Source organism: Gossypium hirsutum, chromosome A12 (assembly GCF_007990345.1).
Source record: "Gossypium hirsutum isolate 1008001.06 chromosome A12, Gossypium_hirsutum_v2.1, whole genome shotgun sequence".
NCBI lineage: Eukaryota > Viridiplantae > Streptophyta > Magnoliopsida > Malvales > Malvaceae > Gossypium > Gossypium hirsutum.
In genome coordinates, this window is record NC_053435.1 from 88,530,782 (window position 1) to 88,602,870 (window position 72,089).

General features: G+C 32.1%; 5 protein-coding genes and 2 long non-coding RNA genes across 13 annotated transcripts; 3 read left to right on the forward strand and 4 right to left on the reverse strand.

The window, feature by feature from the left end:
- Positions 1-2,853: 2,853 nt before the first annotated feature.
- LOC121211432 (uncharacterized) lies at positions 2,854-8,825 on the reverse strand. The gene is made up of 12 exons (XM_041084200.1): positions 8,489-8,825; positions 8,075-8,380; positions 7,959-8,032; positions 7,673-7,877; positions 7,406-7,579; positions 6,786-6,865; positions 6,486-6,726; positions 6,141-6,277; positions 5,897-6,029; positions 4,873-5,060; positions 3,275-3,316; positions 2,854-3,000 (listed from the first exon to the last, which is right to left on the reverse strand). Exons 1-12 carry the CDS (start codon positions 8,823-8,825, stop codon positions 2,854-2,856), a joined length of 2,064 nt encoding a protein of 687 aa, XP_040940134.1.
- Positions 8,826-16,257: 7,432 nt separating this feature from the next.
- LOC121210949 (uncharacterized) lies at positions 16,258-19,694 on the forward strand. Its single transcript, XR_005906261.1, has 6 exons — positions 16,258-16,536; positions 16,657-16,753; positions 17,813-17,863; positions 17,951-18,013; positions 18,139-18,184; positions 19,258-19,694. It is a non-coding gene; the product is annotated as an uncharacterized lncRNA (long non-coding RNA).
- A 645-nt stretch (positions 19,695-20,339) lies between these two features.
- On the forward strand, positions 20,340-21,449 carry LOC107939440 (GSH-induced LITAF domain protein). The gene is made up of 3 exons (XM_016872771.2): positions 20,340-20,678; positions 20,839-20,965; positions 21,133-21,449. The coding sequence occupies exons 1-3, from the start codon at positions 20,485-20,487 to the stop codon at positions 21,214-21,216; spliced, it is 405 nt and encodes a 134-aa protein (XP_016728260.1). The 5' UTR covers positions 20,340-20,484; the 3' UTR covers positions 21,217-21,449.
- A 64-nt stretch (positions 21,450-21,513) lies between these two features.
- On the reverse strand, positions 21,514-28,855 carry LOC107939438 (uncharacterized protein At2g33490). 6 transcript variants are annotated; one of them, XR_005906263.1, is made up of 14 exons: positions 28,547-28,820; positions 28,097-28,169; positions 27,907-27,966; positions 27,196-27,267; positions 26,726-26,787; positions 26,540-26,608; positions 25,624-25,652; positions 25,324-25,531; positions 24,937-25,218; positions 24,665-24,712; positions 23,233-24,000; positions 23,051-23,146; positions 22,518-22,569; positions 21,514-21,783 (listed from the first exon to the last, which is right to left on the reverse strand). XR_005906263.1 is itself a non-coding variant. In XM_041083004.1 (13 exons), the coding sequence occupies exons 1-12, from the start codon at positions 28,664-28,666 to the stop codon at positions 23,054-23,056; spliced, it is 1,884 nt and encodes a 627-aa protein (XP_040938938.1). In that variant the 5' UTR covers positions 28,667-28,820; the 3' UTR covers positions 22,282-22,569; positions 23,051-23,053. The 6 variants fall into 6 exon arrangements, 4 of the variants coding, with proteins under 4 accessions (XP_040938938.1, XP_016728258.1, XP_040938936.1 ...); XR_005906262.1 differs by having other exon boundaries at positions 21,516-21,783; positions 23,051-24,000; XM_041083004.1 differs by lacking the exon at positions 21,514-21,783 and having other exon boundaries at positions 22,282-22,569.
- Positions 28,856-30,385: 1,530 nt separating this feature from the next.
- Positions 30,386-37,459, reverse strand: LOC107939441 (pyruvate dehydrogenase E1 component subunit beta-1, mitochondrial). Of its 2 annotated transcripts, none has more exons than XM_016872773.2 (17): positions 37,377-37,459; positions 37,163-37,289; positions 36,774-36,822; positions 36,597-36,671; positions 36,139-36,219; positions 36,009-36,035; positions 35,859-35,921; positions 35,602-35,688; positions 34,493-34,618; positions 34,135-34,268; positions 33,944-34,016; positions 33,722-33,787; positions 31,432-31,470; positions 31,220-31,344; positions 31,016-31,130; positions 30,788-30,870; positions 30,386-30,636 (listed from the first exon to the last, which is right to left on the reverse strand). In XM_016872773.2, the coding sequence occupies exons 3-16, from the start codon at positions 36,795-36,797 to the stop codon at positions 30,802-30,804; spliced, it is 1,104 nt and encodes a 367-aa protein (XP_016728262.1). In that variant the 5' UTR covers positions 36,798-36,822; positions 37,163-37,289; positions 37,377-37,459; the 3' UTR covers positions 30,386-30,636; positions 30,788-30,801. The 2 variants fall into 2 exon arrangements, with proteins under 2 accessions (XP_016728262.1, XP_016728261.1); XM_016872772.2 differs by having other exon boundaries at positions 37,163-37,295.
- Positions 32,607-32,861, forward strand: LOC121210950 (uncharacterized). Its single transcript, XR_005906264.1, has 2 exons — positions 32,607-32,682; positions 32,785-32,861. It is a non-coding gene; the product is annotated as an uncharacterized lncRNA (long non-coding RNA).
- An 18,711-nt stretch (positions 37,460-56,170) lies between the features above and the next one.
- Positions 56,171-59,091, reverse strand: LOC121211433 (uncharacterized). The gene is made up of 4 exons (XM_041084201.1): positions 57,846-59,091; positions 57,040-57,092; positions 56,816-56,950; positions 56,171-56,767 (listed from the first exon to the last, which is right to left on the reverse strand). The coding sequence occupies exons 1-4, from the start codon at positions 59,089-59,091 to the stop codon at positions 56,171-56,173; spliced, it is 2,031 nt and encodes a 676-aa protein (XP_040940135.1).
- Positions 59,092-72,089: the final 12,998 nt, after the last annotated feature.

Consider the following 72,089-nt stretch of genomic DNA (forward strand, 5'->3'; position numbering starts at 1 on the left):
GAAGCTAATTGAGCTTTAAAATTTTAACAATACTGATGTGATAACTCACGTGATAGACAATGTGTATAATATACTTCATAAAATTTTAAAAAATGAATAAAAATCAACAAATTTAAAATGTTAATAAAATTTTAAACAAAAATCACGTTAATAATGAAGTGCATGCAGATTGCCACACAAGCTAACACATCAATGATGTTAAAATTTTAACAACTTGATTAGTTGTATTGTCCCACAAAAATCAATTTGACTAAATTTGCACATTCAGGGCCAAAATGAGAAAAAAAACAAATTAGGCCAAAATGATGAAATAGATATGTTAAGAGCTAAATTTATCATTATGTCTAAAAAGATAATAAAAATTATTTCACATCCAAAATGAATCTGGGCAAAAAGATATCTAGATTCAAATGAATGTAGACATCGTTTTGTCTAGTTTAATTCCTAATGTGTTTTTAGTGACATTGTATGTTTTAACTATTTTACAAAATAACAAATTTTCTTCAATTATTATTTTAAAATTAAAAAAATATAAAATCTAAAAAATCTAAAAAATTTATAAAAATTATTTCATACCTAGAATGAACTCGAGTAAATGAATTTGAAAACTAATTTGTTTGTATTTATTTTGTATGTATTTTTTAGCATATATAACTAGTTTTTTATCTCGTGTGATTCATGAGCTAGGTTGTATATATCAATTCAAAAATTGTTGATAGCATTTACTCCTTTAATTGGATTACATAAAGTAGAGAATTAATCATTTCATTTGCTCTAGTGGATATATTAGGAAACCAAAAATTCAAAGACTATAATAATTAATATAATGTTAGTTACCATAAATTCAAAAGTGAATATAAATAAAATTGTTTAATACAAATAAATGCAATATGGAAGTAATTAATATAACTAAAAAAGTGAACATTTTGGAACTCAACTCAAAGTTTTCATATATGCTCTCTTATATTCTTTAATATTATATACTAATTATTTTTATCTCGTGCGATGCACGAGTTGATTTTATGTTTATAAATTAAAATATATTTAATAATTTTAAAAAAAATTAAATAAATTTTTAAAATTTCCGTTAAGAAATTTAAAATTTCACTTAAATGAAGTTTTAAATGCAATTTTTATTTAATTAAAGTACACTAAAAAATAGTTAATTTGTAAACATGTTTAATTAACAAGTGGTAATGTTTTTTTAACATATATTACCCAATTTTTTAATGTTTATATAAAATTTTATCAAATTTGAAAAATTAAGCCATTTATTTTAAAATATGTATATTAAACCATGTAAAAAAATTTATTTTTTAAAAAATAATTATGTGATTTCATAAAAGCATGATACCAGTAATTAAAAATGAAAACGACGTGATTAAAGTTGATTATTATTGAAAACTTTTATTATTATTATTGGCAAGTAAACTATATTTAAAATTTAATTTTAAAATGAAACTCACTTTAAACATAATTTAAAGAAAAGGAAATGTGTTGGAACTCAAAGAGTTAATCCGGATTCAAAGTTCCCATTTTTGCTTCCGTACATTTTATAATATATATGATATATGATGAGTTAATGCATCATTATATTTGTTTAATGCCTGTGTTCAACCGTTAAACAGCCAAAAAATTTTGATCATATTTTCTAATTATGTATGTCAAATTATATTTGTAATTATATATATTGAAAATATTATTGAACCAAAAATATTTCTTAAATATTTCTCCCACAAACTAATGTTTACCGATTAAAACCAAAAATTTACTTAAACCAAAAAAGATGAACAATTATTGAAGAAAAAAACAAGGCATATCAACAAGGTGGATTAAAGTTACAAATGATTTATCTATTTAGTGTTGTTGAATAATATTTTTCATATCTCTTATTGATATGAGTATCAGGGTATTTATACATGTTGTTACTGGTACTATTACAGCTCATTCTAGGGTCTCACTATTTTGTCTTAACTTTGCTGCCTCTAGTATTGACATTTTTTGTCTTTAGTACTGAAATTTTCCACGAACTCTAGGCTTACTGGGCACGTGCTTACAGAGTACACGGCACTTCCTACAAGTTCCTAGGGTATATGCGAAGTGAGACTGTGTGTAACACCCTTAACCCCGTCCCGTCGCTGGAATAGGACTATGGAGTATTACCGGTCATTACAGTATATTTACACGTAAAACAAGAATAATTGCAATACTATACATCTTATTATACCTTTAATAGGCTCTCGGTACTTAATAAGTACTTTTAAAACAAATCAGGGCTCTACCGGAAGCTTAGAAAATTTTTCTTCAAATTTCAAAGTTACCTCCTTTGAATAGTACCACACGTCCGTGTAGCTTATGTGATACGCCCATGTGGCTGATATGACACGCCCGTGTCATCAACCCGTGGAGCTCTCTGACTTTTACCTATAAACAATTTAATTTCACACGGCCAAGGCACACGCCCGTGTGCTCAGCTCGTGTGGCAATCTGTTTGAAGCATTTTAGATGCAGGGGACACATGGAATAACAACATGCAAGTGTGCTAGCCGTGTGTCTCACACGGTCTGATCACACACCCGTGTGACAAGCCGTGTGGACTCAAAATGAACCTTATAATTCAAATTTACCAACCCTGCAACTTTTAATAACAAGCAATTTAAGATTCAATCTTTCAACCAATCCAAAACATGATAAAACACACTTAATACTCATTTAAACTATCATACAATAATCTAACACATATATTCAATAATCATTAAATAAAACAACTCCAAAATTTGTACTTAAGTACCATTTAAATCAATTCAAAATGGGCTATATTATAACACATATATTATATCTATTAACAACCTATTAGCATTGTTCACTAATATCACTTATAAACAAAATAAGATCAAAACAACCTAGGTACATGCCATTCTTTAAGACAGGAAACTTCACCAAGTATTTGAGTTCGGGAGTTGGCTTGGATGTTGAGACGCTAGTTACTTTGTACCTAACCTGCGCATGGAAACAAACCGTACACTGAGTATGCACTCAGTGGTATTTCTATAAACCAATACTTAACATGCATTTTAAACATAACCATAAATTCTATCAATAAGAACTTTATAAATCTTCATTCAATTATCCTTATATCACAGTAATACTTATATAAAATCATATTCAGTAAGAAAATACAGTTTCAATCAGTATCTTTTAGTATTCAGTACAGTAGTTTACCCCTATTAATATAACTCGGACCTAGACGGATACACGGATCCAACCTACACACCGGGATAGCATACAGTGTTTCATCGGCTGAAGCCGAAATACACTGTAACAGTAATAGTAATAGTAACAGTAACGGTACACAGAGTACCTCATCAGAACAAATCCGGAACAGTAACAGTAATAGACACTTTTGGTGTCTTATCGACACAAAGTTGGAATATCCCTGAACACTTCCAATCTTATGGCATGCCAACTATATTCGACTAGCCCGACACTGTTAATAGGGTTTTCATTTCATTTTCAATTCACCATCAACAATCAATATACATTTTAATTCAAATATTCATCAGTCAACACAATACCACAATATCAATACTTATTTTAATTTCAATAGCCATACATAACATCAATAATATGTATCAAAATAACTATTAAGTTTGGTCAGAGAAATACAAACTGTAATTTTCGAGTTTACTCGATATTCTCGTTCCCTTTCTCCTTCCCCTTTTTCGATGACGTTTCCGGTGTTACGTTGGCTACATAAAAGTTAACATTTAAAATTATCAATGTATGCTATTTAATAACACACTCTTTTATTTCCATGTAACTTTTACATAATTTCCAATTAGGTCCTTCCTCCATAACCATTCTTTCTCTCCAAAATAAATCATATATTTTCATTCAATTATCACTTTAAACTATCCCAACTCTTAACTTTTACAACATAAAACATTAATTATAGAATCCTCTCAATTCAATCCCTACTATTTCAAAACTTATATCTCTCTTTACAATTTAATCCTTCTCCCACTTCTAACTTGAATTTTTATCACTTTATCTCATAATTCTTCCATTTATTCAACTTAATCAACATCTAAAAATTTAATAACTTTCCAAATTTCAACATAACTCAAATAGTATTTCTTCCTAGGATTCCATAGACACCAAAATTTCAAGAAAAAGGGTTAAATTGACTTACCACTTAAAGCTTAAACCTTAAAACTCCAAATTTTCCTTTTTCTTTTCTTTCCTTCAATTTTCGTTTTCAATTCTGTGTTCTTTCTTTTTCTATTTTGTTTCTTTATTTATTTTAACTATTATATTATTCTTTATTATATTATTAAATTATTATAATAATATATTATATGTTAAATATCTTATACTTAAAATATAAGTAAATACACATATATACATACATTTGTACCAATTAAAATAATACACATGTATTTATACTTACCACACACTTGTCACATAAGGCTTATTTGCTAATTTAGTCCATTGATTTTTTTATAGTTTATAATTAAACTTTCACACTTTATTCAATTTAATCCTTACACTAAATTAACCTTAATTCAAGCTAATTCACTTAATTAAAATCTAATTAATCTCTCACTTAACTTCGTAAATATTTCTAATAAATATTTACGAATCTAATTTCCATCATTGAAGACTCGAAAAACTCACTTTTTCGATGACGTTAAAATTTGGGTCGTTACATTTCTCCCCCCTTAATAAATTTCGTCCTCAAAATTTACCTGAAAAGAGATGGAGGTATTGTGATCTCATTATATCCTCTGGTTCCCACGTTGCTTCTTCAATACTATGACTTCTCCACAACACTTTTACTAAGGGAACTCATTTATTACATAATTCATTTACCTCACGTGCTAGTATTTTAACCGGTTCTTCTTCATATGACAAATCAGGTCGAATCTCTATATCTTCAGTTGAAATCACATGAGATGGATCTGACCGATATCTTCTTAACATAGAAACAAGAAAAACATCATGAATCTTCTGTAATTCAGGAGGCAAAGCTAAACGATATGCCACCGGTCCAATTCTTTCTATAATTTCATATGGTCCAATATATCGTGGACTCAATTTACCCTTCCGACCAAATCTCAAGATTTTCTTCCAATGAGAGACTTTAAGAAATACTTTGTCTCCAACTGAGTATTTAATGTCCCGTCGTTTCAGATCTGCATACGATTTCTGTCTATCAAAAGCTGCTTTCAATCTTTCTCGAATTTTTCTAACTGTACTTTCTGTTTCTTGGATCAACTCTGGACTAACCATTTTTCTTTCATTCAATTTCGTCCAACACACTGGTGACCGGCATCTCCGACCATACAAAACTTCATACGGTAATTATTATTATATATAGCCTCGGCTAACGGTAAATAATGTTCCCAACCTGATTCAAAATCAATGATACAAGCTCGGAGCATGTCTTCTAAAATCTAAATAACTAGTTCTAATTGTTCATTAATCTGTGGATGAAAAGCTGTACTAAAATGAAATCGAATACTAAGAGACTAATGCAACTATTTCTAGAACCTCGATGTAAACAGTGAATCCCGGTTAGAAATTATCGATACAGAAATACCATGTAGTCTCGCAATTTCTCTGATATAAGTTTCTGCCAACTTTTGAAGTGACCAATTCGTTCTGACTACTATAAAATGAGCTGACTTTGTAAGTCGATCGACAATCACCCAAATAGAATTTTTCTTACTTGTTGACAACGGTAACCCGATTACAAAGTCCATCGTGATATAGTCCCATTTCCATTCAGGAATATTAATAGGCTGAAGCAATCCTATTGGAACTTGATGTTCAGCTTTAACTCGCTGACATGTTAAACATTTAGTCACATATTCCACTATATCTTTTTTCATACCTGGCCACCAATACAATTCTCGTAAATCACGATACATCTTTGTTCCTTCGGGATGTAATGTAAACTGACCATTATGAGCTTCTTGAAGAATCAACTTCTTTATTTCAGAAGTAGTTGGGATACAGAGCCGATTCTGAAATCTCAAACAATCATTTTTATCAATACTAAAATTCTCTGCTGTACCTTTCTGTACCATCTCTCTTTTCATTATTAATTTGTCATCTGTCAACTGTACTGACCTGACCTGATCAAATATTATTGGCTTTACTCTTAATTCAGCCAAAAGACCTCCATCATCGGTAATACTGAGCCGTGCAAACATTGTTCTTAATTCAACTGCAGCCTTTCTACTCAGTGTATCAGCTACAACATTAGCTTTACCTTGATGATAGTCAATAACACAATCATAATCTTTTAGAAGTTCTATCCACTAACGTTGTCTCAAAATTTAATTCTTTCTGTGACAGAAGATACTTGAGACTTTTATGATCAATGTAGATATAGCATTTCTCACCATACAGATAATGTCTCCAAATCTTTAAAGCAAATATTACGGCCGCCAGTTCCAAGTCATGTGTCGGATAAATACATTCATGTAGTTTCAATTGCCATGAAACATAAGCAATTACCTTTCCATTTTGCATCAATACATACCCAAGTCTATTTAAAGAAGCATAACTGTACACAACGAAAGCTTTCCCCGATTCTGGCAAAGCCAACACTGATGCCTCTGTTAATATTTGTTTCAATGTTTCAAAACTTTGCTGACACTGATCATTCCATACAAATGGGATATTCTTTTGCTGTAGCTTTGTCATCGGTAAAGCTATCTTTGAAAATCCATTCACAAACCTTCGATAATATCCAGCTAACCCAAGGAATTACGTACCTCTGACACATTTCTAGAAACTTTCCACTGAAGTATGACTTCAATCTTCTTTGGATCTACTCTAATCCCATCTGCTGATACTACATGACCAAGAAATACAACCTCTGATAGCCAAAATTCACATTTACTTAATTTCTCATATAATTATTTTTCTCATAGTGTCTATAAAACAATTCGGAGATGCTGTTCATGTTCAGTCTGAGACTTTGAGTATACCAAGATATCATCAATAAAAACCACTACAAACTGATCCAAGTACGGTTGAAAAGTACGGTTGAAAAATCTAGTTTATAATATCCATAAAAGCAACTGAAGCATTTGTTAATCCAAATGGCATCACCAAGATTCATAGTGCCTATACCGTGTACGAAATGCTGTCTTCGATACATCACCCTCCTTTACCTTCAACTGATAATATCCCGACCTCAAATCAATTTTTGAAAATACAGAAGCTCCTTTTAGTTGATCAAATAAATCATCAATGAAAGGTAACGAGTATTTGTTCTTGATAGTCACCTTATTCAACTGTCGATAATCAATACATAACTGCATCAAACCATATTTCTTTTTAACGAATAACACTGGAGCTCCCCATGGTGATATACTATGTCGTATAAAACCTCGATCCAATAAGTCTTGCAGTTGTACCTTCAGCTCCTTCAATTCAGTAGGTGACATACGATATGGAGGTATTGACACCAGATCCGTACCAGGGTTTACTTCAATCATAAATTCAACTTCCCGATCAGAAGGTAATCTAGGAAATTCTTCAGGAAACACATCAGGAAATTCACCTACAGTTCAAATTTTACTGCACTGACTCTTAACTGAATCAGAATTAATAACATATGTGAAGAAAGCAGCACATCCTTGATTAAGAAGCTTACTAGCTTTAATTGCAGAAATGATTCGAGCTGAACCATCAGTCCAGATACCACTTATTTCGATCTGATCATCATCTTTACTCTGGACAGTAAATCTTTTTTTATAACAGTCCAAAATTACTCCATGTTCCGATAGCCAATCCATACCCAGTATAATATTAAAATCGTCGAATGGCATAATCAACAGATCAACAGAAAAGAACTTATCCTGAATCATTAACGGACATCTTCAACATATCTGATTCACTAACATAGTTTGCCTCAATGGACTAGACATTTCTATCGTTACTCTAGACAATTCAGGTTTTAAGTTTCCCGTCTTAACCAATTTTGCATTTACATAGGAATGTGACGATTCTGGATCTATTAAAACATAAACGGGTTCTGAATATAATAAGAATATACCTGTCACTACATCAGGAGCATCTCTCTCATCTCGAGTTTTTACAACATATGCTCGGGCCGGAGCTCTTACTTCAGATTGTTGTGCAGCATTTTCACTAGTTCTTCTAGTACCTCTTCTAGCAACTAGACCACTTCGGCCTGACCTTCGACCTCTGGAAGAAGATTCAGATCTTTGTGATACTGTTGATGTTGCCTTAGCAATCTTCGGACAGTCCTTTATAAAATAATCATTGGATCTACATCGGAAACAACCCCCAGTTAATCTTCTACATTCATTTCTATGTTTATTCCCATAGTGTTCACATTCTGCAATTTCAATGTTCTAAGTTGGACTTCTGATACTACTAGTAGATACAGTAGTTTGTCTCTTTCGACTTCTGTCTCTTTCTGATCTTGAACTGAATCTTCCACTACCCCGAGATTCCCTCGATCGTTTGAATTGTAGACTTGAACTAGTAGTTCCAGGACGTTTTCTAGTTGAACGAGCAGTTTCAGACTTTTTACTCTTCCCCAGTACTTGCTCAATCATTTTAGCTCTTTCTTCTAAGTCTGCATACTCTGTTATCCGTAGAGGCATCAATTGCAATTGGAATTCATCCCGCAATCCTCCTAGAAATCGCTTGCATCTGTCAGCTTCAGTCCGTACAAGTTCATTTGCATATCTACTCAATCTCAAGAATTCTCGTTCATAATCCACTATAGATATGTCCTTCTGCTTCAACATTAAAAACTCCTGTTTTCGGTCTTCCATACATGTCTCTCCCAAATACTTCTTCTGAAATTCCTGTTGAAAGAATTTTCAATTTACCTGTTCTTCCGGTACATTCTAAATCACTTATTCCCACCATATATAAGCTTTTTCTTGTAACAGAGAAACAACACATACTAAACTTTCCTGTGACATGCATTCTAATTGCCTCAAAATTCTCTTGGTAGTCTCTAACTAATTTTCAGCTATTGTTGAATCAGTTTCCTTTAATCCCAAAAATTCTGTAGCTCTGTATTTTCGCAGTTCTTTTATAGGGGCTCGTCGAGTAGCAGGGGTAGAAGTAGTAGCAGGCATACTTCCTACCGCTCTTTGAAGAGCTTCAGCAATCATTCTAAATATTTCTGTATTTTCCCTTCCAATATTCGGTGGTTGATTACCTACCGGGTTTACACTTGGGGTTACAAATTCAGACTCATTTACTTCACGTGATTCATCTCTACTGTACATTTCTTGATCGGTACCCTCGATACTTTCGTCATACATCTTTTACACACTATAAAACAGAGTTAATTTATCAGTATATATATAAATCAGCATCCAATCCCGACTCAAAGTTAACATAAAAATGGCATGTACCTCTAGACTCCTTTCAGTACTCGACTTAATCCTAGAATCGGCTAAACTCGGTTAGCTCTGATACCACTAAAATGTAACACCCCTAACCCTTTCCCATCGCCGGAAGAGGACTACAGAGTATTACCGGTCATTACAATATATTTATACGTAAAACGAGAATAATTGCAATACTATACATCTTATTATACCTTTAATAGGCTCTCGGTACTTAATAAGTGCTTTTAAAACAAATCAGGGCTCGACCGGAAGCTTAGAAAATTTTTCGTGAAATTTCAAAGTTACCTCCTTTGAATAGTACCACAGCTCGTGTGGCTGATATGACACACCCGTGTCATCAACCCGTGGAGCTCTCTAACTTTTACCTATAAACAATTTAATTTCACACGACCAAGGCACACGCCCGTGTGCTCAGCCCGTGTGACAATCTGTTTGAAGGATTTTAGATGCAAGGGACACATGGCATAACAACATGCCCGTGTGCTAGCCGTGTGTCTCACACGGTCTGATCACACGCCTGTGTGACAAGCCGTGTGGACTCAAAATGAATCTTATAATTCAAATTTACCAACCCTGCAACTTTTAATAACAAGCAATTTAAGATTCAATCTTTCAACCAATCCAAAACATGATAAAACACACTTAATACTCATTTAAACCATCATACAATAATCTAACACATATATTCAATAATCATTAAATAAAAACAACTTCAAAATTTGTACTTAAGTACCATTTAAATCAATTCAAAATGGGCATTATTATAACACATACATTATATCTATTAACAACCTATTAGCATTGTTCATTAATATCACTTATAAACAAAATAACATCAAAACAACCTAGGTACTTAAGTATTTGAGTTTGGGAGTTGGCTTGGATGCTGAAACGCTAGTTACTTTATACCTAACCTGCGCACGGAAACAAACCGTATGCTGAGTATGCACTCAGTGGTATTTCTATAAACTAATACTTAACATGCATTTTAAACATAACCATAAATTCTATCAATAAGAACTTTATAAATCTTCATTCAATTATCCTTATACCACAGTAACACTTATCAATAAAAATATTCAGAAAGAAAATACAGTTTCAGTCAGTATTTTTCAGTATTCAGTGCAGTAGTTTACCCCTATTAACATAACTCGGACCTAGACGGATACACGGATCCAACCCACACACCGGGATAGCATACAGTGTTTCATTGGCCGAAGCCAGAATACACTGTAACGGTAACAGTAACAATAACAGTAACAGTAGCGGTACACAGAGTGTCTCATCGGAACAAATCTAAAACAATAACAGTAGTAGACACTTTTAGTGTCTCATCGACACAAATTCGGAATATCCCTGAACACTTCCAATCTTATGGCATGCCAACTATATCCGACTAGCCCGACACTGTTAATAGGGTTTTTATTTCATTTTCAATTCACCATCAACAATCAATATACATTTTAATTAAAATATTCATAAGTCAACACAATACCACAATATCAATACTTACCTAATATTCATAAGTCAACACAATACCACAATATCAATACTTACCTTAATTTCAATAGCCATACATAACATCAATAATATGTATCAAAATAACCATTAAGTTTGGTTATAGAAATACAGACCATAATTTTCGAGTTTACTCGATATTCTTGTTCACTTTCTCCTTCCCCTTTTTCGATGACGTTTTCGGTGTTACGTTGGCTACATAAAAGTTAACATTTAAAATTATCAATGTATGTTATTTAATAACACACTCTTTTATTTCCATGTAACTTTTACATAATTTTCAATTAGGTCCTTCCTCCATAACCATTCTTTCTCTTCAAAATAAATCTTATATTTTCATTCAATTATCACTTTAAACTATCCCAACTCTTAAATTTTACAACATAAAACATTAATTATAGAATCCTCTCAATTCAATCCCTACTATTGCAAAACTTATATCTCTCTTTACAATTTAATCCTTCTCTCACTTCTAACTTGAATTTTTATCACTTTATCTCATAATTCTTCCATTTATTCAACTTAATCAACATCTAAAAATTGAATAACTTTCTAAATTTCAACATAACTCAAATAGTATTTCTTCATAGGATTCCATAGACACCAAAATTTCAAGAAAAGGGATTAAATTGACTTACCACTTAAAGCTTGAACCTTAGAACTCCAAATTTTCCTTTTTCTTTTCTTTCCTTCAATTTTCGTTTTCAATTCTCTGTTCTTTCTTTTTTTATTTTGTTTCTTTATATATTTTAACTATTATATTATTAAATTATTATAATAATTTATTATATATTAAATATCTTATACTTAAAATATAAGTAAATACACATATATACATACATTTGTACCAATTAAAATAATACACATGTATTTATACTTACCACACACTTGTCACATAAGGCTTATTTGCTAATTTTGTCCCTTGACTTTTCTATAGTTTATAATTAAACTTTCACACTTTATTCAATTTAATCCTTACACTAAAATAACCTTAATTCAAACTAATTCACTTAATTAATGTAACACCCCCACACCTGAAACAGTCACCTGAGTCAAGCTTGAGGTGTTACTAAACTTATCTTACCTTTTAAACAACTCTAAACCACTTATTTTAATTTTCGGAATAAACTATTTTTCTGCATCATGGTTTAAAAATTCATTTCTCGAGTTTCAAAACTCGAAATTAAGATCCGTAAATTTTTCCTGAAACTAGACTCATATATCTATCTACTAATTTTTTTCTAGAATTTTTGACTTATCCAATTAGTACAGTTTATTATTTAAAGTTACTCATGTTTCAGAATTCGACTGCACTGGCCTCTACTTACTACGAACCACTTTTCTCTCTGTACAAAATTCATATGACTGTACCGTTTGTTTCTATTAAAACTAGATTCAATAAGGATTCTATCTATATAAATTAAACCACCTAATTATTTTTTTTAAAATTTATGGTGAATTTCTAAAGTTGGAATAGGGGATCCAGAAATCGCTCTGGCCCTATTTCACTAAAACTCAGATATCTTATAAAATACAAAACCTTTACCTGTTTTGCTTATTCCATAAGAAAATAAACATAATAAGATTTAATTTCATATATTATTCTTCTTCAAATTATGTTTCTACAATTTTTAGTGATTTTTCAAAATTACATCATTTCTGTTACTTGAATCTGTTTTTAGGTTACTTTCACATTTTTCATAATTTTCATGTGATAATCACCATTCAATCATACATATTAATAAACATGTATATCATCGGCCATTTTATTAGCTAATCACTAGCAAGTATTTACACATCATTCATTGTTCATATTATACCAAAAGTAGCTAAGTTTCTATACATGCCATACCCAAAACAAAACGTCTAATTATACTGAGTTATTTCTTTGATAGTGTGATCGGCCTCCGACGTTTCCTTCGATCCCCGAGTGGCTAGATAAGTACTATAAGAAGAAGAAAATAAAGAGATTAAGCACTAGGCTTAGTAAGCTTACAAGCAAATAAATCACAACATTCAACATAATGGATAATTATGCATAATATCATCTAACATCATAAATTTCTTTACTTCTAAATTTCTATCTTCTTCTTTATTCCCTTACCTTCTTTCTTACCTGACCTTTCCTTTTTCATAAATATAATCTACTTTTCCTTTGCTGTTAATTCACTTTAATTTAACTCGTACCCTGACCCGTTGAACCACTCGGAATACTAAGGATACTAGGGTCGTTCCTGTCTTTCAATATCCTGCCAATGCCATGTCTTTGACATGGACTTACATGAATTATTCCTGTCTCCAATGCCATATATAATATGGACTTACATGGCTCAATCCTGTCTCCAAAGCCATATTTCTAATATGGACTTACATGGCTCATTTCTGTTCTGTTCTGTCAACCCTAATATCCTAACATTTCTAAGGTTCAACCGGGGCTTTCTAACACTTTTCCTCTGTCACTTCACCTTAAATTCGACTTTAAATATTTTCATAACATAATATATAAATGCTGGAAATTGACAATAATAATGTAAAATAAAAGAATATTGCATTTATTCACTGTAACTTACCTTTATACAAAATGTGACTAAACTTTACAATTTAGTCCTTTACTTTTTCTTTTCCCCGATCCACTCCCGAATTTCGTTCTTCTTGATCTATAATAGAAAATTTAACTTATTTAATATTCACATTTATTAAAACAGTCATTGACCCAAACTTTGGAAAAATTATATTTTTACCCCTAAACTTTTACATATTTGCACTTTTACCCCAAGGCTCGTAAATTAAACTTCATCCTATTTTCTTATGTTTTATGACATGCTGATCATTTTTCCCTTCTATGGCAATATCAAAATCACACTCTAACATATACTTATGACTATTGGTATTTTTTTTCCGATTTAAGCCCTTTTACTCGTTTTCACTTAAAACCGAGTAGCATAAGTTGTTTAACATAATTTAAAATCTCATATTCTATCATAAAACACCAAAATACACAAATTTCAGCTATGGTTATTTTTCCAAATATGAACCCTAGGTTGAATTATTGCTAGAATAAGCTTAATCAAGTTACCGGGACTCCAAAAACGTAAAGATCATTAAAAACGGGGCTTGGAATCACTTACTATGAAGCTTGAAAGTTGAAGAAACCCAGCTATGGAGGAGAGAAAAAATCAGCAGAAACTAATTGAGAAGATGACCATTTTGTGTTATTTTTCCCTTTTTAATTCATTTAATATCCAAATGACCAAATTGCCCCTCCTTACTAAACTTTCAAAAATTCCTTTCATGTCCTAATTTTTGTCCATGAACTTAAAATTGGTCAAATTTTTATTTAAACCCTCCTAATTAATATTCCAAAGCAATTTCATACTAAAAACTTCTAGAATGCAAGTTTTGCAAATTATTCGATTTAGTCCCTAACCTCAACTTAAGCACTTTATGCATAGAATTTCATCACGAAATTTTCACACAATCATGCAATCATACCATGAACCTCAAAATAATAATAAAATAAATTTTTCTACCTCGAATTTGTGGTTTCACAACCACTGTTCCGTTTAGGCCCTATTTCGGGATGTTACAATTAAAATCTAATTAATCTCTCACTTAACTTCGTAAATATTTCTAATAAATATTTACGAATCTAATTTTCAGAATCGAAGACCCGAAAAACTCACTTTTCTGATGACCTTAAAATTTGGGTCGTTACACTGTGACCTTCCCTAGTTCTCCGCGAGTTGGGCTATAGCCTTATCTCGTGAGTTGGTTCTGTGAGTTGTACTTGCGATCCTGGCTTATGAGCTCGCGCAAGGTTCCTACGAGTTGGGTCTTGCGATATGGGTCTGTAGCTTTGCCTTATGATTGGGTTCGCCTTGTCGTCTTCTTGTAGTCGGGTAACGGGTTGGAGGTTCTGATCTTTTCTAGGGTTCAAGTCTCAAGTTATTGACGTATAACAAGTGTATAAAAAATGAGCAAGGATAAAGAGAAGATATGTTAGTAAAATTGAAGCAATATCTATGGCTTTATTGAAAATCAAATATTTTAGCTCCAAAAAATTCTATTTTAGTTACTAACACTTTCAATATTTGATATGTTTGTCACTCAATTAATGGAATGCTAATGTGGCCTTTCTCTTATTAGCATAATAACAAATTTAGTTCTCCAATATTTACAGATTCTATCACTTTGGTTCCAATTCTAAAAATTTTAAAAACTTCAAAAAAAATAGAATTTTTTTTAATTTTTTTGATAAAAACATTAAAATTTTATAAAAAATACTTAGATATTTCAAAAAATTATAAAAATATTTCAATATATTTTGAAACTAATATCAAATTCATTAAAACCCTTTTTGAAAAAGAAAATCAAATTACAAAGTTAAGTGGAAAAAAATAAGATGAGAGGAAAAAAATAGTGGAAAGTAAGTGAGCTTTTTTTTTTAATAAAAAATGGTGAGATTTGTACTTAAAAAAAGTTAAAATTATCCACAATTTAACTTAAAATATCAAAAGAACTTGAAATAGAAACCCCAAAATAAAAAGTCCATCTATTAATTTTAAAATATTATTTTATTTTTGTTGATTTGGTATTGTCACTTCAACAATCAACATTGATATGTCGTTTATTAATGGTTATATTAGAGTTGCCGTTAAATATTAATAATCAACATCAATCAGTGGGCATATTTGACCAGTTTTGTTAGTTTAGGTACTCAATTGGGCACAAAAAGTTTGAAAGGATTTCATTGATTTTTTTAAAAGTTTAAGGGCTTATAATACCATTAAACCATAATTGCAAGACATAGAAAAAAGATGAAACAAGACTAATGTTAGATAATGTTAAAACATAAAGGATAATATATGTAACATTGCTAACACCCCTGAAATGAGAACAGTGTCAATTCGATTTTACATGTGTTAGAATTTTTCGATGTAAATAAAATAAAATTTTTAAAATTTGTGTGAAAGGTAATTGGATCTTATAAGAAATTAAAAAGGCTTTTGGATTTAGATAAAATAAATTGAGGTATTAACTAAATCGTAAATGTGTGAGAAGTGTTGGCCAATAACGTAAAAATTAAAAATAAGAAAAGACTAGATTAGATGGATAGGAAAAAGATCAAAGGACCTGAAAAGTAACTTGACCAAGGAGGTATAAGAAATTATGGATGAAATTGAAGTGTAAGTGAATCACATATATGGCATGACATGATATGATATGATATGATTTGATTTGATTTGATTAAATATTATTAAAATTTTAAAATAAAAGAAAATGGAATAGATTATTAAAAGAAGAAGAAGAAGAGTGGAATAGATATTTTATTAGACAGATGTAGAAAAGCTAATATCATCATCTTCATCTTATCACTCTCACTCTCCCTCATCTCTCTTTTAGCTCATTTTTTTATTTCTTTCATGTTAGTCCCTATCTTCTATTTCTAACCCTTTTAAGCTTTAATCTTCAAATTTCCTTTATAAATTTTTAGTGAAATCACAAGGGGTAACTCCTTGGCAAGCTAAGTTTTATGTGAACTTAGCTAGAATACATATTTGAGGAGAGAGAAAAGAGAAGTTATGGATTGAGAAAGGTTAAGGTAAAGATGATGAGATTTTCTAAAGGGATTTCATATTTATTTCATTTGAAATACATGGAAATGGTATGTGATTATTGTATTGATGTTTAAATATTGTGTATATGTGCTATATTTATGAAGAGAAAGAAAAGAGAAGTGAAGAACAAGTTGGGGATAAAGGCAAAGGTGTGGCAAATGAGTGAAGGAAGGGGGAAGATCTCATTCCAAGCATTTTATTGTAAGTATATCAAGAATTTTACTTTACCTAAGTAAAACCCAAAATGAAAACTTGATAAATTGTTTTAGAAATATTTATGGGATTTATGTGTATATGAACATGATGGTTTGAATTATGAAAATTATTTGAAAGTGAAGTTGAATTCTTATAATGAATTAAAATTTGTGTATGTGTAGTGAATTTGGAGAAAAAATACTAAATTGATAAGAGTGTAAAATTTAGATAGGTGAAATAAGTATTATTATTATGAAATATTTAAGTGAAATGTTTAATGTGGATAAAATAAATGTTAGGTGAAATTTTGATGTTTGTTAATTATATTTAGATAAGGACTAAATTGTAAAAAGGGTAAAGTTTGAATTGGTTTATTTGTTGAGTAAATGTACTAAAATTGTATAATTTAAATGCTCATGTAGACAAAATGAGAACTAGTAGGATATAAATGGCATGCTATTAGGAAATAAAATTTTCTATGCGCACAAGTGATAATAGCACTATAGTGTAAAGTGATGTTTGAAAAAATCCGGTTTAAAAACGATTTTCTTGCACAGCAGAAAATTAAAATTTTGAAATTTGAGCCAGTTTTTGATATTTATAGCAATAAACCCTTTACCAAAATCGCACATATGTTGTAACGCCCCAAATTTTTGGATGTCTAACGATTAAATTTCATTGTATTTAAACCTGTTGTATCTGTGGTTATGTGCTTTGTGTATGTGTTTGAGGTTAGGGGTTCAACTTGCATCTTTGGAAAATTTTGCTATTTTATTCTAAGTTAATCTTTATCCTTAACTATCAACATAAGTTTAATTCTTTATGAATTGATGTTAAGAATGAGTCTGCTAGTTTACTAGTTAAGCTTTTGTATTCTACTTGGTTTTATGTTCATGTCTCGGTGTATGCGTTAAGGAATATTTTTGCTAAATGTTAGAAATCTTATCGATAGTTAAAATATAAATTTAACGCTCTCTTTATCTCTTTCCCTTTTCCATTTTCTTTTCTTCTTTTCTTTCTTTCTCCTTTTTCCTTTTACTTTTCTTTTTGATTACGTTTGTAAAGTGGCTATCGGGACTAATTGAGTTGTTCATTGCGTCGTTGGAAGATCTCTATGTAAGTTCTGTCGTAAATTCTTTTCATTTCTACGAGTTTTTGCTACTAAAATTTCTGTTTCAATCATACATTTGGCTCCCTTTTTAGGCAAAGATCTTGTGAGAATCATTTCACCAACAAGTTAGTTCCATTTTCGCGATTGTGTGCGAGGTGAGTGTTGAAATCCAAGTGGACAAATTGTGTCGAAGTTTTTTGACATAAGAGTTAGTTTTGTATGTTAATTCCTGTGTTTGTTGAGAATAATTGTTGAATTGGTTATTGGATGGTCGTTCTAGGGTTCGGGGTTTTTTTGCGTTGCTCCTATGTCAAAAACTACATCAGGTGCGTACCAAAAACTTGAATATTTACTAATTTTGAACACCGAAAAACATGACTGTCAATACCACACGACCGTATGGTAGGCTGTGTGGCAAGCCGTGTAACTCACTGTCTACCAAGTAAGAGCCACACGAGCAAGGGACACCGGCATGTGTCCATACCGTGTATGGCCATGTTAGTGCAGGGTGCACACGGGCGTGTCTAAGCTATGTAACTCACTGAATATAAATAAGGTCACACAGGCGTGGTTACAAGCTGTGTAACTGTCTGATTACAAAATAAGGATTACATGGGCAAAAGACACGGCTGTGTAGGGCCGCACGAGCCAGCTACCTAGGCCGTGTGAGACCACAAGGGCGTGTGGGCCAATTTACGAAATTTTACCATATTTCGAGCATTACGCGAACTGAATACAAGCCTTTTGTGAGGCCGTTTAAACTGAATTTTAACTGCATATACTGATATTCTGTGATCCGGAACTTGAATACTGATTATCAATGTGTGTATTGTGTTTGACTAAAATTACTAGAATTGATCTACTGTGTACGAGTATGAGTTGTATTTGAATATTAGTATAGAACTCTGTATTAACTGTTATTGTATTTGAATATTAGTATAGAACTATGTATTAACTGTTATGTGAAGAATGAATATTCATTGGATGGGAATTCAAATTAAGAGGAAGTATTCTGTTCTGAACTAGTGGTTAAATCCTTGGTATTCGTATACTAATCTGACGGCTTGTTTGCAATCTCTGAAACGTGCCAGACTGACATTAAGTGGTGTATAAGATTGGATGGGTAATGAATACACTATTTGGTGTGTTGGGTTGGTCAGAGATGGTGTGTAGCGGTTGGTATTAAGTGACTGCATCTGTTATGTTCTGTCTTACATCTGATTATAGCTTGATCTATTATCCGTTTGTATGACCTTGATTTGTAACTGAATGAACTGTTTCCTTATTCTGAGTCAACATCTGCACTTGGATATCCTGGTTTTACAGATAATCTATTGTATATGTAAATAGTTAGGTCCTTTCTAGTATATTAACTTAGTTATTGTTGAATAAATTTTAGGTAAATCACAGACTTGATTGGGCCGGCGGATGGGGAGCTCGGTTATGTGTTTATACCGTTTAGTACTATGACCATACTAGTTTTTTTCGTAGTTTCAGTTAGTTGGAAGATAATATCGAGATACCGATTTGTCTTTATTAAACTTTATCAGACTTAAAAGGTGTGTTATTATAAATTGCAGAATGTGTTTTGATTATCATTCATTGTAACTCTCCAGGCTTGACCTTGTCTTCTAGGCCGGGTATGAGGTGTTACATGTGCTTTCGACTAGACGGATCCTTATTGTTCCAAGCTTTCAACTGAACGACCTTTTTCGCTATTTTTTGTACCACGAACTACTTTGAGTGTAGGCTCAAACACTTTTGAATCAAACACAGAACAAAAAATATTTACTTTATTTTTAATGGGAAATTAAATCCCTCTTCAATAAAAACTGGTAGAATTGTTATTCCGGAAAATAGGATTTATACTTAGAAAATAAATTCTCACTATTTTTGGGTAGAATAACAATATCTTAAAGTTGTGTATTTAGCTCTATCGGTGCCATCTATTTATAGAGAAACAAAATCATAGTCTAATACTTGTTAAATCTATTTATAGAGAAAGGGGCAACAACCCTAGTTAAATCTACTAGGGTTTGTTGTCCCATGTATTTGTCACGATTGTCTTTTGGGCCTCTCTCGTATCAGGTCCAATTATAAATATTTTCTGGATTTTTAACACAGTACTTTATAATTAAATCCAACCTAATACTTGTTTTTTTTATTTCCCAAAATAAATATCATAAATTAATTTAAATAAATAAAATTTCCAATTAAATAATTTACTTAACCTGATTCTGATTCCGTTAAAATCATTAAGATTGTGTCACATATAAAAAAAATTATAATTTTTAAGTGATAACGTGGCAAAATATCAAATTACAGTATTATCATATAAATCAAAACAGGAAAAAATTGCTAAGTTCCATAACTAATATGGTCAAACAAATATTTAGAGACTAAGTTGAAAAAGGTTGTCAATTAAGGGGACTAATTGTTACTTTATCCCTTTAATTAAGTGATACCTACAAGTTATGCGGTAGGAACGGACGCAAGATATAATTTTTCCTCCAAGGTTTGACTTAAGAGTTAAGACACAGCTTACCAACAATAAGACGATTAGAGGAATCCCGGATTAGTAGTACTAGACATTTTCAATTCGGCCAAGCCCCAAAAGGAACAAGGAATGTCCAAGACAGAGCAGCCGGCGGTGGGAGTTCCATACTATGTGGGGATGAACCCGTACCAGGCGGGAATGATACCGCCGAACGCCATATACGGTGATCCCAAGGGAATTCCAATTCAGCAAACCATGTATCGGGATACCCCTGCTCCTTTTAACTGCCCATTTTGTGGTAATTCCGGACTCACTCTGGTCAGGTATGATAAACCCTCTTGCCCTTTGTTCCCTTATGATTTGTTTTCTTTAAATCGGACAACTTCCTGTTGATCGATTTAAGGATGTTGCTGGTTTATGTTTTTGTGAGTGTATGTTCTGATATAATGGCGGATTACATTCAGTTTAATGTGTGTTATTCAGATCTAAACCTAGCCTAGCAGCGGTTGTTGGATGCATGATGCCATTTATGCTTGGAATCTGCTTCCTTTGCCCTTCAATGGACTGCCTTTGGCATAAGTATCATTATTGCCCCAAATGCACTGAACAGGTGAGTCTGGGTACTTCAATTTAGGGTGAGCTATAAAAAGGAAGATAGCTCTCACCTCTTCTCCCCCTAATATATTCCCAATCCTTAACGAGTGAGGAGACTTATTGGCAGGCTTGATCCCACCTTAATTTCAATCATTTTTCTTGTTTGCTGATATTCTCTTGTAGGTTGCTAATTTCGAGAAATCAGATCCGTGCGCAGTGGTGGACATGCCGCAATGGGTGCAGGAGAGTTTTGGTGTGCCTGCATGATAACCCTACGACAAGCATTTTGCGACGCTGCTTTAACAATTTCTATGTGCTTTTATCGCTTTACGGATGACTATATAGCCCATACAAGTACCCAAAAAAAGAGAATCAATGGTTTTAGTATATATATTTTGAATTGTCATACCGCTACTTTGTGGTATTGGAGTCATTCGCAAGGCTGTTGTGAATATTGTCGTTTCCCACATTTAGTAAATAACATGGATGATGCTTCTGAACCTTCATGAATTTTTTTTTAATTTTATCTTAAAGAACATCCTATACTACTAGCAAATAAATATTTAGAGCACTAGATCCCAATAGCCCATTTTATTTTCCATTTTATGTTTGGATATATAGCAGAGAAGAAATAAAGCTAATGGAAATGGAGTACTCGATATTTGTGGAGAAACCTTGGAATTGGAAAACTGCTTCAACAGTTTTATTCATACAGTCATGTTTGACACTTGCAGAATCTTTCAATTACATAAAAAACTTCTTAGAAAAAAATCCAACATCTCCATACCTGAATGTGTAACATAGCTTTTCACTACGAATTACTCTACACCTTCACTATAATACAAAAGAAATTGCAAATAAGAATATTTGATTAAACAGGAGATAGTTAAAAGAAAAAGGAGCAATAAAACAGATCCGAACAAGATAAAATGGGCCTTGAATCAAAATCTAATCCTCAAATTCAACAGAATATGACCGTTTATGTAATCATTATCTTCTGCATAACAGCTGAATTTTGCAACCAAAGGAACCTTATTCGTCTGGCAATGGCAAGACAGAACTGGGCAGAAAAAAATATAGCAGACATCTGGGAAAAAGCAGTTCAGAACTAGAGGAATGACTCAAACTCTAATGTTAGGTGAACTTGAGGAGAACGCCAAATATGATCATGTTCAATCCTTTCAAAAGATTTCATATCTTTAGAGGGCAGACTCTATATCGAAGTTCTTCATATATGTCAAGCATAAGTATTTCAAGAAAAATGTAAATTCGGAAAAACTTAATCATAAACTCGTGAAAATAAGATAACCATAAGACAAACCAATCCACCTATACTGCTAAATAGTATTTAGTGTAGTAATTTGCATAGAGTAAAATAATTAAATTGTCTATTAATGCCCTGGAGAAGATACAAAATTTCTCAAAACTTGGAACACATGGCAAGCATCCATGCCAAGAATTCATTGTAATAGACGAGATGCGCTAAAATATATAACAATGATTATAGGAAATATTAATTGACAATATGCACAGCTACACCTGTTCAATATAGGAATCACAAATCTTACCTGTGGGTCAGGAATGAAATCAGTACTACAATTAGTTTTAATCAACCATTTCCTGCATTAATCACATACCAACAGTCAGAAATAGAAAAGGATATAAAGAATGCTCCATCTAATGTTGAATATAGCATTTCTATGCTACTGACTATAGATCTTGCATAATAGGGGATGATACCAAAGAAGAAGACCACTGATGATTCAATCTAACCCAACCAATGTTTCTAAAAATGTTGATTGTTTAAAAAAAGGGGGGAACAAGCCACTGCCAACCACTGTAGAATATTATGATGCATTTACTTTTTATTCACAACCTTCATACTGAAAACAGAAATGCTCAAAGTTCTCACACAAGACATATTCAGTTTCTAAAAAGTATTGAAAAGTTCATATATGCATATACTGAGAAAAAAATTAGCACAATCAATTATCTATCAACTGGTAAAGTCATCTCATCACAGTGTTCCCCAGATAGTACCAACCAACTTACTGAATTTTCATAATTTTAGTGCAAGATTTTCTAAATGGAATTTGATTACCTATCAACAGTCAGTGAGCAAATTGATGATGGCCAGATTCAAGATAAAGATATTGGTGTCAAAGGAGGTGAGGCAACATCTTGAGACATCCCTGAACTGATGGCAGTTTCCAGTGGACTGGACACAGTTAATGACACCACTCTATGAGTGCTTGAGGGTATGGAGAAACTGCGAGTAACTACCTGCGGAGGTTGTGGCAGTGGAGAGGCAGCTCTTGACATTACCAATTGATTTGTAGCAGAGAGCCCATGACCTGTAGGCATCAAGGGACCTGAATAACCTACAAAGCCTAAAGGTCTTGAAGACTTTGCGGCTGGACTGGCTGGCGGTCTAGGAAGTTCATGAAGCTCACTTATTTTAGGTGAGGAAATAAAAGTAGGGGAAGCACTTGGTGATGCTTTTGGAGATGCTGATCGTTGAGGCATTGGATTTCTCAAAATTGACCCAGAGAACAATTGGGGCTGTTCCACTGAAACAGTTTTGGTAGGCCATGGTTTACTGGTCAATGGACCAGAAAAGGATTGCCGTTTGATTTTCTTAGAATAAGCAGCAGTTGGACTAACTCGAGGGGGTAGTCGAGTTGAAGAGGCTGGACTATTGCTCTCTCTGAGAAAAGACTGTGCATTTATAATAGCAGATCCACAAAATTTCTCATCTCCCAAAATCATCTCATGTTTCTTATGTTCAAATGGAGATGAATGCCATGAATTGTTTGATTGCTCATTCAAACTTGCTTTTGAAGATTGGGGAGCCAGATTACCTAATCCAATAGAACTTTCTGTAGCAACTGGTGTCGGTAATACATATGAGCTAAACTTTCGTGCTGATAACGGTTGAATTTTCTCATAAGGGTCAGATTTATTCTCAGAAAGAAGTGGAGCTGATTGGCTGCTGGTCCTTATTTCCCCTCTAAATGAAAAAGAATGGCGACGAGCTTTTTCTAGATTTTCCTGTAACATAAGGAAAAGTAAATTATCTCCCAACAGAGTAGATATTTGCTGCAAACACAAGTTGGAGGGGGGGGGGATAACCATATAAAATTTGAGACTATAAAGTTGCTTCAGTAGAAGCATAACAGATGTGTTCAGAAAAAGTCAATGGATATAAATCAGTTGACCAATAATATCAGATATTGAACTTGTATGGTTCATCATAAATCCAGTGAAACAAGATATGTACTAGAAGGGGTGTAGGGAGGAGGCAGGGCCCCTTCCCCTCCATATTGTTTTTATTTTTTAATTAGTTTTTAGTATTTATATACTTCAAAAATTGTAAAAGAATTATTTTGCTCCCATAAAATTTATAATATGATCATTTTTTATCCTAGCCCCCCGATTTAGAATTCCTGGCTTTGCCCCAATGTACTTGGATGATTAGTTTCTAAATATTTGATCGTAACTACTAAATGGAATGTGTGGGAGATAAAAATGTTATATTAAAAATCAATGTCATTACTACGCAGATCACGGATACATAATATGAAATACAATCAACGGAGTTCATTATTATTAGGAACTGCTTACATGAAAGCTCTATGTGCATATACATACCCCAAATTTGCAAAATCTAGCCTCATATTGCGAACTATAATTAATAACATAATAAGCTCTTTACCTTTGCAGCCTCCACCATTGCAACTTGGGGAAATGCTACTTGATCCAACTGCAAAAATTCACATGGAAGCCATTCTACAATTAATAAAATTAGAGGTGCAAATTACTTCTTGTGTTTTGCATGTGAACCCTATGTGAGGTCCATTGAAGTTTCTTTATAACACTAGGGAGAATGAAATCCATTCCATACAAAAGAAGAAACAACAATTGTGTTTCCGCAAGGAAAAAGTGAGTTAGCTTTTTTTAGCCAGAAATAGCATGTTAAGTAGTCACCTCCATTGAATGCCGTGATGCAAAAAACATGTTCTGATCTTGGTCATTTTGTCTATAATCAAAGCTCAATTCACCATCATTGTGGTCCTCAGCATCATCCTCATAGTTGTCGTCATCACTTTCATCATCATCATTTTCATAATTTTCATCAGGATCACCATTTTCTGCTTCAGAATCTTCTAGTCCACGAAAGTGGTAATCAATATGCTGCTTTTCAGTGATCTTCTGCACATGTGGCTCTACTTCTTCAAGAGATTTAAGAGCCTTCTTAAAAAAGTTCAGCTGATTTCAAGCAAAAGGAAATGGGTCAATAACCAACAGTAATAAAGATTAAAAATAAATAAATAATAAAAGAAGTTCAACAAAGAAGAAAAACAGAAAAGAAACCTGAGCAGCATGGTGTCTAGCTGCTTGCGTAAGAAGGCTTCTTGATTGTCCTTGCTTTAGAGATTTCAATCTGAAAAAAAGTAAAGTTGCTTCCTCCTGATATTCGTCATGTGCTACTTGTAAATGTTGTACGGAGAAATTCTCCCCTTTCCCACTTTTTGATCTTCCTTTTTCTTTGTGTCTCATTGCCATGTACTCGTATACATTTCTGTATATAATGCATCGAAAATCATAAGCCATTATCCTTGAAAAATGAACTTTGTGTCTCGTTATTTTTTAAAAGTTAAATAAAAGTTGGACCTTTTCTCATCGCATTGTCGCTTCATCTCCTGTATCAGCAGAGGGGGAGGGGGGGGGAGTCAATATTACATCATATAAATGCTTAACCGGCTCTATAATATGTAGTGCAGTAATTTGTGTAACTAAAGAAAGTGATTCAACTACAAAAATTTAAGCTTGGTAAACAATATGAACATAATATCTAAGAAAATGGTTATATCTTAATTCTTTTGACAGGAAATACACACACATGCATACATAACAGATTTGAGATATCAAGAGAAGCCCACAAGAAATCATGTATCCGATGTCAGATTCTTATCTGAGCCCTTAAGATGCTTGAATGTACTTCACCAAAAGTGATTAAAATATTATGCTAAAAAAGCCGATAACAATAAATAAAGCAAGTTCCCTAAGGGTAGGCCTTTTGAGAACATTTTGCATATCATCCGAAGGGGTTCATATATTTTAAGAACAACATGAAGTGGGAGGCATTTCTTGGCATTGATTGGCGAATTCTATCACTTGAAAGAAGTAATAAACAAACAAATATGATAAAGGCTTCTTTTCCCCACAGTTGTTCACTCTTTCAGACAATTTCCAGGTTCCAAACTTTCAAAATTGTTCATATTAAGAGCACAAAAGAGGGTTAATAAATCTTAAAAGAATATCTACTCCTAATCACTTTATCTTGAAGTGTTGGTCTCATCACTAGCCATCATCTTGGAATGTACATGTCCAGAAAGTAGAAAATTAAAGAACATTTAAAAGAAGAACGATAGAATCACATAATGGAGCACTAAATCAACATTAAGAGATAAAAAGGCAAACTGGAGGTGACAATCCTCACATGATATAATGATGAGAAATAGCTTAGCACGGCAAAAGACCAAACAGAAGTAGACAAAACTGGATGAAATAGTCCCTATGAACTAACCTCAACTGTTCGAAGTTCATTAAGAAGGGACTCTGATGGGCTTGTGATTGTCTGGATTATATGAGATCGCTGAAGGATGCAAAGTAATAATAATTATTAGAACAGTAAGAAATAAGATATAACATTTTGCAAGAGCTTTCAGATTGTTACCCCGCCCCCAGACCTTAAAGAAGAAGAGAGACTCACATAGCTGTCAACAAGTTTCTGCAGTCCAAGCTGTACTTTTCCAAGCATTGATAATACTTTACCTGCATAAAAGCAGCTTATTTTAACACATCCTTTTGCACAATGGTTAGCTGCTACATATAACAACTATACCATCTGAATGTGTCCAACTGGGTAAAAATAGCATCTATGCTATTTTAAAAAAATTGCATCCTTCTAGAACTTGAGATATTGAATGTAAAAACACAAAGGAATATTCCACATGTCAGATATACTGAAAGTGAATCAAAGATTTCACTTGATTCATCTCTTAAATCCAAGATGACAACTAAAACACAAGTACTTTCGAAGTGGCAATTTATAGTAAAAAAACTTATTTAAGGGCAAGGAAATCAGTTCGAATGTAAAGTCATACACAGAAAGTTATATGCTATTTGTTCAAGTAAATGGCAACATTGGGGATAATAGCAGAATAATATATATCTGCTTACCACTTTCTTCATCATCATTTACTGCAATTTTTCCAAGACAATCACCCATTTCCTGCAATGACTCCGAGAATTCTGAGAAAAAAAGGACTACACGAGTGATTTCAAGATTGGCATGGCAAACAAAATCTTCCACACCAAAAATTCAAGACCAGATAATTAATGTTTGATCATCATGCTTGTGCTTGAGCCAATATATAAACTACCATCGATGAACCAATACCATCATTCTTACAGCATGGCTGCATGGGTAGATATATAATGTAGTCAATCTCGAGGGCTAGGACTTGAAAAGAAAATAAAAGAACAATTAAGTTCATCATGCAGAAACAAGCATTTAAAACTAGTAGATGATAATAATGCTAGGTCATTCCTAGCCTGGTGGTCAAGTGCTTACACGTTATCCCTTAGTCACGAAATTAAATCCAAGAAAGTCTCTCTATATAAAAGAGGACAGCTACAAACTGTGGGACTTTCTCCTGAGCCTGCTCATAGCAGAACACTTGTGCACTGCATACGGATTTTGGATGATGATGAAGCTAGAGTTTAACTCAATGAATTAATTACAGTTAAAACAACGAAATCAAATCATGCCTTGTGTATTGGGCACAATTTTTAGATAATAATGCTAGAACTGAAATCAGTGTATTAAATTAATATGAAAAAAATTAAACCATGGCATCGAGGAAAGAGCTTGAAATAATTTAATGATACCTATACAAGTGTAACATGGATAATCGACCGAACTCACAGCGGATATCAAAATGATCAACCCTCGAAAAGCATAACAAGAAAGAAGATTCATAACAAACTTAAATGAATTTCATGAAAAGGTCCATTTCAGTTGCACAAATAAGAAATACAACAAATTCAGAATAACAGAGGAAACATATCAATAAATTACCGAAAGCACTATTTGCAGCTGCTGCAGCTGCAGAAAGTAAGCTGTCGTAGCAATCTCTCATATCCTGCATATCCTGCACATTATACAAAACCATAGATAAATCACGTTTGCCCTAACGGCATAATCACATCGGTTCAATTATTTACCGAAAAACTTTAGGAGAATCGAAATTCGAAGCCACAATTTTGAGTGAATGAAATTGAATAGAAAAACACAAGCTCTCTAATAATAATAATAATAATAATAATAATAATAATAATAATAATAAGATAATGCATTGATGTTTCACTAAAATTAAAAAAAAAATCTCTTAATTATAAAAAGAGCTCCCAAAGCAGAAGGAAAACGCTAAGCGAACTTTTGAAAAAAAGAAAAGAGAAATGAAAATTAGAAAATGATTCAAAAAGAAAATGAAAAGAGAAATGTCAGGAAGCAGAGAAAGAGAAAGACCTGAGAAGCCTGATCGAACTCGTCAAATTGAGGCAAAGGCGGAGGATCTTGTTGGTCATTGGTTTCCCCACCGTGCCTGTGAAGTGCAATATTTCGCAATCTTCTCAGAGAAGTCTTCATTTTATTTTGCAAAAATCCTCTCTATCTCTCTACTTCTCAATATAAATATATAGTTTATGCAATTTCAATTTCGGAAATTGAAGGAGTTGCAAAACAAAATCCCCTCCTCCTCCCCTCCTGTTCTTTCAACTTTGCTCCCTGCAGTATTATTATTTTATTTATTTATTTTCTCATATCACACATATATACAATTTTTTTTTAAGAAAAAATATTTATTATATAAATGATTTTCGTATCTAATAATGTTAAATTCTTTTTTATTATAACTGTATACTCTCAATGTGGATAAATATTTAGTTTAGTTAGCACGGTTGTTTCTTAATGTGGATTAAATTTTAGTTTAGTTAGTACGGTTGTTTCTCAATGTGAATTAAATTTTAGTTTAATTAACACGTTCGTTATGATACTAACAAATTAGAAGGATGTTAGTTTAAATAGGTTTACTTATTTATTTTCTTTCGAATAAATGTATATTATCTAATTTATGGGTTAAAAATAAGAATTAATATAAGTTTTTACTGAAGTAATATTATATCATCTTATCAAATCAATTAAAATAATTAGATTGTTATTAATTAGATGTTACGTGACTAATCTTCTCTCTAAAAGCATTACTCTCATCGTAGAGGATGTTCATCTAAACACCCTAGTTTTGCCTTAAGGTTTCAAGTCCTAGCTTTTATCTCTAATTGCTTTTGGTTCCTTTGTGGTTCATTGCTAGTTCAAAATCAAGAAATTGCTTGGTTGTTAGATGTGTTGAGGCAAGTTGTGAAGTAATATTCCGAGTGGTACTTGTTAGTGCCCATTGCAATCCTTCACACTGAGGTAGTGAAAGAAAACTTGCTATATTTGAATTACCAATTTAATGAAGCAAAATCTTTGGGCTATTAAATAAGTTAATCTCTTGGAGATATAGAAGTTGATCTATGGAAACTAATCTATTGCTTATAGAGATTGGATTGGTTTGAATCGAGACACCCCTTGAATTGTGGAGATTTATGTGGATCGAGTTGTTTTGCTAGAATACTATATCTTCATCAAAGTGTGTTTAATTGGACTTTATAGTATCTTTGGTATTTTGTAGCTGTTCAATTTAAAGAGTTGTTTTGTCTTCAATCACTAGTATGTTAGTAGGCTAAAACCTAGTATATATATTTCGACGCTTGTATAAGTTATGTAACGAGAGCATATGAGAGAGTTTGTTATTGTTCATTAAGGAACCTATTATGTAAGTGCAATTGAATTGTAAACCTTAGGTGTTTATAACCTAAATTCTTAGGGAGAGGATTTAGAGGTGAGTGATCAGTGTTTAGGTATAAAGGTGAGATCTTTATACTGTGAGAGTGATAGTGTGATTTACTTGTTGTACTGGTGGTTAAAGATAGGGAATTACTCATTAAGCTAGGTTCCACAAACATACAAAAATTTAACTACATAAACAAACTCCTGTGTTATTTGTTATTTGTTTACATAGTTTTCACAATACCAAGTCATAGTGGCCACTACAGTCAAGCACTGCTATTCTAAGTTAACAGTTCAAGCAATTAACGACTTAAGGTCCCAACAAGTTGACTTTGTTGATGTGAAGAAGGTGTTTGTGATTCTATTTTTCTTACTTTGTTACATCTGGTGAAGAGGGTACGCCCCGCAAGTGTATTCTTCAGATTGAATTAGAGCGTTGTTGTTGTTGCTCAAAAGAGGCAATTATTGGAGTATTTATTGGGCGAATTGGACATTCTTATAGTTGAAATGCGAAGGATGGTTGCAAGGTGTGATTCAGCGCCATAATATTTGAAATACAAGCTCAGAAACAGTAGAGAAAACTACTTAAAATGTGGGAAAGGTTATGTTCCAATGACAAATAAGTCAAAATTTCCAGCCATTTCTAACAATTTCTGTGTTATTAAGTTAAAGCACTTCTTCCTGCACCCAAGTGTCGACAAAGGCAAAAATCAGTATCCCTCTAATTCCTGAAATAATTCCATTTATTATGTTAGGAACTGACAGCAGATAAACAGGCCCAAAGGCAAGACAAATTTATAAAATACCTCATTCTAAAAAATAATAAATAATAATAGAAAATGATGATACAAATTGCCTATATTAGGATAAGTTTCCTGCCTGGATTGGTTCAATTAGGCAGTAGCAGCCAATGGTACAGATCGGTAGCATGCTCTCTTTGCAGCACGGACAATATCTTCAACCTACAGAATTCATAAACCAATAAACATATACAATGACAACTGTACAAATATAACATAAATGCAGCCATCATACTAGCTGGTTTGACTAATGATTGTACTAGAAAGAAGAGGGAATGGATTAAAGAAAAGGGAGGAATAGAATCACCTGCGGCACAGCCATTCTCTCAAGATTTGCTGCATATGGCATGGGAACATCAGCTCCAGCGATTCTCTCAACTGGTGCATCAAGATATGAAAAACTCTCCTCCACAACAGATGCACTGTGAAATAAGTAGGCTTCATAAATATATAAGATGCCAAAATATGTGGTGAGGAGAAACTAAACGATTCAAGAAGAAAGAACTCAAACCAGATTTCAGCACCGACACCGTGCTGGGGAAACCCTTCTTCAACTGTTATTAGTCTGTTGGTTTTCCTGACTGATGTGTTTATTGTGGATCTATCTAGCGGCCTAATAGAACGCAAATTTATAACCTGTATTTTACAAAATAGTAATTGCTCTTCTTAGCTGAAAGATCAAATCAACTTGTAAGACTTGCATTTCTATGTGTTATAATTTACCTCAGCATAAATTCCATCCCTTTCAAGCATCTCAGCTGCCTGAACAACAAACAGTCTATTAGTTGAAAACTCCACAGCCAACATATTACCATAAAGTTACATTTTCAGGAAATTACAACCGAGGCAAACAGAAAGAAACAATACTGGACATCCCATTAAGAAGTGCACTAAGCTGTAATCCTAAAATTTGCACTCATATTCAACTCATTCAATCAGAGGCAACCTAATAGCCACACCATATTTCAGGCAGTTCTCGAGCCCAGAGATTAAAAGATAGTCTAACGAAACATGGGACCCTGCAACGCACAAGATAAATAAAGAATCCACCAGTCACTAGCAGCAATGAATAAATCTGAATAACATGTTGAATATTATAAATAAATCTGGTCCAATAATCTTTTAAGCTCAGAAGTTATTACCAAATAAAGTTTTAAGCCAATCAACCAAAAGTCTATTTAACGCAGTCCAATATTATAAGAAAATTCTAGAAAGAGCTTCTTAAATGAGCTCCCCATGAGCTCAATAGAATTTTGTAAGAGATTCGGCATTATCCAGTTATAAGTAACTTTATAAGAGATTCGATTATTTGCATTAAAAGAAATTTAGTTATTTACTGAAAACATTACAGTCTCGTAACAGAACACCCCAATATTATAGCCAAGTTTCATCCAATTTGGCAATATATGAACACATTTGTCTCTTCCTTCCTAAATATGTAGCAACTGGAATTGCTTGGTTGAACATAACAGCTAGGGCTGAGTTCAGTTCGGGCAAACTTTTTGGATTTTTTGATTGCCCATGATAATTCGGTTCTGTTCGATTCTTGGTTCTTTCATACTTTTTTTTTTTGGATTTTTTAACTTCATTTTGACATAATAGCTTTGCTTTAGGGCTTTCAAATATTATTCAACAAAGTTTCAAAGTCTTTTTCATATATATTTCTTAAAAAATTAAAATTTTCAAGTAAAAAAAAAAACTATAACTTTTATATTGTATTTTTTCAAATTAGTTTTTTATATAGTATTTTAAAGTTATTTTTACTATATAAGATATTTATCGTTACATCATAAAAACATTTAAATAAAAATAGAATTCGGTTCAGTTCAGGTTACAGCCAGTTTTTAGCTTATGAACCAAAACCATCCAAAAATCACTAGTTCAGATTGCATTTTGGTTTCTTGTTTGTTTTTTTACTCAATCCTATTAATAACCACCATCTCCTGGACCATCTTCTAACTTTTCACCACCAAGGTTTTGTTTAGCATTGCTCATAGAGGTGGAAAAGCACTTTTTGACAGCATAAGCAATGCCAAACAATCAGCTTTTAACATCAAATTAATTTTCACCACTAAGGTTTTGTTTAGCATTGCTCATAGAGGTGGAAAAGCACTTTTTGACAGCATAAGCAATGCCAAACAATCAGCTTTAAAATCAAAATAATTGAAAAAAGCTAAAAAGCCCAAATTTAAGTGCTTTTGATTTTTATAAAAGCTATTTTGGAGATGAAAATCTAAAATTATCCTCTCATTTCCCTTTTTGAAATTTATTTTAAATATATAATATTATTGTATTTTAATATCTAAATGTTACAAAATAATTTATATTAATTGCTTAAAGAATATTTAAAATTTATATTTCATATGTCATAATATTAGTGAATTTGAATATAATCTAAATTAAATTATCTTTTACTTTCCAACATCATGCCTAAATGGACATTTTAACTTTTCACATCACTTTTTGACAACCATGCTAAACACTTAAAATTAAAAACCAATTTTTCCATAACACTCTTCAAAAGCACTTGTTCCAAACAAAGTTTCTCAAAAGTATTTTTCAACCGCAATAGCAATGTTAAACTAGCCCTAACTGGAGTATCAACTACACATTAACCCCAAGGCCAAAAGGAAAAAAGATTGGTTTGTTCTCAAATGTTTCCGTGTTCTATTTCTTTGGTTAGTAACCACTAACACTAATTTTATTTTCAATGCCAACAGCAGGAACCTTTTTCCCCTTATTGCTGTGTCCATGCTGAATCTGGTATAATAAGTTCATTATTTTTATTTTTCTGGCATATCCAGCAGTACTTGACACATCTGCTATTTCAAACAAGTGTCCATGTCGGAAACATATCCTACATGAATACATGAGAATAGCAGCTGTATCCATGCTTCATATCTTTAGATTATTCTTTTATATATCGTATAGAATCTTGTGCAGTTGCATACAATCTACCTCAAATAGAAATTAGGCACAGCTTATCCAAATAGACACTACATAGAAGACATACCTTAAGTGCATAGCCCACCATTTTTGAAAAAGCTGTAATAGTCACATCTTTTCCTTCTCTCTCAATCTGTCAAAGTAGATGGTCAAAAGATAACTTTAACTGCTATCAAAATGCAACATCATGGATACGAGTTACAGCAGAATCACTGACTGCAGAAGCATCAATAATAGTTATAACAATATCCGTGAGAGTAAAATTTAAGGAGAATCATATCAGCATTACCTTAGCTTTCCCAATTGGAAGGCAAAAACTGGAATCAAGAACTTCATCAGAAACAGGGAATGACTCACCATATCTGAAACAGTATGATTATATGAGAGCAATGTCAGACATTAAAACTCTAACTGAACACTGGACCAGTAGAGTGGCAGCGCTCAATACATAATTCAATCACATTTTATTAATTCACTTACAACAACTCGTTTTCAAGGAAAACAACTGGATCAGGATCTCTAATAGCAGCTTTGAGCAGTCCACGAGCATCTTCAGAATTATATGGTGACAATACTTTCAACCCAGGACAAGAAGCATACCATGCTGCATAACACTGGATATTAACCAAAAAGACAAGTAATTAAAACAAGTTCTTAATATATTTAAAGTCAGCTACACCTCTATAAAATGGGAATAATCAAATGGTAAATGTGATATGTAATACAAAATAAATCAATTTTCAACCTCTGTAGGCTCTCTCAGGAACAGAGGAGAGTTGTGTAGGTGACCAAACCAAATAACAGGTCACAGTGCCAGTAACATACGAGGAAACCATACCTGAGAGTGTTGGGCACCAACACCAGCAGCGGCACCATTAGGTCCTCTAAAAACAATGGGTACAGATATCTGGCCAGCAGACATATAGTTGGACTTTGCAGCAGAGTTAATAATGTGGTCAATTGCCTGCAATAAAAGACAAAAATGTATTAAAGAAAATTTTGCATCGGGGATTCAGGACAAGAATCTCATAAAAACACATTGAAAGAAAGTAATTAAAATTTTTTATTACCATTAAAATGACCAATAACTAATGTAGTACTAAATCCGAAAAAGTCTGGCACACAATGACTAAATCTAGACCTAGGCAAAACATCATTCCTATATCCAAGTACACATGATGTTAAAACAACATAGAGACATCCAAACCATTTGCTCTCTTAACATCTCAAGCCAGGACATCTTACACAGCAAGAAGGCAACCAAAAGAACTCCAAAGATCCCGCATTTAAAAAAAATGCAGCTCAATGAAAGAGTTTTCAGGATATCTTCTGAAGCACCATTTCTCGGCTTGTCTTAACACTAATTCTTTGGTGATTAGCATATAACAAAGCGAATTACAAAATTGAAACAAAAATTTGAATCACTTATAGCCAAACAAACTTGCATTCCAACAACATGATTTGGCTTCTTCAACCAGAACTATAAAAACAGGACCAATTACTGGTAACAGCATGACCAGCTATGAAACACATTTTAAATGCTATCTCTTTCCTTTACAGTTTCCATTTGTAATCTACAACCACAAGTACCAATACTTTATTGCTATGTGTTGTCAAATATAGAAAGAGAAGATCAAAATAACAAATACATAAATTCTATTGCCCTTCATTAATCAGCCACTATATCTGATCACAGGTGTACCTTCAAAGAAAACATGCATACTTCATTCATACAAGCTCCAAAGAATTTCAACACTACATTACAGTAGTAGTTATAACTTCACTGTCTTTAAAATAGAAAGCACATGATAATATACTACCACTACTTTCTTTTTTATGACATGCATGCCACTTCATTTAGAATTCGTTTTCAAAACTTATGAATACTCTAGCACGCAAACTAAAAAAAGCATACAGCAGCATAGATTCAAAACAGAACCATCTAACCTGCATGGAGAAGTTAAATGTCATAAACTCCACTACTGGCTTCAGACCATAGTAAGCAGCACCAACCCCAATCCCAGTAAAACCAGCCTGTGAAACAATAAATAGACAACTTAGGTGAGAAAATAATGTAATGAAAACTAAAAAGCATCAAATAACACATATAATAGGCATGTGAGATTAATCATTCAATAAAATAATAATAAAATTCACAAACTGAATAAAAGAGAAACAGTATAGGCATGGATAAACATAATAACCTCAGTAATTGGAGTATCAAGAACCCTTTCAGGTCCATACTTCTCCAAAAGTCCCTTGGTTATCTACAAAAAAAGGGAAATAAAAATCAATCTTTGCTCTTCAGATACTTGTAGCAATGGCCTGTATTATATGTAGCAAGAAATGCTAACCTTGTATGCACCTTGATATTCTCCAACCTGCATTTTATGAGTTCAAGAAATAAAAATCATAAGAATGGCATATAAATAAAAGGAACAGCCAAAATATTATCAAAAAATTGTTCTGTTAATGTTTTCTCACCTCTTCACCCATCAAAAAGACTTTTGGATCAGCCGACATCTCCTCATCAAGAGCAGAGTTTAATGCCTCTCTCACTGTAATCTGTACATAATTATCATTAAACAAACAAACAAATAAACAATAATCCTTGAAGGTTAGGCCTTTTGGATATTAATAATCACAAAAGCCATTTAACATTAACTGCAAGATGATGCAAACTACATACAAAGAAATACAAATATAAAGATAACCATATCTGTGTGCATATGGTTGTGTGCTTGAGCGGAAAAATATGAGCCGTGGGTCTTTCTTCTGAATGTTGCTTACGTAAGTAAGCTACAGAGCAGCCGCTAAAATTGTACATAGATACTCTTCTGAACGAGTGAACACTTGCAGTATGCAACTTGAAATATCTAATAGCATTAAACCCACAAAAAGTACAGAACTACACCAAGAATAAAAAAGGTGAAAAATATTACCTGTTTTGCAGCAGATGAGTAACTTCTCAAGACAGATACTGCAGGCAGAATCTTCTTAAATGATTGTCCCAACATCTAAATAAACAAAAAAGAATTTTTTTTAAAAAAAAAACCTATCAGATTAACTGAAACGTCAACAAAGGTATATGAAAGAGTAGGAGAGTTTCCAGAACTCACCCTTTGCCTTGCTATTGCTAACATCTTTCCTCCTCCACTTTGCTTTTCTCTGAACAAAAATACAACAAGCTATTTGTTAATTGTTCCTTGCAATGCTAATCCCAGTTTCATATAAATCAAAGATGCATTAAATAAATGCTAGTGCAATTAAAGCATTGATTAGTGTAAAATGCTTATTTCACTCACTAACTATGAGGATTATCTATTCAAACAAGTAAATCTGAGAACTAATCACTAAAATATGATTCAGAAAAATAAACGAAATTATATTTACATAAATCGAGAAATCTAAATCAGAAAATATATATTCATATAAGATACTGGAAAGTGGGAACCAAACGGTAATGGATGGAAAATAAAATCGGATAAAGAAGGTAAGAAAAACGTACCTGCTTTTGAAAAAAAAAAAGAGTGTGGGATTAGGGTTTTCTGAAAGGAAATTAATCGGCAGGGAGATGACCAATACTGAAATTGGAGAGATGCAGGTGGGGGCGGTGAGCTAACGCATCTGCTGTGCTGAAACTTAAAACAGAAATAGAAATAAATAAAAATAAGGAATGTTTTCTATAAACATACTTAAAAAGAGTGACAGCAGCGACCAACCAAAGTGATATCAAGGGTCAGGAATCAACTGGGAAAACAACCAACAATCGGGCGGCTCAGTTGTGATAGGGGAAGATAGATATTTAATAATTTAATACTACTTCTATGACGGGGAATTTTTAAAGCTTAATTCGTTATCACATATTATACTATATGGCTTAAAAAAATTAAAAAATTGTTACAAAATAAATAAATATGGAGAGAATGAATAAAAAAATATAAAAGTAATAGAGAATGTATTTTATTGATAAATGAATGATTATAATGCTTCATCAGACTCTCTCTTTATATGCATAAGAAATATAAAAGAAGCAAAAATCTAATTCTAATAACTATCATAATTTAAATTACATTAAAACTTTATATTAATCATAATAAACATCTACTTAATAAAATATTCATAATAATATATATTTAAACGTAAGTTTGAGTTTGAGATTGTTGACTATACTTATTTTATAATCCAATTAATTGGAAGTTATAATTGGTAGATTTTTTTTATTTGATAAATTTAAATAAATTTCTTAAAATTATTTTTAATTATTTCAAATGTTTTTATTATCTCAAGGAAAATTATTTATCTTTAGATCAATATCTCAATTTACAAATAAAATTTTTTAAAAGTGAAGTGAATATCTAAATATTAATATGTGCATCCATTGTCTTAAAATATTTTTTAATACTTAATATTTATGATCACAATTACAAGTTACACCCACAAATATTTGAATATATCATCGTTTTTCTTAAGCATAATCAAGTGTTTAACCATTTTAAAAAACTTTGATATAAAATAAAAAGGGTATATGCACAGCAAATGATGAAGGAAGTTTACTTTAGACATAAAATAGGATCCAAGTCAAATAAACTTGTTCCCAATAGTACTAGTAAAATATTAAAAATTGATGAATTTTAAAATATTAAAAATTTGATATATAATTTTTTCATTTTTATTAAATTATTTTTTAATAAAATTTGATTGTATTACTATATATTTTCTATAACAGCTTTTTATATTTTAAATGTGATTAATGAATTAAACAAAAAAAAAGTTATTAGTGAATGTATATTTTATTGTAAGATACAATAATTTTTACTTTTAAAAAAATTACAATATTATTTTTATAATTTTTTACAATATTTTACAATTTCTAATAATTTTTATAAGTTGTTGATAGTTTTCTATAATCATTATTATATTTACATTTTAAAATTCTAACATATTTTTAAAATTTTTACACAATTTATATATTTATAATTTTATTTATATTTTTCTGTATTTTTTATAATTTTTCAATAGTTTTTAAGGGTTTTTTTCTAAACAATGATATTATTATGATGTCAGAGTATGTCGCACGATAATTATAATTGTAATATTTTAATCATGTCCTTAATGTCTAAAGGATTAAATTGTAAAAGTTTGATAACATTAAAAGTCATATAAGCTAAAGAATTGGGGTGAATAAAAAAAATATTAAGAATAAAAGTGAGAAAAATAATATACATTAAGGCTAAAATGTGCATTAAGGCAATTTTTAATTAGTTACCCTCAAAAGAAAATGTAATTAGTTGTCAAAATAGGCGCATGTTTGATATACTTTGGCTGGGGTTAAATATGAGAAGCTGATAAAAACGGCTCTTGAAGATTAGGGGGGTCGTCCACTTCACATTTCTTTTATCTAATCTCTTTCTTCATCGATGAAAAAAAAATTTAATATAAAAATTAAGGTTGCTTTTGAAAATTACTTTTGAAAAATGATTTTTTTGGATAATTGATTAGTTTTCTTTTGTAAAAACTTATATTTTTTAGTGTTTGGATTATTTTGCATAAAATATTTTCTATTATTTGACAAATTTTTCTAAAATAATTTTTTAAAAGTTATTATTAGTGAAATGAACACAACATAAATATATTTGTTACAAAATATTATAGTACACTTTCCTTGTAACAATTGAAATTTATTTTATAATAATTAATTCATATATAAACTTAATAATAAATAACGCCTAATTAAAACTTAATTTAAATTACATATGTCTCATAAGAGTACATATTGACACATTAGAGTTGGAAGGGAAAATGAAGTTAAGCATTATTTAAACAAATACTCATATTTGTATAATTAAAATATTTATATTTTATTCTAGGTTAAAATATGTCATAAGTCTATGTACTCTTCGTAAATTTAGAATTTAGTCCCTATACTTCTATTTTAAAAATTTAATCATTCTACATTTTAGATTTCAAAGTTTAAGTCTAATTGTTAACACTATTAATTATTCTGTTAATTTTTTAAGTCCATTACAACACTATTCTTTAGTTACTTATCTATCAAGTGAGTATTTTTAAAAAGTCAAATCAATAAAATTGACAAAAACAATAATAATAATGTTAACAACTAGACTTGAACTTTGAAAGCTGAAAATAAAGGGACTAAATTACTTAAAATAAAAGTATTATGACTAAATTTCAAATTTATGAATGGAATTATGACATATTTTAACATTTATACTAACAATTTATTATTATATTTATAATTGTAATATATATTTATTATTAAAATATTAATATAAATAATTTTCACTAATATATCAAGAATATTATTTAAAATTTAAAATTATTATAAAAATAAAAATGTAATATTAAATAATTTATTAAAATAATTCATTATATTATTAAATATAAATAATTAAATAATATTGAAAATTATAATATTTGATATTAATATTTTAAATATTTTTAAAATTAAATTAAAATTTTATTTTTAATATAATAATATTAAGTTTGATTTAAATTAATTTTTATATAAAAATAAAACTGCTCATAAAAAGAATTTTAAAAAAAATAATTTATGCTTTTCAAATGAGTAAATCATTTTATAAGAAAAAATAACTTATTTTCAGTTAACCTGTAAGCCTTTTTTTATTGACCAAGTTATTTTCTATTAAATAAATACAGAAAATTACAAAAAAATATCTTTAATAAATCATTTTTTATAAAACAAACACACCTTAAAATTAATTTTTTTTCAATTAACAAATAGATTTTTTTTGTCAAAAGGAATAATAGAGAAAATAAAATAAAATAAAATAAAATAAAATAAAATAAAAACTTCCTAAAGGGAAAAGAAAAGCAATGATTATAACAGTCATATAAAAGGTTTTGTGCAGTAGATGAGATTGGTTGATTGGATAAACTAATTAGATTAAGATTCGGTTAGAGTATTATTTGAGGAGTAACAAAAATTGATTAATTTGTGAAACCATATAAATTGGTTGAATCGGATTTATAACTTTTTAAATATTTTTTGAATTTTCAAGGTTTATTATATCATTTGAAACTTGAGTTTGGTACTTTTTTTTTAATGTGATACCTATATTCGACAAAAATAATTATTTTAGTACTCATAAGAAATAATGTTACCCTTTCAATGTTTAATTCGGGTTTTAGAATTGATTTGATAAAAATTAATTATTAATATTATTAGGTTTGAATTTTTCATAATTTTCTTAATAAAATAAATTTAGTATTAATTATGAATTTATTTAATTTTGTGAAATATAGTCCAACCATGAATGTGATTGAATAATAAAAATCACATATAAAAAATGAAGTTCACTAATCTGGAACGGTAATAAACATAGTTCAATCTTTGAATAGTTGTTGAGGGTGAATGTTTAAGCTTGCCATAAGAAGATTAACATTTTTTTCCACTCTAATATTTTTACTACTTATTACAAATATCACTCAATTTGTTAAAAGAAAATGCAAGTTTCAATCTCCAACCATCACATACATAAACCTGAGCTAGAAAATTCTCTTCATTTAAATGTTTTTTTTTTGTTTGTTTGTTTAAAAGGAGTTGTCAAGCCTAGCTTACGACAATGAGCACAACCATGACTAAATCATCCAAGTAGTAAATGAATCCGTGGAATTTGAGAAACATATGGAAGTTGTTTTTATCTATAGCTAATTGGATTTTCTTATATCAGAGTAAGCTTTGTGCAAATAACGCATATTCAAAACTCTCAGTTAAGACTCACCTTCCCTTGAGCTTCAAGAAAAATCAACAACACTTGATAAAAGGTAAATTCAATAAATGGTCATGTCACGCCCGGTTGTATGATATCTTTTGTACAATTGAATATAAATGAGTTATTAGTCTAATGATTAAGTGTTAGTGAAGTTGTCAAGTTTGAATCCCTTCCCTCGCATAACTTCTATTTTCAGCATTTTTGTTCCAAATCTCTAACTATGTTGTCCCATGCATTGTAAACCTAAGTATATATTGTATTTTATTTTCTGTTTAGCGTTTCTTTTTTTATTTTCTTCTTCTCCTTGACGTCCTCTCTTCCTTCCGTCCCATTCTCTCAATTTTTCTTCCATCTTCTTCATTGTTGTGCTGCCCATTTTCTCCTTCTTCCTCCATTTGTGGTTGTCGATTCAGCACTGTTTGTCTTCTCCTCCTCTCTTTTCTTTTTCTATCTTTTTATCAACATTCTTCTTGCTTTGGTTGAATATTTGCTACCTATTTTTCTTCCATTGCCGCACCACTCCTCCCTTTTTGCTCTCACTTTTGTTTCTCTATTGTCACATTTCTACTTGTTTGTGCACTGGTCTTCCCCTCATCATCATTCGTTATTATTGCTGTAACACCTCAAACTCGGCTTAGAAGTTATGACCGGATATTGAGGAGTTACATTAACTTATTTAAAAGCCTTTGTTTCGATCAAACCAAAAGCACGTTTCGAAAACATGAAATTTTGGTAAAAACTCTCAAAGATGATTAGAAAAGCCAAGATTCGAAAACTCTTATTTAAAACCCAGAATTCACATTCAAAATTGCACGTTTTGAAAGTACCAACATTAGCATATCATTTCTAGTATTAAAACAAACATTAGTTAAAAACAATATATTTTATTTACCTCAAAATACTTAAATGATTACCAAATCTTGTAGCATAAAATTATCAAAGTTTCAGTTCTTTGAAAATCACGGTCTCGATAGGTGAAAATGAATAATTCGTCAATTGGGCGTATTCTGAATCATTCGTTATAAATTTTCATAAAAACCCCTTTCAAATTTTCAACAGAAAATCCTTAGCTTGTTTAGTTTTGAAAACCGAAATCAAACTTGTTAGCTCTTATGATTTACAGTTTTATGCTGGGCAACATTAAATGCTAACGAATAAAACAAAAACCAAAACCAGACCAAAAAATAAATTACAGTTCTATAAATCCAAAATAGATAATTACGAAAATCACCATATTTTAATTTACTTGAGAAAACAATCTGAGCTCTCGCACGCCATCCGATCCTAATTTAGAAGTTCACCTGAAACGAATTAAACAAACGAGTGAGCTAGAAGCTCAGTGTGTGACTTAACTTGCGTACAAAATTTTCTTACTACAACATGCACAATTGCAAACATAAAAACAGAGTTTTATTTTTAGTAATCACATATGGAAAAACCATATCAGAAACAGGGGCAAAGCCAGAAAATTTTTTTAGGGGGGACCGGATAAAATTTTAATTTTTTATAGTTTATATCTTTATAATTTTTAAAGGACTAAATCGAATTTTTATAATTTTAGGGGGGCCAAAGTGAAATTTTACCTTTACTAATTTAAATTTTTTTAAAAAATTTAAGGGCCAAAAATGCAATTTTACATTTTAAGGGGGGCCGGGGCCCATGCCAGCCCCCCGGCTATGCCCCTGATCAGAAGGTCATATATCTAGAAACATTTGTTAAATCGAAATGTCATATTTTCATAATCATATATTAGAATGGAATTCTTAATTTTCATAATCAAAATCTCAAACACATTCTATTATACAGAATCAAATGTATTTCATAATCAAATATAGATGTAATCACAGATCCCATCCCCATACGCTACACACTATCTTCATCCAGCCAATCGCAACAATTAGGACTACAAAAGTCCATCCATCCAATCACACTAGGTCGTGGTGGTATACCACTCTTAATAGCGCAGTTGAGCTACCAGACAGATATTGCAGTTTAACCACCAAAATTACAGTAAAACTGTCGAAAAACACTTCTTCCTTCATATCCAAAAACCCACCCAAATGCCCATACGCAATCAAATGGTATAGTATGCAAACCTAACCAAATTTTTTTGCAGATCATAGCATATTCTATTACATAATCGAATCGGATAGCTTATTAGAACATATAATAGAATATGTAAAACATATATGGTTTACAAAATAATCATGCTTAACTCACGTGCCTATTTATTGCAAAACATAACATATTTTTTTATACTTATTAGAACTTATTCAACATACCTCCTACATTTACCCGTGTTTGTTTACTGTAACTTATGTTTTTCTGGACCTACATAATGCCCACGAACCCAATTTCTAAGTCCCTAAATCAGGCCTAAAAATTGGCCCCAAAGGCCCACACGGCCCAAAAAGCTAGCCCGTGTGGTGCACACGGTCTACCTACACACCCTACATGATTTCACACGGCCGTGTGAGACTGGACAATTTTGAAGAACAACCCAGTTTCACGATTTTGTTGAGTTTCTAACGAGTTTTTAGGTTGATTTTACACATCTGATTGTTAAGTTGATAATCCACACGACTAATGCATTCCGAAACCTATAGTAAAAGTTTAAACAAACTAATTAAGACAAAATCCCATCTCGAATCCACATCTATACGCTATTGAATGTTATCGTATAATTGATTGCATGTAAGCATGCCATTGTTCGTTACTGATCATACTAATTGCATGCAAATCATGCCATCGATTCTATTTGATTGAATACATGTTAAGCATGCCACTGTTATTGAAATTGGTATTGATGAGCATGATTTGCTACATTATTGATATGACATGTCGCATTGCATAGGGATTGGGATTGATGGGTGACGGAGGAGTTCTGTGGAGTACTGTTGGTTTACCCACAAATTATATACTGACAGTTAATCTGCAACCCTGAAGTATTGCTCAAAGTACTGATGATTTATCTACAATTACTAGCAACTACTCTACAAATTACTGACAATCTAACTGAAAAATTGTTATTGGTGATTTATCCACATTGAGCTGTGACTCTTATTGTTTTGGTGTTCAGATGATGAGTTCTGAGAAACTCATGGTGTGTAGCAAATAGATGGATAGGGAATATGCATTGTTTTCATATGAGCATACCCATGAATACGTGTATATATATACTGTATTTTTATGATGCATGATTTACTATGGTTTTAGAAATGTTGTTGGCTATATGTTTTACTGTAAATTGATTGACTGTATGTATATATATTATTTGCCATGTTTAAGATTCACATTGAGCTTTTTAAAGCTCACCCTTATAGTTTTTTTTCTTATAGATTATCCTCGAGGTTAGGATTAGACACAACATTCGGAGGACTCGTCTCGAACTTTTTAAATAAAGTACTTTAAAACTAAATTTTATTATTGATTTTGGGACTGTAAATTTGTTAATTTTGGGCTGTGGCATGGGATTTTTTTATTGGGATTTTTCTTTCATGCAATTTTATTAAAAATCGAACAATTCTAATAATTGGCTTAACATTGCATAAGACACAGTTTTTCTTAAAAAAAAAAACGAAAGGCTTCACTTTTCCACTGCCCAACGATGAAAAATGAGTTTCAAAAAGGCAAATTGACAAAATCAATTAAGTTTTTTTTCAAATGACACAACTTTTAATAAACTAGACTCTAAATTTAATCGACTTAATAATCAGATGATTTAACAACAATCCTAAGTTTTTTAAAATCAGACAAATTAATACTAATGAAACTGAATAGTTTAACTAGGCAATTTCGGTGGCCAATGTAGCCTTCAGGATTCGGCCATAACGTCTGGGCCGGGTTAGGGAGGTTATTGGTCACACAACTATTCTCACATTCTTATTTTGGTCACTTAGCTTAATTTTCAATTCAGGTATTTACGTTTGAATTCGTTCCTGTTTTGGTCATCCACCATTAAATTGATAATGAAATACCTTTTTCTAACTACTATAATAACACATTTAGTCCCCAATACTTACATTTATCAATTTGTTCCTCAAACTTCCTAACCAAAGCTTTCAACTTTTAAAATAGAGGCATTTCATATCTATCATTTGTTTTATTTATGGTTAAAATTATCCAATTCAATATACAACCCTTTTTGTTTATATTTTTAAGAAGCTCGTGTTAGAAATGAATTAAACTCCATTAAAAAATAGAAAATACAAATTTTAAAAATGTGATATATAATAAAATTATATAAATAATTTAATATTTTAAAAAAATAAATTTTCACTTTGACTAGCATAATTTTTGTTTTTAATTAATTTGGTAAATGATTTGACACTAAATCATATTATTAGTGATATGTATTGTTATGTGGATTTAAAAATTAAAAATAAATAGAATACATATTAATCTCTTAATCAATATATATATAAACTAGTATCAATGTATCAAAAGAAATTTTAAGTAGTTCTTTCACATTTTTTTTCTTTTGAAAAATTAAATGTTCATATTTTATCTTATATAATTATTGATTGAGCAATTAGATTTTTCAAAGCCATATTTTTTAACTTTGGATTTAATTTCCAATTCCAATGAACAACTTTGAGAACTATTTCTAGGTACCTTGAAGGAAAGATCATACGGTTAAAAACAAGAATAAATCTAAAGTGTTTTTCATTTTCTTTAGTCAAAATCTTATCAATTAAAGGGTTATAAGATAATATATGTAGAAGAAAACTAATAAAAAAGAAGAAGAAAGGAAATAAAGTTTCAAGATAAACTTATTGGTATCTAAAATAGGCTTAGAAAACAGCTAGTTAGTTGAGAGAAGTTTTTTTTTTTTGGGTTTTACAAATTTATAGATGTGGAACGTTTATGTTTCAAAAGTTGAAAGCTTTGGTTAGGAAGCTTGAGGATCAAGTTGATAGAATTTGTAAATGTAAAGAGTTAAATTTATTTGAATTATTTAAAATTAAGGTCAAATTGATGAAGTATATAAGTATTGAAAATTAAATGTGTTATCATATGAGTTAGAAAAAAATTTTCCATTATCAATTTAAAATAAGTGACCAAAATAGGAATGTAGACATAATTGAATAACCATATGTATCATTTATCTTAAATAGATGATTTTGGCGTGTGGGATGCTGTATTTTTTGATCTATTTAAGAGATGAAACTTACTATCACTACGCCTTTGCTTTTCAAATTTCCAACAGTTTCACCATTGGATGTAAGTATGTCAAAGCCTCTTTCTTGATGTCTATATCCAGAATGCAAGATGAATATGCATCTTCACTATCCACTTTCAACTCAATCTAGTTCTAGATGAAAATTTAAAAAGTAACTTTTAGAAGGATCAACTGTTACTCCAACGTTTAGTAGGATTTAGTACCATCGTTACTAAAGTTAATATTAATCGATAATTTTTAGTTACTTATATTATTTGTTTGTGATAAAGAAATTTTTTTTTTGTTTATTTTGGAGGAATCTTAATTTTTTATAAGAGTGTTATCATTTTAATTTAAGTTTAAATTTGTATAAATTATTGTTTATTTTTTGTCTAATTTTTTAAAAATATATATATATATATTAAATAAGTCCTTTCTTTACATTACCATATTAATAATCGAAAGAGTGATAAATGTGTTGCACTATGTAAATTAATAGGTAACATTTTGGGCGTGGATTCATATTTCAATTTTTAGATTACACAAAAAATAACAGTAATACATTAAGTCCATTTCTTTTAATTAAAAAAAAGTAAAATAATTGATATGAAAGTTGAATAAACAACTCAAAGTGACTTTGATTCTTTCTAGCTTTTTAAGTAACTTGCAGCTATGATAGACCCGAGCACCAAGAACCTTTGGAATTTCATTAATATTAAGGAAAACTTAAAATTAAATTAAAATAGAATTCACGAGAAGAAGATAAAAGAATCCTTATGAATTAGACAAACAAAAGAACTTTCTTGGGAAGAAAAAAGCTTGCGGCAACAAGGGTTTTTTGGACCTTCAAGGAACTTGGAAATTCAACTAAAAAGATTAAAATCAAACCAAAATTTTTATATTTTTAAATAATCTAATAAATCAAACAAATAAAGAAAATGACTTCACGAAACCAAATGCAGAAAATGAAGATTATTGGCGGCAAGGTAGATGGATAGTTGGTTTGTATCACATTTCAATATACTTTCAGAAGTTAAACAACTTTTTGATCCATAAGTAGACAATTTAAAAAAAAAAAAAAGATCCCATTTAAAAATGTATCACAAAATAAGTAATTTTTCAAACTTAAAAAATAATATTTACTGTGAATGTTTTCTCCGTAAAATGTGATTTTATTAATAGAAGATAAAAAAGTCACTAAATAGTGGCTAAACCAAAAAACACGCCACACAAAGGTTTACAAGTATACACATCAACATCTTAAAGCATCCATGAAGACATGGTTGTTCATGTAAAACCAACCAAGTGAGCCCCGCAACGACAACTCAGTAAAATACAACAGATAATACCAGTCAAAGCTGATTGAGCCCAAGATATTAACAGCGTTGCTAATCATTCATTTGAATGCCTTCGACATTGTGTGTGAAAAACACCAACTTTGCTCCAATCAAAATGACAAACCTCAACTCCTAAACAAACGAGGCTTCACAATAATGCACAAATTTTTAAACAAAATCTCAGACCAATTGAACTCCATAAACAAAACAAAGGACAAGAGAAATGGGAATCTTCACCACTGATATATATATATTTTCGCTTATCAAACAAATCCCATGTAAATAAAATGTATGAAAAAAAAAATAAAACCGTGCGTCCACCCAAAACCAAACACTGTAGAAACAATAACCATAGGCGTTGCTACGAGCCACCTTAAAGTGTCAACATACGCTAGTAAAGTTGTTGCAGCACAAACGACCACAAGACCTGCTCTTCAAGACACCAAACAAACACCAAAAGGGAGCACACCAATACATCAAGAATCAACAACTAACAGCAAACGCACCTCAATACCAAGCCCTTAAAGAAGCAACCTATCCATCTATAATTTTATATTAAATCCCCTAGCTTCTATATTTTCCAACAGTTCAATAACCTCTTCCTCTTGACAGTCATCAACTCCAATCCCAACATTTTACCAAGTTCCTTCGCTTCCTTCCAAATAAACATTTTCTGATTACTAAAACCCGAATCAGAAAGTAATTCGTTAGCAAACTTACCACTTGAATAAGATCAGGCATAGGGAATTTGTTCTTCTCCTTTCTACCTCGACCTTTTTTCTTTATATTAAACGATGCAGACCATCAATTCATGTATTAGCAGTGATGCTGAGGGAGGGGGAAGAGTGAGTTAAAAAATAATTTCATTTTTATTTAATTAAACTTAAGAACAGATTAAACACCACCTGACACGTTACTATGGGATGGCTTTTTCTTAACACTATTTAAGTTTTTGGACTTAAAAATGTAATAGAATAAAATGAGATAAAAAAAATTAGATATTGATGTGGAAAAATAAGTATATAGTTGAATAGTTAAATTGTGACATAAGCCTTTAGAATATACAACATCATTTGCATCTCACAAGATCGATTGCTTTCTCTGCTCTAACATTGGATATGTCACGTCATAACGGTTAGTTTTTCTTCATTAATGGTTATAGAAAATAAATTTTAAAAAATGAAATTATTTTTAATAAAAATGATATTTTCCGGGCAAAACATTTTTTTTTATTGTTTAGCAACTTTTTGGAAAAATCTAATTGAGTAATGTTGAGCATTAAATATCAATAATACTTTTTATTCAAAGCTACTTTTAAAAAATTTTCTTTAACATAAATTAGTATTTTTATGGTAAAATATTTTTTATTGAATAAGTTGCAAAGTAGAAAATGTTAGAATCACCCTACCTCAACGTACCATCAAAACCATACATTATGCCCAAGATACATAAAACCTATAATTTCTAAATGCACCGGACTAAGCAAAAAATCAGCAATACACTAGCTTACCAAAATTTGTGACATAAGCACACCTTGCCAAAAAAAAAAAAAACAACTTTGTATTAGAACACCATAGCACAACAAAGAAAGAATTTGGCATTACCTAGCTTGCCCTTCGACTACGAGTGTAAAAAAATCTCCAAGGCCATCTATACCACTGTTAACTCTACCGTCTCAAATTTCCTGATCTCTAGAGGGCATGAAACCTAACCCTCACTAACCAATATTCAAAACATCAAAAATTACTCTTCTAAAAGATAAAATCAGTCCAAACTAATTTACACTAACAAAATTTGTAACACCCCAAAATCCAACTTAAAAGTTTAGACCAGATTCCAGAGGTTGCATTAATCAACAAAGAGATCTAAAAGCAGCTTACAAAACGAAAGCTTAATAACCATTATGAACAAAGTTTGTTAAAAACCGAACAAACCGTTTAATAATTTATGGTTTAAAACAGTAGCTAAGTGGTGACAAAAACTTTTAGAAACAAACAATTTAACGTGTTGCTTTTGTACAGTTTCAAAATATTCGTCCATTTTGGCAAACCTATCTTAGAATATTCAAATCAAAAGTTATGCGAAAAATACATTGTTTTCTCAAAAGTGTGCAAACCTTGAGACAATAGTAGTACCTAATTAAAACCGAGCGTGGAATTTTTGAAACTATTTTTCAAATTGAAAACACATAATTTATCAAAAGGCTCGAATCAAAACTCATACCACAATTTATATAATCGCCTTACAAATAGTCTTAAAACCAATCATATAAAACTAATGAAAATTTTAGACAAATCGGATCAACCACACTTTCTGAGACCTCCAATGTGCCTAGTACGTATCTCCAGAACACAAGAGTACCTGAAAGGGGAAAACTAAGGCGGTGAGCTACACGAGCTCAGTGTGAGTTCGAAACATAAGCGAGTATCAAAAACAAGTATCAAATACAAACATTTCAAGATAAGGTACACAGATTGTGAATACTAAAACAAAACTTGTGCCAGAAGTCAGATACAACCACACGTATTGATCAAAACAAACACTAACGTTTTATTCATACAAACCGACGCATGTTCAAATGCAAACTGGATGCAAAATAAATTAAAAATGAACCCATCCCACCAATCGAACACCACTTCGACCACCCTGCACACCACATATGAGCTAATCAAGCCTAACCTGTAACACCCCTTAACCCCAACCCGTCGCTGAAATAGGGTTACGAGGCATTACCGTAATTAAACATTAATAACGAACAACACCGAGTCATAAATCTATATTTCAATTTAAAATTTCTTAAATTCCACCTTTAAGACCCTAATATGGACTTAAGAGGCCCAAAACATACTTAGGAACTGATTTGGGATTAAACCGGGAACTTTGGAAACTTTTCCTTGAGAATAGGGGCACAAGCCCGTGTGGCTTGGAACATGCCCGTGTGGCCTGCCCGTGGGGCTCCCATGGCCGTAAGGCCAGCTCGTAGGCAGCTCTGACTTACTCACACGGCCGTGGGACTAACCTGTGGGCAAGTCTGACTTTGCCACATGGCCTAGGCACACGCCCATGTGACTAGGCTGTGTGAAAACCTAAATTTTCACCATTTTTAAACTATTTTCACATACTAAACACATCTAATTCATGCCCAAAACATTTACTTATAAATCTTGATCAAATAACATTCATCAAACCTTTCAAACTTAGCAAATTTTCATTCATTCATTTCATTACCTCTTAAGGATTATGCACCACATTTACAAGTGACAAACACCAAACCTAGTACATGCCACATTTCTAAAAGATAGATGCACACCAAAATTGAGCTGAGGTCAGGATTGACTCGGATGCTTGATTGAACTTCAACTTTACCTAACCTGCGCACGGGAAACAACCGTACGCTGAGTATTTGAAATACTTAGTGGTATTATCATAATTCAAATTATAACAACAATAAAATATCATAACATACATAGATAATTAGCAAATAATACATACAAATCATATATTTAAATTCATACCAAACTATCATATTTCCATTATATCATTTCCAATGATAGATCCAATAAATCATCAATGAGATTTCAAATAACTCATGAACCTTTGATTCATCTCTCAACCACATATAATTATTCAATTCACATTTCAAATATGAACACTTCATGAACCTTTGGTTCATACCTTCAATCTATTTACAAATTTCATCTCACATTCCATCCTACAATATCACTTTCTCATTTCATTCAATAACTCAATTAATCAAATTCATTTGATTTTATTATTTCACTTATTTTCCCCTATTAACATGACTCGGACTTTGGCGGATACACGGATTCAACCAAACACACCCGAATGGCGACCAACGCCTCATCGGATAGTTCGAAGTAAATAAGTGACGACCAACGTCTCATTGGCTAAGCCGAAGTAAAGTGGCGACCAACGCCTCATCGAATCTATCCGAAGCAATAATGACACACCAAGTGTCTCATCGACTCGAAGTCGAAGTATCCCTGAACCTTTCCAATCCTATGGCATGCCAACTATATACACTAAGCCCTACTAGTTAATAGGGTATCAGATTACTTCCTCTATTTTAGTCAATTCACATCAATTGCACTTTGACCACATTTTCTCACATATTTCTCAATTCAAATTCATATGCATACCAACATTACTCAATTCAATCATACAATTCAATTTCACATACATATATTGATTCATCAAATAAATCTAATTCACATTCAACTTAAATATCAATATTTACCTCACATTCAAATTCCATACACATATATTAAAATTAAACATTTAATAAGAAATAACTTGAATTATGATAATACAAACCAATATTTTTCTCGAGCTATTCCTCGACCACTTTTTTTCCCTTCGTATTCGACGTCTCAGTTTCCTTGTTTGCTACGAAAATTAGCATAAGTACAATTAATTAATAACACACATATTTTATATAAAATAATAACTTTTCATGCAACTTTTACCTAAATCCCAAATTTGTCCTAACCATTTTCATCTTCTTTCTTTTTACAATTCACATTATTTTCTTATTCAATTTCCATCAAAACTTCAATATAACCATCAAATTTTCATCATTTTACCATAATTTCAAACTTCTTTCAATTTAGCCCATAAACTCAAAACTTATAGCCTAGTTTACAATTTAGTCCTCTAATCAATTCTAATCAATGATTCTATCAGTTTAATCCATAATTTCATCATTTGCTCAACATAAACCCTTTTAAAAAATCTATTAATTTTCAATATTTCCACATAAACTCAAAAGTATTCAACTCTAGGACTTCAAAAACATCAAAAGCACAAGAAAATGGCTTAATTAAACTTACCAATTAAAACTTCAAGCATTAAAACCCTAATTCTCTCTTTTTCTTTTCTTTCCTTTCTTTCCTTTCCCCAATTTCGTGACTTCCCTGTATCCTTTTCTATTCTTTTTCTTTTATCCTTTATTTTATTACATTATTTAGTTAATTAATATTTAATTATAAAATATCTATATAATAACAAATAAAATTAATACATGTGTATTTATACACACATGTACACATGTGTTAGTTTATCACCATACAATTATCACCATTTGTAAATTATAGTATGACATAATAATAATAATAATAATAATAATAATAATAATAATAATAATAATAATAATAATAATAATAATAATAATAATAATAATAATAATAAGAAGTAAATATCTTTTACTTAATTTATAAGAAAATATATAACATACATTTATACTAATAATTTAAATACACATGTATTTATTCTCTATCTTACACATGTTACTAATTTGGTTTAATTACTAATTTAGTCCCTTGTCATTTTTCTCTATTTAAAAATTAATCTTTTACACTCTATTCAATTTAGTCCTTTTTAATAATTACTTCTAATTAAACTAAATTCACCTAATCAAAATCTAATTCAACCCATAACTAACTTCGTAAATATTTTTAATAAATATTTACGGACTCATTTTCCTAAGACGGAGGCCCTAAATTCACTTTTCTGGTGCCCGTGAAATATGGGTCGTTACATAACCAACCATGCACACCACATAGGACCTCAAAAGGCCCACCCACCCTACATACCATATATGTAGAACTAAGCCATTGAAATAATAATATGCAGCTAAGCTAACATATGTACAGTACATTATGGTAAATCGCTGTACAGATGTGTTGCAGTTAAAACTGCCAAATTAAATCAGACTTTCTTCTCTTCGCAACCAAAACCCAAATTTATATGCAAATGCTACAATTCACTCAACATTCTAACGGACTTATAGAACAGAATACGTAATCAATGGACCATTTTCAGAGTCAATATCAATTGAATGCAAGTAGTATGTATCAATAGCATTTTAACAAACTATTATATTAATTCCATAATTAAAAACAAATGCACAAACCTGAGATGAAACAGAGTTCCAACCACCCTTTCTAGGGCCTAACCGAGGGTCAAAACAAACAGAATCACATACGAGTCAAAATCTGACACCGAATGAAAATTTGAGAAATAGGGCCATATGGCTGTGTGCCCCGGTCGTGTGGGGGCCTACACGCCCATGTGAAGGAGGCATATGCTCGTGAAAGGAGGCACACGGCCGTGTGTCGATAACACATGCCCGTGTGACCTAGGGACATGGCCGTGTGAACAGCCTGTGTAACTTTCTGTCCAAATTGGCTAATATATGGTGCACATGGGCATGTGAAAGTCTCATACGCTCGTGTGCCCATAGGACATGGTCATGTGTCCTGAACACACGCCCATGTGAAAAATTGACTAAAATCTCCAAATTCAGCCACACGACCGTGTGGCCAGACTATGTGGCACCAAAATTTGCCCAAAAACCCTAATTCCCAAATGCATACGACAGTGTGAACCGCCCATGTGTGGAACACGCTTGTGTGGCTAGCCATGTGGTCACAAAACCACATCGAAACTGACTGTGGAACGTGCATTTGTTGTCGAAACGATCCCCAACCCTCAATAACTCAGAAATACACCAAAAACACACATAATTTCAAGCCATTCCACAAAAATCGACCCTTCGATTGGTCAATTTCAAAAACACACAAACTATGTCGAATTTCCCGAAACCAAGTCAGAAATTCGATAATGAAAAGGAAGAGTCTCCAAACACACACCTGAATTCGCAATTAAAGCACTTAGAATCGTTCGACTCGCCCCACCAAGCCGATTAAGAGAACTCAATTACAAGCATCAATTTCGAAACCAATCAAACAGAATACATGAGCCCAATCAATCAACAATGACGATGATAAACCTGAAATTAATTTGAGAAACGAAAGAGAAAAAGAAGAAAATAAAAACTCAAAATTGAGAAACAAAAGGAGAATGAAGAAAATGTCGAGAAAGAGAGGAAGAGAACGTGCTTTCTTTTTTTTTAAAAAAGAAATTTCCTACAACCGAATTTAAATAAAAAAAATAAATAAATACTCAAAACTTAAAAGCTACAAAATTAAAACAAATTCCTCAATATACACATAAGGATCAAACCTAAGACTTAAGGATAAGCTAACACCTTACCACTAAACTAATAAGCTCATTCTTACATTATAACGCGACTATAAACCCAAATGCTCAACCTACTCACTGGCTCTAAACACATACCTCTAAACTTTTAACCCCAAATTTTGGAGTGTTACAAGATTCTTCCCATCCATCATTGTCTTCTACTACAGTTAAAATAATTTTAGTTATTTTTAACCTTTTTCAATTTGTTACTCATTTTTAGAGATTATGAATCTTTTAATTGTTTATTTTTAATCATTAATTGTTGAATTTTTTTCTCTATATAAGCATTAATTTTTGGTTCAATGAAATATACACTTTCCATCAACAAAAATGATTTCTACTTTATTTTTGTCTTTCTCAATCTCAAAAACTCCAATATTATTAATGGTTGAATTCAATTTAAATCATATAAACTAACATGTACATATATTTTAATCACAATATCTACTTCAAATGAGAATATAATTCTAATTCACCATTATAAGCTCCCTTGATAGTTTGATGCCACATTATTTACGGGCTAAATCAAGAACAACCATGACTATTGCTTTTGATTCCAAGCACGTCTATAGTTTTTACCCTTCACCAAAGAACATTCAAGTCCCTTGACTCCTCTTTCTTTCTTTTTTTTATTTTTTTTATTTTTTTAACATTTGTACACAAGTCTTTGCCTCCATAAGCGTAAGAAAATTGCAGTGACATTTTAGTGAAGCTTTTAAGGTCCTTATACATGGTAGGATTAATGCAAAATTTTTAAAGATTTGCTCTTCACATTGTTGGACTTCCACATTTCCTCTCCCTCTTCCCTTTCTTTCTCTTTTCCTATTACTCAAACACTAGCTTAGGTAACAAAAACCAGATCAACCAAACATGACAGAGATGTTAATATGAAATATGCTATTCACACACCTTTAAGAAAAGGAAAATCTGCTTCTAATGCTATAAATTCTCCTTGGGATAATCATAACATTATCGTAAAATTTAATTGAATAACTGATGCGACAATAAAAGACTTACTATTTAAATTTTCATTAACATAGGAACCCAATTAGCAACACTGAACACTACATAGATAGATACAATGCAACCACTATAAATAGAAGGAAATAGCATAGACTCAATGCAAACTTACCAAGGAAATTAAAGGAAGAAATAAAACACACATTTTTAAACAAGTAGATACAACAACCTTAAACATCTTAATTATTTCCCTTCTCAATCACCCTTCGCGAGCGAGCAATTGTCAATGCTATCCAAAGTAACAATTTTTCCTTCAGCTCATCAACATACTGGAAATAAGCTTGCCTCCATGACTCTTTCATAACTAAGGTACCACAAACACCCCAAAATCCTACAATGTATCCCATAGTGATGCTAAGATAGAGCCACAGCTTGTCTTTTGAACCACCCAGAGATGATGATGTGGGAGGAGAGTTAATGTCTTCTGGACACCTTGTTAAGAGCGGAACCCTACACAACAATAGATTGCCTTCGTAGTTGGATGAATCGTTGAGCGTTTGGAGCTGATATCCTGTTGGAATTCTTCCCGACAAGTTGTAAGACAGGTTCAAGTGATTCAAGAGCGTTAGTGATAATAAGCTCGAAGGAATCGGACCTGAAAAATTGTTGACCGACAAATCAAGGGACTCCAACCATCGCATGTCACCAATGTTATCGGGAATGCTTCCACTTAAATAATTTGTCGACAAATTCAACGTGTCCAGAAAAGCCAACTTGCATATCCCTTTGGGGAATTCTCCTATAAGATTATTCTCGGAAAGGTCAATGTTCTTGACCTACAAAAAGGTTCTGCTATATTCAAGTTCTCTTTCCTTGGTCCCAACCAGCATCATTTGCTCATTAATTGTACCATTCTGGAGATCAAATAACTCTTCATAGTCCAAACTTCTGTTGCCAAATTTCAAGGCGGTGAAATTTTCAGAATTGACCCAATAAGATGATTGTTTGAAAGATCCAAACTGCGCATATTAGAAAGACAACAAATTTCTTCAGGAATGTTCCCACCAAGCAGGTTCGACCAAAGTTGTAGAATATAAAGCAATGGTACTTGCCGACAACTATTTGGTGGTAAAGGAATATCATTATGAAGATTATTGTCACCTAACATTAATAAAATGAGGTGACATAACGAAGTTAGGGAACTTGGGATTTCACCAGATAGGCTGTTGTTGGAGGCATCCACAACTTTCAAGCTTCTCAATTTATTCCAACAGTCTGGAAGTTGTCCAGACAATCTGTTGTGGCTTACAGAGAGAAATTTTGTTGGAGTTTCAACACACTTTAACCGGGTAAAGTAAGAATTTCAAACAGAGCACCGGTAGCAACGTATTATACTCGGATAAAATATGAAGGAAAAATGCTTGGAGTTCAAGCTTTTAGCTACTGTCAACAATGAAGAACAGAACTTAGAAGTTTTTAAAAGGCAAAGAAAGATGGAGCATATGGAAGAAAATCTGATGATTTCATTCATTTGAAATATTGGCTTAAAGCCATTACATATACCAGTCATTTGGCTGGTCAAAAGATCAACAAATCCTTTACCTAAACACTACCTAACTCTACTTATTACATTGGAACTTGCAAAACTAAACTTGTACACTTAAGTAAAGTTGGTCATAAGCTCCTACATCATCAAACTACATCAAATGTAGGCTTAAACTAAGTTCAAAATGAACTAGATTACAAAAGCATAGTTAAACGGTAACAAAATGTAACTGAGACAGAAAAGAAGCATCAACCCCTTCAGTTGCATGTATTTTACCCGGGTAACTTATGTGTATGAATTCTTGCACATACTTTACCCGGATAACTTATGTGTATTTGTTCTTGCGTGCTTGAATCTGCATGGGCTACATATCCACCTTTGTTGCTGCATGTGTTGCATGGCTCGGGCTGCTTCTTGACATGTTGGAAATTCACATGCTGCATGCAGGCCAATTTCCAACACTCCTCCTTGGCTTGCATGCTGCAAACTCTTGTTCTTTAAGCATTCTCTGATGATTTGGTTCACTAAATCATTTTTCTCATCTCCTTTTGCTTCCAAATCTCTTTGAAGGTCCTCGACCATTTGCTTCAACTCTGATTTTTGATTCTCCATTTCATTCAGTTTTTCAGATGACTTTTGTTTCTTTTTCTCAAACTGCAATTCCAGTTTTGCTTTCTGGATATGAAGAGATTCCAGCTGCTGCTGCAATGTGTTTGCCTTATCTATTAACCTCTGTACTTGATTTGATGCTTCATCACCTTCAAATGCAAGGTTTTCTTTCAACAGAGCCTTCTCAGCTTGCAACGTCTCCTTCTCTGATAGCAGATTAATTTCCTGAGCAGTCAAGTTCTTCATACCAGACAATGATTCACTGTTATCATCCTCAAGTTTCTTCGTGAGAATAAAAATTTCTTTTTCTCTCTTTTCCAACATTATTTCGAGTTCTGAAATACGGGATTGGAGTCTTATATTTTGTTCTCTCAGTTTTTCTGCTTCAATTGCTTTGTTCTCTAACTGCTCCGCCATATCTCTGTTAATTGCTTGTAATGATTTCAACTCAAGTTCCAAGCTAGTTACATGTGCTTCTAATTCTTTTATCTGAGCAGATGTTTGGTTCCCATGCATATCATGCACCTCTTTGAGTGTCAAAAATTTCCTTTCTTTCTCAACTGAATTAGTGAAATTTTCAACCGAATCTTCTTTGGTTAGCTGATCCATTGACATGTAGTTGGCATGGCTTAGCCTCTTGTGACACAACTTGGATTCATTTGCAGCAGCTGTGTAGGCACTATCTGGACTCTTATTCCAGTCCACAATAAAACCTTTTTCTGTCATAGCTACTGCCATGAGCTTGGATCCACTAGGATCACTAATCAGGCATTCTTTGCCTTTGAATACAACTGAATAGCCTTTCTCAAGCAGTTGAGCAATGCTAAGCAAATTTCTATCAATTTCAGGCACTAACAAGACATTTTTAACAAGTTTGGTACCTGTAGGAGTGCTTATCAGCACATCTCCTTTGCCTTCAACTTTGATGAAGTGTCCATTTCCGACCTTCACATTTGTTTTGAAGCTTTTTTCATTTGACTTAAAAATGCTAGCATCAAGGGTCATGTGGTTTGTGCAGCCACTGTCTATCAACCATCCACCTGTAGCTTTTCCTTTAACAGCTGAACAAGAAACTGCAAAAACTTGTTCTTCTTAGTCATTGTCTTCTTCTACTACTTGAGCTTCAGCTCTTGGCTGCTGGGGTTGGTTGTATCTTGGTCTGCCTTTGTTTTTGCAAACCCTTTCTACATGACCCATCTTCTTGCAAAATCTGCACTGCACATCAGGCCTGAACCAACATACTTTACCCGGGTGAGTTGCCCTTCTGCAGTGTGGACAGGGTGGATATCTTCCTGCACCATCTGCTTTAGGCTCGTTTGACCAGGTATTCTTGCCTTCGTAGGCAGAGGTGCTCGAGGCAGACTTGGCTTCGGCTTGAAAGGCACCTTCTTGGTGCTCCTCCTGTCTGCTGGCCCTCATTTGCTCTTGTGCATACAGAGCATTGATTAGCTCAGTTAAAGAGATGCTGGTCAGGTCCCTTGAATCCTCTAAAGAGGATATTTTTGCTTCATACCTTTCTGGTAAGGTAGAGAGCACTTTCTCCACAATCATTGCCTCACTAAAATGCTCACCAAGGAGCATTATGCTGTTTACTGCAGCCATAATTCTGTCTGAATACTTCTTGACAGTTTCCTCTTCCTTCATCTTTAAGTTCTCGAACTCCCTTCTCAGGTTCAACAACTGCTGCTGTCTTGTCCTTTCAGTACCTTGGAACTCCTCCTTAAGCTTGTCCCAGGCCTGCTTTGGAGTCTCACAAGCCATGATCCTGGTGAAAATAACATCAGAAACACAGTTCTGAATGCATGACATGGCCTTGTGCTTTTTTACTTTTTTCTTCAGAGTACTGCTTCATTTGAGCCACTGTTGGATTTGCTCTCAATGGTTCTGGTTCAACATCTGAGTTAACTACCTCCCATAGATCAAATGCCTGGAGGTAGGTTCTCATCTTGACTACCCAAATGTGATATCCTTCTCCATTGAAAACTGGAGGTGCAGCTGGTGAGAAGCTTGATGAAGCCATCGTTTTTTTTTTAAAGTTTGCCAGAACAGGTCACTTAAGAATGCAGCTTTAGATACCAATTGTTGGAGTTTCAACACACTTTAACCGGGTAAAGTAAGAATTTCAAACAGAGCACCGGCAGCAACGTATTATACCCGGATAAAATATGAAGGAAAAATGCTTGGAGTCAAGCTTTTAGCTACTGTCAACAATGAAGAACAGAACTTAGAAGTTTTTAGAAAGCAAAGAAAGATGGAGCATATGGAAGAAAATATGATGATTTCATTCATTTGAAATATTGGCTTAAAGCCATTACATATACCAGTCATTTGGCTGGTCAAAAGATCAACAAATCCTTTACCTAAACACTACCTAACTCCACTTATTACATTGGAACTTACAAAACTAAACTTGTACACTTAAGTAAAGTTGGTCATAAGCTCCTACATCATCAAACTACATCAAATGTAGGCTTAAACTAAGTTCAAAATGAACTAGATTACAAAAGCATAGTTAAACGGTAACAAAATGTAACTGAGACAGAAAAGAAGCATCAACCTCTTCAGTTGCATGTATTTTACCCGGGTAACTTGTGTGTATGAATTCTTGCACATACTTTACCCGGATAACTTATGTGTATTTGTTCTTGCGTGCTTGAATCTGCATGGGCTATATATCCACCTTTGTTGCTGCATGTGTTGCATGGCTCGGGCTGCTTCTTGACATGTTGGAAATTCACATGCTGCATGCAGGCCAATTTCCAACAAATTTTAGCCCCATCAGCTTGCATATTGATGATGGCAGCCCGCCGCTAATCTGCTAGTGGCATTAGTTCCTCGATGTTCTCTGGAATAGAACCTGAAAATGAATTTCTCTGTAGATATTTGGCCCTCGAAATATTTCTAACTTTTCCGAGTAAATTCTGGAGGGTTGCTTGGCAGTGATTAAATTGTTTGATAGGTCTACAAACCAACAACTAGAAAATAACCTGGCAGGCCATTCTTCTTCCACGATGTCTGAAATCCCAGCATTTGAGACTATAACATAGGAAAGATTGGTTTGAACTAGAAGCCAAACTGGAAAAGAAGGACCTATCAAGCAATTAATTAATACCAAAGTTGTAAGCCTGAAAGGAGGAACCCAGTAATGTTTCAGATTGAAAACCAATGACTTATTATGGTATGTTGTGAGCCTAAAGCATCCAGTCTTGTGAGGTTAGCTAAATGTGTTTCTGTCAAAACACCTTCCATTTGGTTCGATTCTAGGCTCACGGTTGATAGCTTAGCTAGTCTCCAGAAACTTTCGGGTATTGTGCCATTGAGATTATTATCAAAGAGTTCCAAAAATTCCAAGGATGACAAATTCCCTATAGAAGCCGGATTTGAACCCCAAAAGGAATTAGTATTGAGGTCAAGTTCTTGCAAATTCCTTAATGTTCCTAATGATTGCGGAAGACTTCCTACTAGATAATTGCCTCCTAAATAGAGGATCTCCAGGCTATTATTTTGGCAAGCCGAGAAACGGTCCAAAACCCCAATGATTCCATCGTGAATACGGTTAGAATTAAGTCTCAATAGTCTCAACTTGCACAAACTTCCAATCCAAAACGGGATGGAACCATAGAATTTATTCGATCTTAGATTAAGCACTTGAAGATTGGTTAGGTTAGAGAACCAGTACGGTAATGGAGACTTGATTAGATTGTAAAACAAGTCGAGGACCTCAAGTGATGTGAGGTTGAGTGATGGGAGGGTGAGGTCAAGGCTTTTAAGTTGGAAACCATCCAAATATAATCTCACAAGAGAAGGAAGTATGTTCACTGCTTTCAATCAAGACCCTCTTATCTTACGTTATAAAGGTCTACCCTTCCTATATCTAAAGATTCCAGTGAGGATAAACCTGAAAGCCAAACAAGGTCTTCGGCACGCAAGCCAAAATTCCCACCCAGGTTAAGAACTTGCAAGTGCGACAAGTTCCCAAGATGGGACGGAATCTCTCCACCATAGCCTGAGCTATAGAGATCAATGTATCTTATGTTATTTAACATCTTGGGAATCTGGGTCCCCGAAAAGAAATTCTCAGCAAGATTCAAGTTAGTCAAATGTTTCAAGTGAAGCAAAGAGGGTTTTATTGTACCTCCCAAATGATAGTTTTGGAGATTGAGCACTGTGACATGTCCAGTTTGGTTTTTGCATCTCATGCCTTGCTGTTTGCAACAATCCAACCCAACCCAAGACGAAGCCACCCGAAAGGATCCATGAGGCCTTCCTTGAAGTCGAGGAGTTGTTGTCTCTCACTCTCCATGCATCTCACACCAACATTGCTATTGCCTAAACATGATGACAGCAGCAGTAGCAAGACAACAAAACATAACAGCAAAATACTACATGGGTTGTTGCTGTGACAGATGTCCATAGTGGAAAGGTTTAGGTTGTTATATGCTGTTATGGGGATCTATCTACTTTCTAACCATTAAACTGAAGCTTGCTTTATATGCGAAAACTTTAATCAGACATTTGAATTTGTCGTAATGGACGCGTTTTTGGCTTTGTAATGAATATAATGTACGTCACTCATTGCTATTATCATGATCTTATTTTTTTTATTTTATATAAATTATTATAAAACATAATAATCATAATTATAATCATAATAATAAAATTTATTTTTATATACTTTTTCAAAATTTCTTTATTCCTTTTATAAATAAACAAAAAAAATTATAAACGGTAAATTAAATTTATATGCATGTAAATAGCACTATAAATTGTTAATCATTTTTATTTGGTCTAATTATTTACTTTTTGCACATTTTAGATTTAGAGTATCTATTTTTAATATTGCTTTACTTTCTTGATTTAATAACCAAGTCCGATTAACAAAATTGTAACTTTACTTTATTATTAAAGAAATTTTCGATCTTATATTCAAAATTCGGAACCATATAATTACAAACTTAATATATTTATTTATTTAACCTCGAATTCAAAACCTTATAACTACAAACTTAATTGTGCTTACTATATTTATTTATTTAACCTCTCCCACATGCAAAATTAACAACATGATTAAATATATATATTTTTTTATTTTAAAAATATCACATAATTTAAACATTTTAGTTTTAATTGCAATAAACAACGGCAACGAAAAGAAATTAAAATCACAAATTAAAGGTCCTAGAATCAATCTAGGTAAATCTATATTTATTTTTTAATTTTTGAAGGATTAAATCCTTTCAAGTGAAGTGTGAAACTTTAGGACCCTAATGTCTGGATCACGACAAACTGAAGGAGAAGAATCAAGGTCATTTCTATTTGTTGACAATAAGGCACTGTTGTTGAATTTGTCCATACATAATTTGAAGACATCCAGTCTCAATTGACAAAAATAACTTGACCCCTAAAATATAGGTGTGCAATCTTTCAATTAATTAAACAGCATGGGCAATGACCTTGACTTCTTGCTAATGGGTATAATATTAACTTTAAATTTTTTCAGTTATAAAATATTTCTTTTATTTTTCTTAGACAAATTTTTTATCTTTTCATTTTTGTTTTGGCAGTCCCAATATCAAAATTTTAACTTTGTGACACATTATATTTGACCCGATCGTTGGATCCAAATGCGTGATGTCACATTACGTTGCTAGAGCAACTCATACTGACTCAAATCATTTATAGAATAATTAACCATATGTACATAACATAGTTTAAACATTTTCAATGACGAACATAAACATGCTTTACAAATGTCTAACAATCTCATTTAAGTAGTCCCGGGGTTATACGAGATCAACCATGGAGTTAAGTCTCAAATCCTAACTCAACTATCAAAATTCAACTAAGTGTCTTGAGACATGATTGCAAGCTTCCGACCTCTAGCTTTGATGTGTTCTAGTCTCAAGAAATTCGGGTTCATGTTTGGAGACATAGCTCCCTTGTTTTTTTATTTTTACATTTGATATTTAAGTGTCTCGAGATAGTAGAGCTCTAGCCTTGAGACTTGACAGTTGACCTAGAATTGCTTGGATTGGACATTTCGTTCTTAGTCTCTTGAAATTAAATAATAAAAATGTCAAAATGTAATTTTACTTCAAACCCTAAGGATGCCAATTCTTACCTTTATGAAAACACATAACACTCAATTGTCAACCAAAATTTAGCATCCAAAAATATATCATCAACACTTAATATCATATAAACTAATGCATCACACCTAGATATACATGATTCACTTTCTAGCAGCATTAAATTTCATGTATACTGACTGATTACCATCATTAATGATTGCAAAATGGCTAGAATATGTCCTAACTTAAGTGTTAATGATTCATACCTTTTAAAGGATCTTATAGGACCCTTAATACCTAGGTGCATGCCAGTATAACTAACAAACATGATGAAACTTGATAGAAATTTAGCTGAGCTTATGTAAGATATGGATGCTACTAACACTCCTTGATTGGTCCAAGGTCTAATCGTCACCTGCGCACGGAAACAACAAATTCACATGCTGAACAAAAGAACTTAGTAGTGTTTACATAATATGATAACAATGCTTATACATAACAAACAAATATCAAGCTATTGAAACAATTATAAACAACTATAGTGTAAGGTATTACTCCTATAACCATCTGTTTTTCAGTGGTGCCAAAAACAGTAATTTTGGGGCCCCAATTCCGACAAGTGAGCCCGTAAATATTATTATTTAATATTTACGAGTCAATTATAATGTTATATTGAATTTTGATTTGATAAATTTGCTAATTGAATAGTTAGTTAAAGTACAAGTGGTTCGACCCTAAAGTCAATGGTGTGGAAAAATGAGGTTCGGGACCTCGTTTCCGTAAACCAAGCTCATAAAAACCGTAAAATTTAATCGGTTTTGATTTTTATTGGTTAAAATGCTTAATTAATAAATGTTTGAGGGTTGGAAAATTAACCACTTTTAAGATTGTGGGACGGTTAGTGCTTGGTTTTGTATTAAAATATATGTTAAAATTAAATTATTAAGTAATTAAAATATGTTAAAACATAAAAAAAATGAAAACACCAAGCCATCTTCATCTTTTCTTCTCTTCATTGCCGAAATCACCATTTTTGAAATTTAAAGAATTCAGCCAAGCTTTTTTTTTCCATGTAAGTCCAATCCAAGCCCTTTTTTTTGTAAATTTTATATATTTGAAATAGTTGTCTCTTAATCTAGCTAACCAAGGTATTAAATCATAAAATTGTCAAAGTTTTAAAATGTTTCCATTGATGGTTTTTTATGTTAAATAGCTTGATTGTAAGCTTAGATTTAATTATGGGCTAAATTGTAAAATGAAATTTGTTAGTTTTGAGTTTAGGGACTCAAATGCTATTATTTTGAAACTGTCATGGAATTTTTGTAATTATTGAATTTAGAGGGCTGTAGAAGGATGTAATTGGAATCAAATTATAAAAATAGGGTTTAAATGTAAAAGATATGATAGCTTAAGTTTTAGGGACTAAATTGAATAAAATGTAAAAGTTTAGAAAAATTTGTAATATGAAATTAAAAGGTCATATGCATATATTTAGACACTATAAGGTATTTGAATTGATAATTTGAAATTAATTGTCAGATAGATCAAGATTTGGAAAAAGGGAAATTTTGTTGAATAGTCCCTACGATTCAATTCGCTAGCGGATTTTATTAGGTAGTTCATAGGGTATAGTTATGTACTATTAGGTATTGATTTTGGTTAAATTGTGAATTTATATATTATTACATTGTAATTTCACAAGATTTACAGTTTTGTCCGAAAGGTTAGAAACGAATTAAGGATCTAATCAGTTAAGCATACATGATGGATATGATTTATGTGAAACTCTGAATGAATGCAACTTGATTATGACATGTTTATTGAAAACATGGAAGTGCCCTTGTATTATAAATGTTACTAATCTTGTACAAATGTCTGTTTGAACATAGTAAACACTTAGGATACAATTGGCATGGTAATAGTTTAGTTGTGTGCTTGTACGAGATTGCACTTCGATGCCCCTGTTTATAATTCAGTGCCCCTACTAACACCACAGTTCTTTCTGGTGTGGTGTAGGGACCTGAGTACCCAAGTTACATTTGCTATAGTTCATCAGGCTAATCAGTTAATGAAATAGGGAAATGACAAAATAATGATTTGTGTTTAATTGGAAATGTTATATGTTGTTGGAATGATATAAATGAGAAATAATTAATGATTCTGAATGAATGACAATGAACTGGATTGATATGTTATATGATGATTGAATAATGTAACTGTAGTAGATAAGAATTCAATGATATTGATCAAACAACATTGAATTGAATTAAATGGATGTTATGATGGATTGTTATTGAATGGTATTGTATGAATTGAAATGAAGTATTATATGATTGAATGTGGCATACTCACCTTGTATTTATGAAATGTGGTAACAGGAAAGTTGTATAATTAGCTAGTTTGTTATGTTAATTGTGATTTAAGGTGAATTTATTGTTTTAGTTAATATGAACTTACTCAGCATTCGAAATACTTACTCAACTACGTTTCTATTTTTTAGTTATCTTTTGCGAATCGTGACAATCGAATTACACTAGATCACACACAATTAAGACTTCGATTCGGTAGTCTTAATTGTTCTAAACTCAGTTATGTGGCATGTATATAGGTATGGATGTGATCAAGTGTTTTTGAGCTTTAAGTGATGATGTTCCAAGGTTTTGTAATGGTTGTTACTTAATGTTGATTTTAAAGGTTTATACGGTATGCTTAGATGGCATGAATGATATTTATATGTCTACCTAATGTATTCATGGTTTTAAATCAAGAATAAGTTTAACTATAGGTAATGCTTGAAGGCATGCATGTCAAATGTCATTTGCTAGGTTTGAGACCTATTTGTTCAAAATTGTTAGGTGATAAGGTAATTCTTGGCATGCTTTAAAGTGACATTTGGTAAGTTTATCATGACAAAATGTATTATTGCAATATAGACTAATATGCATGATTGAACCATATGAATAGAACATTTTGGTATCAATTTTACTTTGATGTTTGGTAATGTTTATAACTTGTTTATGATGGTGACAATGTGGCATATTGGTTAGACACTATTAGTGTGTTTTGTGACATGTTTTGATTTGGTTTTGAAGTGTTCTATATGCATTTTGAAGTTACCTAAATGTTTGGCTTGATTCAATTACTAAAAATGGCATATTGTGGTGTCACACGGTTAGCCACATAGCCATGTGTCACACAAGAGATTAAGAATAGTTATGTGCCATTAGGAAATAGGTTGTATTTAGGTCACGTTGTTTCATCTTGTCACACGGTCGTGTGACCCCTATTTTGCATTTTTGCACTACTTTTGTGAAAAGTTTCAAATTAGTCATTATTTAATTTCGGTTTGATTTAGAGCTTTCGTAAGTTTGGTTTAAGCCCAATCATGTATGCAAAGCATGATTTGTATGAATGTATGTGATTTAAAGATTGTTTTAAAGAATTTTTTTATTTAAAGTTGCATGTTCATGTTTTGTTAATTGTTGTAGCATTTCGTAACCCGATTCCAGTGACAGAAATGAGTGAAGGGTGTTACAACTCAGAGTTTCATTATTTAGTATTTTCTTAAGATCATCGTGATTCGACGTATATTTTGTATAGTCCTATCATTATGCCCTTGGGCTCTCGTCTCATAATCTCGCATGGTCTTTCACATGCTATTCTAGTTTCCACAATCGATATCAATAATCAAATAATATGTTTACCATTTTCTTAGTTATAACACAAATAATTTATTTATTATGCAATATGTCATACTTGTATTATCACCCTTATTAACTGATCACGGACTTAAGACCGAATATGCGAATTAACCCTCCATCAAAACAATATAAAATGCACCTAGTGTTCATTGGTACGTTCTCACAGATATTTAGTGCTCTAGAGAACTACCAAAGTAATATTTGTCCAGCACTAAATATATATGCACCAAGTGCTCATTGGTACGTTCGAGGTAATATGCACCCAATGCTCATCAATATATTACTGAAGTAATGTGTGTCCAACACTCATTGGAACGTAATTGAAATAAGATGCGACCGACTCTAAATAACTTTGTGTAACAAATCCTGACTCTAATTAACTTTGTGTAACAAATCCTATGTAATACCAAATATATCATAACTCTATCTAAGATCGTTAATAAAATTTTGTTCTTTGTTTTTTTATTACTAAACTCATGGTATCATATATTATATCACTTCATCAAACACAATTCATAATGGCAATTATATATATAATTCAACATAGTTTAATTGAATGAAGTAGTCAAATGTATACATACTTAACTTTATTCATCACCAATATTATTTGGTTTTAATTAACTACTTAATTACACAATAAATTAGGAACAAATTATGAAAGCACAAACTAGATTCATTGTTTGTTGCCTGTTCTTGTTTTTTCACTGTTCCTTGATGTTTTGATCTTGTTTTTAGCCTCGTTCGATTGTTCGATTACAAAATAGTATTAATTCATAGTCAAGGGATAACCAACAACCAAACATAGTTGCATACTTTTACAATTAAATCAGTTTTTAACCTTAATATCCAAAACATTCGTCTCTCACAATCTATCCGATCATATTTAAATCTGACTTCATATTTATTTATTAATGACCTCATATTATCATTATTCATTATCAAATTCCAAGTTCTTGTCCCTTCCAATTAGGTCTTTGATAATTTAAACATAATCACTAGCTGTAAGCTTAATTTAACAATATTGCAAGCTAAACCATTTCAGTTTAAACATGTACATAATATAATCACGCATACACCATCAAGTATTTCATAATGTAGTATTCAACTATCTTTGCATTCTCTAATGGAAGCTATCACAACCTTCAAACATTCATTAATGTTTAACTTAAATAAGACTAAACAATTGATAAATCTATTGCTTGGGTTGTCATTATCTATCATTTTACACCATTAATCTATAAACATTTTAAAAGGAAAAGTCACCTACCTTTACAAATTAGCTCACGGCAATGGAGGTTTCAAACATGCAATTTCTTTCTTCTTTTCTTTCCAAGCCGTGTACTGAAGATGGAAGAATGAAAGCACTAATTCTCTCACTATTCTTCATGTTTCCTTAATTATTAATATTAATATCATTAAACTTAATCTATTTGTTACCATTTATTATGACACAATTTAATGAAAATTGATGGATAAGATCATGCCAATCCCCTAGCTCTAATTGCACTCAAGGTCATGGCTAAATAACATAATAAAGACTTGCTTACTTTCCAGTCAATTTTCTCTATTTTAATCAACCTTAATTTAGCCTCTGTACTATAATTAATCACTTATCTAATTTAATCAATTAACGATTCAACCTTATAATTTTATATATAACCCACAAACTCTTTTTAAACAAAATCTTCGTATTAATTTGGCTAAAAGTTTTGGCCTTGAACTAAGCTTTCCGACATCTACAAAAATCGAATTATTATATTATGCATATCATTCACTACTATTCATTTTGTGTGAATTTATTTTTTATACTTTTATTTATACCCTATTATTAAAGTTGTCCTCAAACTCAATATAATTCTAGAATTGAACTTTTAAAGGCTTTAACAACAATGTCATAATTACATCTCAAATTATCAATGTTGTATCAATCAGGATTTTTCATTATTAAAATCGTTAATTTAACCATTAAATAACACGTAAAATCTTATGTGACATAATTTAAAATGAATTTCTTTAAAAAAAAAGAGTAAAATGATGTCCCATAAAATTTAAAATAAAAACTAAAAATAAAGTAAAATCGAAAAGTGTAGCACCCCAAACCCGGCCCAAACGTTATGGCTGGATCCGACATGCCACATCGAAGCGTTAAAAACATTTTATATTGTTGATCCAGAAAAACCTACTTAGTGTTTTAAAAGATAATTTCATTATAGGTTAAAGTGAATGGAAGCTGTGCACCAGGTAGGAAACCGGAAAAGAGGTGGTGAGTCCATCGGACTGCTTAAGTACCAAGCTCCTTTCGGATCCAATCCTAGACATGCATACCGCCATTGCCACACCTTAACGTCATGGATATTTCTAGGAAACCGATTTGGTTAAGTCATTTTTAGGAAAAGTGATTAATTTTGGAAAATACTTTCATTGCGGAAGCTTTGCTTGTTGTCGTGTTATTTTGAAATCAACTGTTGTTTTTGAAAATGCGCCCTAAAGCTATCCAATTTCAACAGTTAAAATAAGTAATACCTATCTTAGTAATACATATTAAAACCATTAAAAATAATTAAGCGGCCTTATTACATTTAAAAGCCCAAAAACTTCAAACGTAAATAAAAGGATGTCCAATTCACCAGAAGAAAATCAAACTTTCAGAACGGGTGGCCACTCCGAATTCCCTCATAGCTCCAAGCCCACTATGGTTGGGGATTTCCTGCGTGGATGAAAATAAAAGGGGTCAGTTTGGGGAAACTCAGTGTGTAAGGAAAACCCATTCAAAGCCCAAGTCAGCTCAAGCCCATTGGGCCTAAGCCCATTCAGGTAACAGTGGTACTGGGCCTGAGCCCTTTTCAGATTACAATAAACTGGGCCTTAGCCCCTTATTCAGATAACAGTATGGCCTATAGGCCCATTTCAAAATACATGCAACATCAGTAAACATATGCAAGCCCATTTGGGGAGACTACTCAACCCACCAACCACTACACTCCACCCGTACCAGCCATACACTCCATGTGGGGATAGCTCAACCCACCCAGCCCAACACTCCACAGTTGCAGCATTGCTGCTCAGTTAACAGTAAATTGAGGCAAAGCCTCCAGTACGTGGACAAGCCACTTTCAGTACTTCCTCTGTCAATATCCCAATCCCATGCATCAGATAATAACAACATGGCATGCAGTAAATAACAACAGTCAAACATGCATTTAAGTCAATTTAACCCTAGGGGTATTTCGGTAATTTATCTCCTAGGGGTAAAACTGTAAATTTTCCACTTTTAAAGGTATTTCAGTAATTTATCTATTTTAGGGTTTTTCATGCATATTCTTACCTTTCACGTACTAACAGAATCACTACCGATGGTTCTTACCGAATTGGGCCCGTTGGCCCATCATTCCAATTTTGGCCCATTAAGCCCAAAAATATTGAGGGCACAGAAATCATGCACTTTGCAGTCCAAACATTGCAGCTTACCAAGAACATTAATCGATTTACCTCACGAGCATTCGCACACTTGCAAATCTACAAAGTACCGGTTTTCGGCATTTCGGCTTTTCGACTTTTGCCGATCTAGACTAAGAAAGAGGGTGTTAGTTACACACCTGTTTGCGACGATATGCTGACAAGACCCACACACGAACCGCCTACAATTGGATTACTAACACGTTAATCTAACTATTCAAATACAAACTACGTATTAACCCCTTACAATATTCGGCCAACCACACCTACAGATCATAGTAAGCTTATAAGAAATCAATAAGCAACTCATTAACAAATTTTTGTCAATGTTTACCACATAATCATAATTTCACTGTAAGTTGTCTTCCTGAGCAACAGTCACTAAATCATTTATAACTGGAGCTACGAAACTCCAAATCAAGTTCCATTAATTTTCCCTGAAAATAGACTCATATATCTTCTATCCATAAAATTTTCAGAATTTTTGGTTTAGCCAATCAATACCAGATTTGTCTCAAAGTTTCCCATGTTTCACTGTTTGACTAATCTGACCACTCTTCATTACGAATCAAATTTCTCATTGTACAGAATTCAAAATATGTTCTTGTTTATTTCATTAGAAACTAGACTCAATAAGATTTAATTACATAATTTATGCAGCTTATAACTCATCTCCCACAATTTATGGTGATTTTCCAAAGTCACGTTACTGCTGCTGTCCCAAGCAGATTTATTACCAAATCACTCTTTCACACATAACTTGCATGCATGTTTT

Excerpts from the sequence above, each read along its gene's own strand:
- LOC121211432 (XM_041084200.1), bottom strand. The coding sequence starts at position 8,825 with ATGGAAGACCGAAAACAGGAGTTTTTAATGTTGAAGCAGAAGGACATA. Across the intron at positions 8,381-8,488 it reads ACGATCGAGGGAATCTCGGG|AATGTGAACACTATGGGAAT; the intron begins GTAGTGGAAGAT and ends TTGAAATTGCAG. Across the intron at positions 7,878-7,958 it reads TAAAACCTGAATTGTCTAGA|GATAAGTTCTTTTCTGTTGA; the intron begins GTAACGATAGAA and ends TTAATGATTCAG.
- LOC107939440 (XM_016872771.2), top strand. The coding sequence starts at position 20,485 with ATGTCCAAGACAGAGCAGCCGGCGGTGGGAGTTCCATACTATGTGGGG. Across the intron at positions 20,679-20,838 it reads TCCGGACTCACTCTGGTCAG|ATCTAAACCTAGCCTAGCAG; the intron begins GTATGATAAACC and ends TGTGTTATTCAG. Across the intron at positions 20,966-21,132 it reads GCCCCAAATGCACTGAACAG|GTTGCTAATTTCGAGAAATC; the intron begins GTGAGTCTGGGT and ends ATTCTCTTGTAG.
- LOC107939438 (XM_041083002.1), bottom strand. The coding sequence starts at position 28,666 with ATGAAGACTTCTCTGAGAAGATTGCGAAATATTGCACTTCACAGGCAC. Across the intron at positions 28,170-28,546 it reads AGTTCGATCAGGCTTCTCAG|GATATGCAGGATATGAGAGA; the intron begins GTCTTTCTCTTT and ends TATAATGTGCAG. Across the intron at positions 26,788-27,195 it reads AAATGATGATGAAGAAAGTG|GTAAAGTATTATCAATGCTT; the intron begins GTAAGCAGATAT and ends GCTTTTATGCAG.
- LOC107939441 (XM_016872773.2), bottom strand. The coding sequence starts at position 36,797 with ATGTTAGCAATAGCAAGGCAAAGG. Across the intron at positions 35,689-35,858 it reads TTGATACTCCAATTACTGAG|GCTGGTTTTACTGGGATTGG; the intron begins GTTATTATGTTT and ends ATTGTTTCACAG. Across the intron at positions 33,788-33,943 it reads TTCCAATTGGGAAAGCTAAG|ATTGAGAGAGAAGGAAAAGA; the intron begins GTAATGCTGATA and ends CTACTTTGACAG.
- LOC121211433 (XM_041084201.1), bottom strand. The coding sequence starts at position 59,091 with ATGACCCTTGATGCTAGCATTTTTAAGTCAAATGAAAAAAGCTTCAAA. Across the intron at positions 56,951-57,039 it reads CACCAAATAGTTGTCGGCAA|TTTGGATCTTTCAAACAATC; the intron begins GTACCATTGCTT and ends TAATATGCGCAG. Across the intron at positions 56,768-56,815 it reads TTAATGAGCAAATGATGCTG|GTCAAGAACATTGACCTTTC; the intron begins GTTGGGACCAAG and ends ACCTTTTTGTAG.